Raw genomic sequence first — 63,157 nt, forward strand, 5'->3', positions numbered from 1 at the left:
TATAATATACAAATATTTGTATTGTGTGAATATCAAACTCTCAACATAAGAAGATAAAACAGTGTAAGACGTATTAAGCGTAGGCGTACGCGCATAGGCGTATTTAAAGGATATCCACTCCAGGATGTGAGCAAAGCTTTCAGCTATGCGCAAAGATATGCCTGAAAATATATTTTTAAGGGTCCTCACCTAGTATCCTGGAAAATAATCCTAAATACGTCAATAGGTATAATCTGTAACCAGGGATACAAATATGTACCTATAAAAATTTAAAACAGTATTAAAGTTTAAAGCCATATATTTAAATCATAAACAAAAAAGTGACTATTTGGTAGTTATTTACCGCCTCTAGGTATTAATATGACGGAGAGAAAAAAAACACACCTGGATTGGATCACTTCTATTTATAGACAAGAAACGGTTACCTGCCAAATATAATTATTATAAAAATCTCGGTGTACCCACATACATCATAGTTTTTAATACGTAAAGTCATGTTTAATTGTCAACTGACATTTATTAATATTTAACTGTGCCTATTAATGTATTAATAACGTGTTTTAAATAATTATTATTTGAGTTATAATTTAATATGATACACATTGGCTTCCAATAAATAAAACATAAACTAAAACGAATTGTACCTATTGTGTGTAAATGAAATAAAATCATTTTGGTAAATGGATTATTGCATATACGAGTACTACTGGTATTTATTAATATTATATTAAATCAAATATGTCGAGTTACATAGCAAAGAGCAATCTAGATACAATAACGAGTTCCTCAGTTGATTAACAGGCAATCATTAATTGATCAAACTCTATTAAATCTATAACAATACGCCGTACTCGGGCTTAATCAACTACAGCCATTCCCCAAGTCGTGTTATCGCAAGCTTCCGACGATGGGGTCCCATTTACTTCCATGGTTACTTCTGCTTTAATAAACACCATACAACGTTTTATCACGATTATCTCTCTTGTACTATCTTATTAATACTATAAATGTAAAAGCTTGGATGTTTGTTGATCAATTACACTTAAATGGCTGAACAAAAATAGATTAAATTTAGTTTAAAGATAGACCATAACTTTGATTAATTATATGTTACGTTACGTGATATGTATCATTCTAATTAAATGAGAGTTCTATAACCCAAATATAGGCAATGAATGGCTCTATCTACCTATCATATATATAAAATTTCGTTATAGACGAAAATACTGTATTCTTGAAAATATTAAATACTAGCTTTACCTGCGATTTCATCCGCGTGACTAAGAATAAGTTAATAAGCTACCAGAGTAAAAAGTGGCCTATATTCTTTCATCCCGTATACTACGTGGATACCAAATTGTTTAAGCCGTCAAGTCGCTATAGGTACTCGTAAAGTAACACAGAAACTTTCATATTTATAATATTATTAAAGATGCCATAATTATCAAACATACGGTAACTGGTTACCGCTAAATTAAGTGGTTACCAGGTATCGATTAGATAAACATTAAATTAAATATGTAATAATTTTGACATAATACTGTACAAAGAATTTAATATTGCACACTGTCCGCTGGTAATTAACGGTCCTTTCCACTCAGGGTTTGCTGGAAGAGAACTCTTACAGAGCTCTTAAGCTCGCCTGTTGTACATCTTTATTTAAAATAAATTATAACAATGTAATTTTTGTGTACAATAATAATAAATAAATTTTATAAGGAAACAAAAGCAAAATGTTTATGCAGAAGCATTACCCGTGTAAGGTTATGGTCTGACGATAGTTCGTGTATGAACATAACGTTCTTCGCCGCGCTATTATTTCCATTAAACGCTTATCTCTCAGATTCATGGCTAGTCCCGACAAAAATGATGGTCGTTAAAGAAATTGAATACCCTTTACTCATGCTTAAACTTCGCGTAACCATTCCTCGTTTTATTTTGAGAGCCTTTCTCGGCGCACGGGTAAGTGGAAAATTGGAATATGAATATTGCCGGTGTATTTAATTTGTAACTAGTTTTATGTTCTATATACTTGCATAATAGTACTATGTATTATATTATAAGTTGGGTATAGTTAGAATTAGAGTCTTACGTGTATTTCTCTATTACAGTATCAAAATTTCTTAAAATTTTACATTTATAACAGATATATATAAAAGGATATGTCTCACAATTTCTTAATTATCGCCAGGAATAATCATAGAACTTATTTAATACCTAGTATTATTGCTTAAAAAATATCTTATAAAGGTTAAAAAATTCCGAAACTTAATAATGAAATTGTTGTAAATAGCAGGATGCAGTAATAAAACATATATGTATTTGTGATATAAAATAATAAGTTTAGTGAAAAAATACGAGACATGTCTTATAGAAATCTGACACAGAACAAGCTTCAAAATAATACATTGTTCTAAAAAACCTCAGTGTCAACAGCCAGTATTAAAACTTCAACACGCCCTCTTAATCCTGGATGTTGACCAGCAACTGTTTGACCGCTGACTGATTGCCGCAATATTATACGAAAGCGTTAATATGCCCCGTCAGCTCGGAGAGTAAGACACGGACGAACACCGCTTCTCTTACCGCCTCCAATAATACTATATACTCCGCCTCGGTAAACGAAGCCTTTTTCACCACTAAACAATCACGCGATATGAAATTATTCATCAGATCACGCCGTTCAGTCACATAATTTGTGGCTCCTGAGTTAATTTGCAACGAACTTTCTGTATCCGCACTAGCAGTGTATATCAACAAAACACAGTTTCCAGAAAAACTCTTTTCACTGCGACAATCTTTTTTAAGATGCCATTTCTGTCTACACTTCCAGCACCACAGTTCCTTCTTATGATAAGAAGTCTGCTTCGCATTCCTTAACTCATCTTTGTCTCCTTACGCGTCACTCGTTCCGGATGTACTCGAAGCTGAAGTGCTTTTCTTCCAAGAAATCAAGCACTCATTCGATTCACCACGAGTTGTCCAACGCTTTTCTTGTAATAATTTAGTCTTCACTAAACCAACTAATATTACAATTCCCGAGTGCTCTCGTGCCATGGTCATGGATTCGTACTCCAATGGTAAACCTTGCAGCATAATTGCCCAAAGAAACTCATCATCGATAGTTTTATTCGTACTTGCTAACTGTAGAACATACAACAAAACTTGATCGACACACTCCATATCAACAAAGTCTTCCAGTTTGATTGAACAAAGACGTAACGTCTTCAATCTCATACCAAGACCTTTGTCATCATATGCACCTTCCAGAGCATTCCAAAACTTGATTTGCAGTTTTAGCTCTCATGAGATGAGAAAAAAAAAACTTTTTCAACACAAATCAATGATTTTTCCTTGTCGTCCAGCCGTTTTCTTATTTCAGGTTGCAAGCTATCATTTGCACCATATCCACAAATACATTTTTATAGACTTTCAAAATAGCATTCTGCATAGCAAATTTCCAATCTACATTGTTCACCCGTCCTTTAAGTTTTTCAAAAGAGATCGGCGAATTACTCTTGTTAGATTTCATGAACATTTTCTACTTACAGAGCTGGGCCCATAACCTGTTGTAAATAGCAGGATTCAGTAATAAAACATATATGTATTTGTGATATAAAATAATAAGTTTAGTGAAAAAATACGAGACATGTCTTATAGAAATCTGACACAGAACAAGCTTCAAAATAATACATTGTTCTAAAAAACCTCAGTGTCAACAGCCAGTATTAAAACTTCAACAGAAATGCTCTGAACATTGTGGGCATACCGAAAACCCCATTCGTCTGCCACTCCTTAAAATAATAATTAAGGCCGGCAGCACACCTGCAATGCCGCTGGTGTTGTGGGTGATCATAGGCGGCGGTAGTCACTTACCATCAGGTGAGCCGCATGCTCGTTTGCCCCCTGTGTTGTAAAAAAAAAAACATTATTTTCATCCTATTCATTGTCCACATTATTATCTATCAATATTGTTGCCACCTGTGAAGCGTGACAACTACTGGCAAAATTCCCCTTATGGGGGAAGGCTCATGTTTAGCAATGGACAGTTAACGACTGAAATAATAATAATAATATCAATGTTGTTATTATAGAAAAACATGTTAAAGTATTTCACGGTATTCAACATGTTTTCCTCACGTGTAGTCACTTCTGAGAACTAAGATATTCTGGTCCTGGTGTCTAAAATCGTACTGGCTTTTATACCCTTCAGACCGAAACAACAATGGGCGCATTGTTACTTCAATATAAGATTATACTCACTCAGACGAGTCCCACAAAACTAAAATTCCCGCAAAATTGATATGAAATGTTTTCTAAACCATTTTAACACATACTATTTATCTACAGATTAGGTATATAGGGATGCATTACATGCATTACACAGTTGCCCGTATGCAAAAGTTTCATATTATTCAGCAAGCTATGGAGTGGGCTATGCTCGGAGTTTATTTGCGTGACAGAATCCAAAATAAGGATATTCGCAAAAGAACCAAAAGTTTAAGAACCGATAACCGATGGGGAGAAGAAGTTCTTGAGTGACGACATCATACTCGTACAGGCAAACGCAGTGTAGGATAACTACTACATTGACGAACTGTATACTGGTTTAATATATAAAGTACTTTTAATTATAAATCATGCGAGCAGCGAACTAATAGTATATTAGATATGGAAATTAAAAATAAATAAATTGAAATTTACTATGTAAACCGTAGTTTGGAACTATTGAACGAGACCTAACAGAAAGGTTTTACTAGTAAATAGCTATTTACCATATATGTAGGGACTTATATATACATAAGTACAAACAATCTTGTCACTTATTCTTGTCTTATAAAAATAATCGGTCTGGTATAAAAGGTCTACAAGGAAAGTTTTTTTTTTACAACACAGGGGGCAAACGAGCATGCGGCTCACCTGATGGTAAGTGACTACCGCCGCCCATGATCACCCACAACACCAGCGGCATTGCAGGAAAGTCCAATACAAATACTGACATAAGCAAGAGTAAGGACTTAGTGGTAGTGACAATTACACAAGTTGCAATGGATATTATAATATCATAAAATATATTATAGAGATTAAGAACAAATGCAATCTATTTTTCAGTATCTATGCAGGAAAACTATAAAGTCAAAGATACCTTATCTTTATAGTGTCTTTACAAATAACCCTTGCTTCTTACAAACAAGCTGGTTCCAAAAACTTTTGTCTCATCGCTCAGATACCACACGACCCATCCGATCGTTATATATTACAGTAAATCTCCCCTAGTAATTATATCCTTTTAATTTTGCTTTGTATATCTATTTCATCTTCCATGTAACATTCTATCCAAATGTCCGAACCTATTTACTATGTTCATATCGTAATATAATCATTAAGCAACTTGTTTACCCAACAGTGTAAGATATCTTATCTAGTGTCACGTCTAAATTACATATTGATCCCCATACTGTACATAAACGACTAGCATTAGTAAGAATGTTTGAACAACAAATACTTACCTACAACATCTTTTTTCAGATCTTCCTCTGCCATCAAGATAAATCTTGAAGATAGCGGTCCTTCGGAGCACATTATGTGAAAATATCGTCGGGTGATGGCGAAAATGAGCTCGTGTGTTTCAGTTGCGAGCACAATTTATTGCCGCAGCGATATCAATCGTCATTCCTGAGAAAATTGAGCCACGTTTCTTGTACCTATCTACTTTAGTCTCTCTTAGGCCCGATTTACATTATTAAAACACTAAGTTCAAATTCCTTAATAGCAATTAGATGAATATTTTGTATGATAACAGTTTAACTACATAAAGGAAGTAGTACAAGCTACTTGACTCTACCGTTTACTCTACTATTTATATATAATATTTATTAAGACACTCGTATCGTATGCAAATTTTGTAGTTGGTTATAACAATGTAAACTAGGCACTATAGATAAATTAATAAGATGTTCTCTCCTAACATAAAAAATATTAATTTCATATTCTTTAGGGAATATTTCATTAAAAATTATAAAAAAATCATAATACCTCAATTTTAAATAACGGGGCCGGGATTGTTAATAACGACGATCAGTGACCACTTTTCGTACGATATACCAATCAGATCGACCTCCTTGCTTTTTTTTTTTTATACAACTTAGAATGGCAAACAAGCTGACGGCCCACCTGATGGAAAGTGGTAACCGTCGCCTATAGACATGAGCAGTAGCATGGACATAACAGAGTATACTGTTTCACCCATGATACCCCCCATGCGTTGCCATTCCTGAGGACTCAGGTGTTATTCCTCTGTACCCAGTAAATTCACGCCATATCCCACCCTTCAAACCGAAACACAGCCATGCAAACACAGCTGCTTCACGGTTGAAACACGAATGGGACAGAGGTACCCAAGCAATCGACTTTTGTACAAAGTCTCCCTCTGGTAAACTGGTGGTGGTCTGGTGCTCTGGTGGTCTGCTGTTCTCTTGGAAACTATTACTAGCATATACGTCACGATAGACCGACTAATCTGACTTCCTCATCATCTAATTTTCCTCACTCACAATCGGCCAGTGTAAATTAATAGCCCAAGAAGATTAACATAAATATTATTTTCGTCCACTAAAAGAAAAAAAAAATTACACTGCAATGATATCAGAAAGTAACAATAACTTTGTCATTTTACGGATTACTAATTTATGTACGAGTAAGTACTAATGTATAAGATCTATTCGAATTTCCTTCGTCCTAAATACTTATAAACGTGAAAGGTGCAAAATAGCTATAAATATAATGCAGACACTCGTTGTGAGACAGTTTGTCGCTGGTATGCACAGCACCATTCATCTTTTAAAGCACGCGACAGTTTGCGTGCCGAATTTATAGCTCGATCCGACTTTATCTTCAGACTATTTGAGTTCGATACTTCGATAATATTTTGCTTTAAATAAAACTTATATAAATAAATACAAATATTATAGGCTCATTTATTAATCAATCTGTATTATTCATCTACTATTCCATATTGACAATAGACTTAAAAATTAATATAAGAAGTGAAAAAAAAATAAACAAACATGTTATCTATATACCTAAAAATCAATGCTACGGGGTGACTTTTGCCTGAGTAAAATTGATTCCAATTCCATTGCGTCCAAAAGCACGAATCTGTTCAATGATAAATAAGTCACAGTTTTAATTTTTAATAGATGAAAATAAAATAGTGACTGCGCCTGTGCTATTAGTATGTGCTGGCGGGATACCACTGATTATGATAAGCGAGAATAAGGTCATGTCATTCAGCTCATCGTAACGAATTCACCAGAAATTTATCACGAGAATTTAAAATTCGACCTGATATTAGAGCGTATTGCTAATAATGGGGCCGTAGAGCTCATTACTAACAATTACTTTCTCGCATCACTTTAGATTGGGAAGCGAAAAAGTAAGTTTCTAGAGAAAGAAAAAAATTCAATTTCGACATTTGGAACAAGACAACGTTTGTCGGGTCAGCTAGTAGGTACTTAATAATTCGCCAATAATGCAACAGCATTCTACCTACGTAAACGACCGGTGGCTGAATCGCGCTAAAGTTTTAAGTACAATTACATTCGTTTCAGTTTTATGAAGCTTTTCAGGTTTAAAGTCTGCTATTATTATTTTGGCTACGCTTCACTTCTATGGCGAATTTTATGATTGCTTTTGTCGAGTTTTTATTGGCGTAGAAAATGCTACGAAAAGGAGATTAAAGTTTCCAATTACTTGCATTAAAATTTAAGAATAATTTAATTTTTATTTTCTCAAACACCTTATAGAAGTTGTGTCTGCTCGGTTTTTATTGGCATTTATTTGGATAATAATTGTGTAGATGAATACTGCTGATAATTGTGTATGTAAATGAATTTGTTAGCCATTTTCAATACGTATACATATTTCCAAAAGTCTACAGTATGGGGTTCTTCAAAAAAGAAATTAAGAGATTTCTTCGGTGTTGGCAACATGCACGCAATGCCCCTGGTACTGCAAGCTTACATAGGCTGCTCTAACCGCTCACCATCATTAAGCGAACCGTAAGTTTGTTTGGCACCTCAGTGGTATAAAAAATAATAATAATGCCTACTCACTTTTTATATTAAGTGTAATCTGAAAAGTAGATTTTTTTTAATGTCAAAGCCCTTAAAATAACTTAAAGTGACATGTCTGGCTGTCAATGATCAATAACCACATTTATACACTTACCTAGAATCTAATACGATCAATTAATTTGTGATTGTCTAATAAATAGATATTAGGTAAGTGTCTATATAATATTGCTAACAAATATAGCATATAACGATTACATTGATGATTAAAAAAATATACCACTGTAAATTTTAGTTACAGAAACTAGTTATCAGAAAAGTGCTATGTTAATGAAAAATAATTTTGATTTAAAAAAATATTAGTATTAAAACATTGTTTGGTTTTTCTTTAATAACATATTAGGTTAAAAATTATCTGCAAATATTATTAAAATTGTGAAACTCATTACATAACACTTAATATAATATCTGACTCAATTACTACAAGATCAATTGGAAGATCAGAATCATGTGAACTGTATACGTAATAATAACCATGAAAAATAACATTTCTGCAAGCGTCAAGTATTTTAATTTTAGTTTTATTCTTTAGAATATCGCCTAGTTTATATATATATATATATATATATATATATATATATATATATATATATATATATATATATATATATATATATATATATATATATATATATATATATATGTTGTTATTGAATTTTATGTAATGTTAACTAGTACCTATAACACCACCTAAAATTCAAATTCAAAGGAGTGTCCTTTTCCGCGCAATGAAACCTATTAAGATTTATTTTTTTTATTTTCACCTTAGAAATAGGTACGTGACAATTAATAGAAACTACACCAATCAACGAAAATAATAAAATAATTATATAAAAATAAATTGAAATACCTTTATGGTTACATTTTAGCCTTTCTGCTTTTACATTAAAATTGAAAACATCCCAAAATTTCCGTCGAATGCAATTGCATCCTCACATCCACACCGACATCCATCTATTGTGTGCAGTGAGTGCCCTATGTAATATACTTGCATAGAAGACAACATACAACAAATGGGTAGATATACTAAGATGTATGTATTCTCAGCTTAAGGATTCATTGTCACCTGCAAGCGGTGTAATGTTGGGCGTTTTAGCATGTTACTAAGCGCATTCTAAGTCGGTAGACGTGCCTCTGCATATGTGCTGGAATTTTCGGTTCACTCAGCTGAGTTGCATATAGAAACACCGACTTGTACACTATATAAGTGTTTCCCAAAGTGTAAATTGTGAGACACCATAAAAAATCAACAACATCGCTTTGAGAACTCATGTTTACTTTTTAATCAATTCAATTTGTTTTCTAAAAGAGACATGAAATATAAAAAATATTATTATTTTAAAACAATTAATACCTATATAATAAACTCTTTGTTATCAATCAAATAGATATATACATAGAATTAAATAATTTTAAATGTGCAATTATATAAGGCGGCCTTATAAAAAGCAATCTCTTACAAACAAGATAATATAATATACATATAAGTACAGGATAATATTCTTGCATGATAATTGATCAATTCTAATTACTTATAAAATAAGTCCTACGATGTAGTTATTTTCTTTTCTATGTGTTTACTTTCTTTAACAAAGTAAGAAAAAAATACCCAAATTAAATAATGAAGACTACTCGCTATGAAAATCCATTATCACCTATTATAATTTATTTATTTTTAAATTCTTAAAAAAGAAGTATCGCCTATATTCAACATAAGTTTAAGATATCAGTAAAAGAACTTTTCAAAACGGTAGCCTATAAATGCATTTCTTCACGTCCCTTTTAAATTTGAATTCGAAACACATGTTTTATATTCGTAAACAATTTATTACGATATAAGATGGCTGAAAACGTTTTAGAACCGTTGAACTAGGTATATGATACAAAACCTCATAAAGGCAACTGTAGTATGTGCATCGTCAAGCTTATAATTCATGAATTATGTATAATATTTACCTGGGCAACTTAGGATAATCTAAATAAAAAAGACTTATATCTAATTACCTAATTATTCTATGTAACTGTCACTGCCTCATTTGTCGCTATTTTAAAACAAAAATATAAGACGGCTGCGCAATGTGAAACCACTATAAAAACTATTATTATAAAATGGTTATATTTCTTTATGAGAAAAACAAAATAAATAAGTTTAAGGATTATTTAATTCTTTAACAGGAAAAAAATATATGCATAAATCTACTATTAACTCTTTTTACAGTTGAGTTTACTGAAAAACTTAACCCACCTATGTCACTTATCAGGCTATAGTTAAAATGGAGTAAAACCTATAAGATATTAAAAAAATATAATATAATAGTAAAAAACCCTATTTATTTCAATTCAATGATTTTGTTCTCTCATTTGTTACTAATTTTATTCAGAGAATATTTCTATAATAATATCAACAAAATATTATTTTCTTTTCATTAAATTGTATTGAAGTAGTCTATAATAAAATAACAAAATAAATAAGTCGTAATTAAGTACGCACGAGCTAACCATTGTTGTGTTTAGACATGTTTTAGGAGACCCAACAACTAGGCTCACTGCACACCGCCGCGGGCCACGAGTCTGGATGTTTTAGAAAGCACGAATTACTTAAGCCATCAACCTCATTCACAAATTATATTTTTCCAAATCAACTTGTCATGCATGAAATAAACCCTTTATATATATAAACAAAATCAATTGTGTGCAAAAGTACACATGGGATTTAAATTAAATGTCGTCTGTGATGTACACAGTAGTGAGTATTATTGTTGTATCTATGGTGCTTTTCATATTAGCAATGTAGTCACGATATAGAATGGGCAACCCCTTCCTAACTCGTAGGTGTTGTAAGAGGCGGCTAAGGGAGTTTAATGGTTGAGGGAAGCATGGCATCTACTTGCAAACCCCCCTTAATGGGGGAGGCCTATGTTTAGCAGTTGAGAATTAAGGGCTGATATGATGATGATGGTTCATATAGATTTTCCATTATTTCATTGTTTCTCAAACAAAATTGTGTGTACCCTGACTATCTAGTCCCTTTTCTTAAAATTTAAATTGCTTAAAAAGAATTAGAAAGCAGTCGTTAATTTGTTTCTACATATTAAGCATCAACACATTATTATTATATTAGGTACAATGCAAAGTTTAGTGAACTAATCAAAACATCTATAGTATGAATAATATAATATTCTACCTAGTTCGAGTTGTGACTTACGTCACTAGGTATATATGTATATACCTATGTATCATTCAATTCAACATGCACCAACTCTCCTTAATCTACGCTATTGATGTTAGGACGCCTGCACAACTTAGATGCAATTTCGAATACGGCGACTCTAGAGCTGTTGTCTAGTTAGCTGCAATTACTATTGTACTAGTCTGTTGCCTATAAACTACTCTTAAAATGAGATTCACGTAACCGAAAACAAATAAGTACGTGGCATATTACTGGCCACCATATTTTCCTACTTATTTATGTCATCTTTTTTTTCTATCTCTGTCATTGTCTTCTATTCCTTTTGATGCTACGGCTAGATAAAGATAACTACTTCATCAAGCATTTTATTATTAACTCTTTTCTCTTAAAATAATAATGACTGCATTACATGTAGGCATGTAACGCAAATCATCCCATATGACATATGATAACAGAATTAAAACGCTCTAAGTAAATACACCAGGCCAGCCTATCTACCCAATTAAAAAAAAATATTCTCATTATTTTTATATTCAAATCGACCGCTTTCTAAATATACCTTACACATTTTCTTGTTGGAAAATTCTTTTATTATTACATATTCCGTTTTCCGGATCGAGAGCGTTCCCTCATCTACATACGCTGTGAAACTTTTGTTCGATTGCGACCGTACTCCGTCTGTAGAATAACGCGGCCGGTGCGGCAGGCGTGAATTTTTAGAAGTAGGTACACGAGTAATTGTTACTCGAGTGCTTAAAAGCTTTACTCTGAAAGGATTTCAACATATCCACAAAAATAAGAACATTGATTTACTACGTTTAAACTGTTCTAATGTACCTACACTTGAAAATAGGTACTTGACAGTGTGCGTAGATGTGGCTTTCAATCGAACATTCACAGACACATACAAACCATCTAGGTAAATAGTATCTACACGATGTGACAAAAATGGTATTATAATTTATGTATTCCTAGTTCATGTCTTTTCCTTCTTTATGTTATTACATGAAGAAAATGCTAACATAAATGCTAACTTAAATCCTTCTTAATTTATAATTATCTATGTGTATAGTTTACTCGCCGTATCAGTCCCAGCATAGATTGGGCTACTCCTTTTTGTCCCGTGGGTATCGTAAGAGGCGACTAAGGAAGAGCAAGGGATGGGCAGCAGCGTCCCTCTTAAAAAATCTATAAAAGCCTAATTACGGTTGCCAACCCTGCTACTGGCAAAACTTCCCTTATGGGGAAAGCTTACACGTACACCTGACTTAACATGTGAGGATGACAGCAGGTCATTTAGGCTATCGTAACGAATTCATTAAAAATATACTACGATGGTTTCTAAGGGGAACCGCGTGGAGGTCGACCTGACAAAGTATATTGCTAACAATAGGGCTAACCTTAGTCCCCATTACTAACGATCGCTTCTCCCCTCAACTTTTAGACTGTTACCTGTATTCTGTCCATTTCATCTCATACCTGCCTATTTGTCACCGTTTGTGGATATGATATGCTTACCACTACCACCACTAACCAGTACATGACAGCGATCATTAGTTAAGTATATAATAAACTTACTAACACAATAGAAACATCTTATTTTATACCAACATCTCCAACATTAAATATTTACTGTCAAGAACTAGGTAGGTACAATTATTTTAATAAAAAGTAATTTAAATATAATTTCGATGTTTAAGCAGATGTCTAATACATGTAAGTAGGTATAATATCTCTGATTCAAGATAAATTGTTATAAAAGACGACATAACTTTTCACTTGTCTCCCTCCCCTAATTTAATTAAGTAGGATTCTTTCATCGGAAAGAATGAAATTAAATTGCTTGCTGGTTGGAAAAAAAGATTGAAAATTAAAACATCTAAACTTCAAATATTTCCAACCGACTTTATAAGAAGAGGTTTTCAATTTGTGTTTACGGTACGTGAGACATACTCATGTTTTATATCGAATATTTAATTAATCTAAATAATTCAGTAGATACGTGGCATAATTTACTTCGTGCGGTCTTCAGTGATTTATGAAACATTTTTTAAATAACATCGAAGTGACACATTGTTTTTTTTTTCAACTTTCGTACGAGTAAATTTATGTTTATCTTAAATAGTTAACCTATAGACTTGATACTCTAAGGTAAACACCGCAGACGTAATATTACGTGCTAATCTAAGAGTTATATGATAGCATATTTCTCTTTCCTAGGAAGTAGGTGGGTACCTATTACTGCGTGAATTTAGGTGAATTAATATTTACAATGATGAAGATTTATCTAAACATCACTGTGACTTGTGACACAATAAAAAATAAAGGTAACGACCAAAGAATAGACTCTAATACAGCACGAAGAATCCTAGTGGACTGAATTTCCGGAATTTATTACCGACTATGACTACAAATCTTGCCTTATGAAGAAAAGCGTAAAAATAAAAAAGCAGTCGTAAAGTGAACCTTTTTCCATCGCCATAAAACTCTTTTAGGTTTATAAAATTTCCTACCAAAGTCCACGTACATAGACAATCCCATTAGCTAAAAGTCTGTACATAACTTTAACTTAGAACTTTTAGGCAGGTATATATTGTACTTACTGACCTACCCAGGGAGAGAGAATTGCTAGTAAAAGAGACTAATAGGAAGTCATCATCAACATTTCAGCCATTATCCATCCACTACTGGAACCTAAATCTCCCTCAATGACTGCCATAAGGAACAGTTCTAAGCCACCTGCATCCACTGACTGACAATGCATTTCAGGTCGTCACTCCATCGAGTGGCGGGTCATCCTACACTGCGTTTGCCCATACGGATAAAATAACAAGAACCTTTTTTCCCCATCAGTTGTCGAGCTATGGGACCAGCCCATTACCACTTCAGCTTGTCTATCCTTCGTACTATGTAGGTTACTTTGGTTCTTTTGCGGATATCCTCATTTTGGATTCTATCACATAAAGATACTCCGAGCATAGCCTTCTCCATAGCCAGCTAAGCAATTTGAAGGTTTACATACGGGCAATCGTATAGGAACATGTTTCGGTTCCATAAGTCATCACGGGCAACTTGCACTGCTTAAAGACTTTCGTCTTCAAACTGTGAGGTATTATGGATGAATAGATGTGACGTAGTTTTCCGAACGCTGCCCAGGCGAATTGGATTTGTCGGTTGACCTCTCAGTCGACTTAAAAGCAAATATATTTGAAAAAACTGGAAATATATATTTATATAAGTGGGTAAATTTTTAGTGTTATAAGTTAGGCTCAAAATAAGAGAATTGCCGTTTGCATGTAACTAGATACCTACATAGGTTCCTACCAACTTGGAGACCGCCATCACATAAACCGAAACTGTAACTGTCCGTAAACAAGTCTTAACAAAGTTGTGCGGTTAAGTTGTAGACAGTCTCTTTAGTGTTTCGTACAATTCTATTGTTAAGCATGAATAGCTAACCCGAGATAATGTTAAGTACTTTTATTTATTGGCACTAAAGAACAATACCCATTTAAGCTTAAAATAATTGGATAAAGGAAGATTAAAACTTGTTTGAGTATAGAATTTATTTAATCACATAGGTAAGTATATAGTCAAAAAAGTATTCACAAATGTTTTAAATACACAATCGGGACTTAACGCGATAAAAAAGCTTTTACAGGTAAATATGTAGTAACTACATACCTGCTTCTTTATTGCCGACGTTTCAACGTGGATTGCGCTACATCGTAGTCACGACAGGGTTGAAGTAAGCGACGTCTTCGTCTAACAGCTCGCGGAGTCTCCTCGGCCATCCTCACACTGTCACTATTATTATATTAGAATGACCCTTTATTAACTTTCATAAATTCGGTACTTTAACCGGGCAAGAAATGATCTGGTTTTTTATTATGATTATTATTGACAAACTTATTGTTGCCCGTAACATGAATAAACGGAACAACAATACAAATAATCTGATGGAACGAGTGAATGAATAAATGAAAATTTATTTCAATAATCCACAACACTTACATCAACTACACTTATATATAAATGTAAACTTTTTTTCTATATATTTTTTTATGTTGTTATTACTTGCAATCTAAGTATATGTATGATGGAAAGTTGCATAATATTACTAAGAATCACTTTATTATTATTATTTTACTGATAAAACACCGCTCCCGAGGGCGCTATATCTGCTCAATGAGATAGTAACGAGTTCCGAACTGGATTTTTTTCACTGTACTGCCACAGACTTTCGCAGAGCGGTAACAGCATTTACACAGAAATGCATTTTTAGTGTTTGTTTTTTTTTGTGCAACTTAGAATAGCAAACAAGCTGACGGCCCACCTAATGGAAAGTGGTAACCGTCACCTTTAGACATGGGCAGTACCATGGGCCATGGAAAGATAATTTGAATTTTTTTTATTATTATTATTCCATTATTGTATTATTATAATGTTCGATTTTTTTAGTTTTTGATGAGTGCATTGGTAAATCTGTAAAGCTCACTAAAAATATGTATATATATTATAAAAAAAAAATATATCTGTATGTCTTGGGAACTTGGAATGAAAATATACACGAAACCTTTTACTTTCTAATATCATTAATCTTAATAATTAATAAAGAAAAATACTAATTTTATTTATAATTTTATATTTTTTATCCAATTATTAGACAAAATCTTCTAAACTTTTATTTTTTACCTTTAATTGTAAATCTATAACAACTTGTTTCTTAAATAAATCAATTAAATCTTCTCTAACATGTGATTTAATTTGTTGCAATCTGCCACCACCAGCACCACTTATTAATTTGGCAATCCTTTCAGACGGGCATTCTACAGCAACTGAGCATACAATCCTATCTTCTGTTTCTTCATCATAATATTCCAGCTGGGTTTTAAGATTGTATGGAATTTCTTGGGCCAGGAAATCCAACAATTTGGCCCTGACAGCTTCTTCTATGAGCGACTCCGGGGTCTGGTCCGTCCAATCCATTGGCGAATATTGTAAGGTAGCTGATTTTGCATTTCCTATAAGGTATTCCTAAAAGAAAATTGTACATATATTTTTTTGCACGTTTTAAAAATGTATTTCAGTTCCAAAAGGCTCTCTCTTTACCTAGTCCAGCCATAAATTCTGTTACAAATGAAAAAGCATTTTTTTTTATGAAGTAATGTAATCTTACTAAAATTTACACACCTTGAAAAGACATGCCACACCAAACCATAACTGACCCAAGATAATGACCACATTGTACCTTTCCGACCACTTGAGCAGCTTCTTTAGAACTGTGAGCGTATACTATCATTTTACTTATTGCAGGTAATGTTCATCAATCGTGAGAATTTTTTCATCGATAAAGAGGATATTTCTGTGGCTTTCCCCTGCTTATCGCGACAGAAGGCGTTTTGTTTGATCCACTCTCTTTATTGTAGATTAATTTAGAGCATGTCCTGTACATCGACGATAAGCACCGAACTTCTGGTCTTGTTTTATAATACGCGACAGAGTCCTAGCAGGAATCTTCAATTCTCGCAATAAGATTTTTTGTTTCCTAGTGGGATTTCGATGAATTCTAGCTTTAACAGCATTAACAGCCTTTGTAGTTCTAACAGCATGCGGCCTCCCCGATCTTTTCTGGTTTTCGACAGAGAAAGTGTTGTATTTGTTAATAATACGACATACAAACATACGGCTGATACCAAGCTTTTGAAGTGTGTGGAATATGACCGACGGCTCCATACCCACTTTGTGCAAGGCGACCACTGCAATCCTATTTTCTTTAACACCCCATTCCATATTGTAATTTGATAATAAACACGAAAAAATATGTGAAACGGAAAGAAAGAAGTCGAAATCGAAAGAAGTTTATAAAACAATAATCCTGTTCTAAATTTAAAATAATTAAAAAGTTAAAAAAAAGGTAAGTTTTTATGTAACAGTATTTATGGCTAGATACCTTTTAATGATGTGTACTGCTCCACCATGGGTTATTCATTGGTGATAAGTACTGAGGATAGTCAAACAGTGATGTTCAACAGTATATATATATATAGAATTATTATAGGTCTTCATATGAATATTTTTTTAAATAATTTCCTTTGAATTAATGTAGACACTGAATGTCATTAAAATCTCAAATAAAACAGTCCCGAGCATGGGTACTTTTCTTAAACGCCATAGGAATAACGCCTTTATAACCCATAAAACAAATATGTAATGCATAAAAACCCAATACAACTAAACTTTTATTCTTAAATAGGGAAAAAATAATTATTATCAATGAAAATAATAAAGATGAAACTAACATATAAAGTATTCACATAATCAGATATACTACACCTTATAGTATAGTTTTATTTTTATTTACAGATCTTAGAATAGCATTTACCAACCTTTATCTCTTTAACACCATCTCCATTCAAGGCAGACACTAAAAATACATCAGAAAAATTATCATATCCCCTTTCAATTTTTTTATTCTTACTATTTTTCTCTGTACCAGGTATAGGTTTACCAGCGATACAACCATTTGTCAAGTTTCTTATTGAAGCTAATAATTGCCTCTTTGATTTTAATTTATCAACCTAAAACAAAAACCTCTTTTAACTATGAACTATTTTTTATACTTGGTATATGTGGTTAAAAAAATTCTGCAGGACCTTTTATGAATATAAAATAGATAAAAAGATTATTATTGGATAAATCATTGAATAAACAGAGCAGTAGACAGATAATGGCTGAGATGATGATGATGTTATTGATATCATCATTGAATATTACAGATGACACAGGAAGTACCCTGTGATAAAATATATAAAAAAGGGAACCATAGATGGGTTATTATTGCTTCTTTTTTCATTATCTTCAAGCTTTATAAAGTAACTGTCTCTTCTGATATACATAGTATATATACAAAAAAAAGAATGAGCCAATTTAAAACTCTCTAAATTTTTTTGTAACATTATGTAAAAATCATTTAAATCAATTAATAATAATATGTAACAACATATACTATGGCTTAAATTACAGAAATAAGTGACAAACATTATTAACATCTACATAATAATTTCAATATACTGTCACAGTAAACTATACCTTGTTTAAAATTAAGAAGCTAGGAACATTACTAGCAGCTTTTAACATGCTGGTTACTTCACGATGAAGACTGTCTTTTGTGTAAGAATTGGACACATCATGGACAACCCCAATAACATCTGCACAATTAAGGCTCTTCTGGTATGCTCCAACCATTGATGTGGGTAATTTGTATCTGTAGAAATAATAAAAATATTTATTTATAAAATAATAATCTATTACTATACCATTGCATTAAAATTGTTGTATGGTCCCGGCATAGAATAGGCCACCCCTTCTTCCTTCTTTTCCTATGGGTGTCATAAGAGGCGACTATGCAAGCGATGGGCAACAACATTCCCCTTGAAACATCTACAACATCTAACTACAGTTAGCAATCTACCTACCAAGTGTGACAACTACTGGCAAAACCAGGTAAGGCTTATGTTCAGCAGTGGACAATTAAAGGCTGATATGATGATGATGATTGCATTAAAAGTTTATTAATAAGTTATGTTATGTTGTCATCCACTCTTGTAATATTTTTATTAAAATGACTATAAATTTAAACAACAGATTTTTTTAAGAAACTAAACATTTAAAAATAACAAACCATCAATAAATAAATACATGAGACATTTAACTTACCCAATTTTGTTTTCTTAAATAAGTATTATTTTAGTAAAATATTAAACAGTGATTTAACAATCACGGTTTGTTATTATAATTAAGAAAAATAAGAAGAAAATAGATTATAGTAAGTATTGTAGTATGATTATATTAAGAGTAAAGATGAAATAATTTACAAAACTATAAGAAATAAATTTAAAAAGTTGTAAAAGTTATATATTGATATGAATATACATATAACTGTATTAGTTTGTGATTGATATTGTGGATGTATTTTGTTATAATTTCCAGTTATATTTTGGTATCATAATGCTTACTTCATTTGCTCTTTTTCTGTAACCACTCCAGGTGTATCCAAGAATATTATCTGTGTATTGTTTTCAATACACATGGCTCTAGCCAATTTGGTGGTTGTGTGTACTTTGCTAGATGCAGCACATATCTGGAATGGAAAGAAAGAACAATGGTTGTAGCAAATAAATTTAACAATAGCTTAATCTATACCACAGTATAATAGCAGTAATACCTCATACAGTACAGCCATTCTCTGCCTCTTATAAGGCTGATCTCAACAACTTTAGGAATCTAACATGAAATGACCATTCAAATAAGCTCCACACCACACTCAAACAGCATTACATTTCACGTATATGACTATACAGGCTAAGCCAAATAGAAGTAAATTATAAAATGCCTAATAGTTTAATCAATTCCAGTAAAAACACATATAGTTTAAATGTTGCACACAAAATGTTTACATTGTATTTATTTTTTAATTACCTGTGTAAATTTTATTACTATTGCTATACACCATACATGGATCACTAATTACTAATAAAAATAAAAATAATATCACCAAGTAGAGCAAATACTCACAACATCAATTTTGTACAATTAATTGCTAAGTCATAAAAATTTATGAATTTCAAATTATATAAAATGACATAAAGTATGTTACTGTACTGTGGAGACGATAATTTCTAAAATTATGCAAAAATAATCATAAATGGAGAGACAACCTGAAATGGATTACATGATAGTCAGTGAACACTTGTGGCTTCAAGCATTTCTTGTTTGAAAATAGTTTAACCATTTTAATTGCATATTCAATGTTTACAATGTAATTTTTTACTACTTAAACAAGACTAAAGAATTGGCGGTCCGATCGAACGACCATCACCTCATTTATTTACAGAAAGATGGGACCAATATGAGAAAAAATAAGGATAAAACTAATAAAAAAAAAGAATGTTTCATAACCTACCTTTCTTTCAACAATATTATTAATTAACGTACTTTTTCCAGAGTTTGGAGCTCCAATAATAGCAACATTCACAATTCTCCATAATAACTTCTCTTTTGCTTGCTTTGGTTGGGACGAATAAAATGCAGATAGAATATAATCCATTTTACTGTATGATAACCGCAAAAAGCATGATCTCATACAAGTCATTTTTGTTTTGTTGTTGCTTTTGAATACAAGTAGGTATACAGATATTTAATTTTAATTAATACACATTAAGCAAAAAGGTTCTCTATAAAAGAAAGTAAAATAACAAAATTTTGAAAATGTAATATCTTGCTTTATTTGACAAATTATTAATTTATTGGGTGCTGATGTACGTCATTTTGAATAAAAATTGTAGAAATTAATGTAATCATCTTTATGCAATATTATGAATTTAAAAGTTCTATGTAACACATAAATCTTGACGCATCTCTATCATGAATTAAACAAAAAAACAATACATTCAGCCAAATTCTATTAATATTACTAATGTAATGTTAAAGTACATAAGAATGGATGGATGCTACTCTTTTACAAAAAACTACTGAACGATTTAAATAAAATTTGGTGCTCGAGTAGATTACATCCTAATTTTATACAGGAAATTTCATGTATTAATTTCTTATATTGTCAGAATGATGATAAATATTTATTTTATTATTTTGGTACATCTGGAAGATTGCATAGAATTATTTTCTAGTTTAACATTAGAATAGTGTCAACTCATTGATTACGTAGTGATTACTAGGAATGACCAATCGACTTTCTATTTATTAAGATATCGAGTATAATAATCGTTAAAAAAAATCATTACGAATTGAATTTGAAGATTCTGGTAATAATCCTCTATAAACATAGACGTATTTGAACACAAACTTAGTATAACGTACAGTGTAAGTAGTCAGCAGTGTAAGCTAAAGCAGTAGTCAGTAGTTCTGAAGATTTTTTTTAATAAATGTTAAGTAATCTTATAATTTTTATATTGGTGATTAAGGAAACACATAATATAGTAATCAAGTACTGTAGGTACTCAAATCTGAATTTTGTATTCAAAACTGAGCGTCAAGTCCACCTGACTCGGTACATCATTAAGTTATGTTCAATGATGTGCCGAGTTAGGTAATTTATAAGATTTGGCAATTCTTTGTGTAAAAAATTGATTTTTGAATGAAATAGAATCGTAATCTAAGCAATCGGATTACAAAAATCAAGGTGTAAAACTTGGAAATATTTGTACCTTAAATGACAGGAAACTCGTCAAGGATTGATACATAAAAACAATAAAGTATTAAATAAAAATAAAAATAAAAATAAATAAAGAAATAAAATAAATAAGCAGATTTAGCAGTAAATGTTATTTTTACAGTTTAAAATCCAAACAAATTACACAATATATACAAACGAACACACATGCTTACAGTTTAAATAACACAATATTTATAACGGCTACCGATTATCAATTTCATAATTAACGAAAATAATTATTACATAACACACAATAGATGTTATACCACATCATAGTTTTAGTCTAACCAAAAAGTTATATATTATAATATAATATAAGATAAACCTCTAAAAAATCGAATATTTTATTACAGTTATTAAGCTTTCACAGTTACCTATATTTTTTTTTTACATTTATTTTTCAAATTGGATGTAATAAATTTACATGTGTTTAGGTACATATATGTGTACATACATGTATGTGTTCAAGTAAATAAATGTGATATTTATCAGTATAGAAAAATAGAATTCAGAAATGATATATCGATTCACAAGATATTCGATTATGAGATTTAGTCGAATAATTCATAAATCGTGTAATCAATTCACATGCATGCCTAGTGTTTATTTTTCTTTTTCTTCATCATTACTCAAAAGAACTTTTTCTTTTCCATATTAATAATAATATAATGTATTGGAATTCTTGTCTTAAAATGATAATATACTTAATTTGACTTCGATCTCAAATTTTTGTGTTTTCTAAGGACGAGCAGCTGTGTGATTTTAAATTCGCCGGCATGATTTTACTCAGGTATTAATTTGCCTCGAAAACTGTAGGTCTTATTTCTTTGACTAAAATTATTTATTTCTTGTATTATAAATTATTTCAGAAATGTCAGAGATAAAGTATAAACATCAGATTTTAGCCGCGATAGATCATTTACGTTCCCGTAAATCGCGCCCAGATATCAATAGAATTTGCAAGTTTATGCTTAAATGTTATAAAGTCGCACCAAAAGACACCAAAGCTGATTTAAAACGTTGTTTGAAAGAAAAAAGCATATTTAAAGTTGATTATAAAGATAATGTAAGTTACAGAAACGCTGCTAAGTGGCGGAAAAAATCGAGTCAAAATAACGGTAAGTCTTACTTAGGAATACCTACTTTAAAGAATGCCCTGTAGAAAGATCAAGTTAATATTTTAATATTACGCATGCATAGTATATCTAGCTTGTGGTCCCGCCATGGAATAGGCCCTTCCTTTCCCTTGGATGTCATTTGAGGTTACTCAGGGAATTTAATGGTTAAAGAATGGGCAGCAAATCCTAACTGCAGTTGCCAATCTGCCTGCCAAGCATAGAAACTACTGACAAAAACCCTAAGGAGGCCTATGTTCAGCAGTCGACAGGTAATGACTGATATGATGATATATTTTTTACTTGATGATATTATATTTTGAACTTGATTAATCTATTCTACATCTATCACCTATTTAACTCGACAAATCTTCATTTATAAGAACAATATGATATGTATCTACTTATATAATTTTTAATTTCATACTTAAGAATGTTAATAATTAGCTTATAACATGTGGCATTTTTCTATTGTCAGTTTTCAAAAATATTGAACATTTTTATGTTTCTGACTTATTATTTAAAAAGTTTTTTGATAGTGAACTAAAATATTAATTATGCTGTATTATTCTTATAAAGCTGCTCTAAAAATGTGAATTTTGATGGCAAAAATGTATTTGAAAAATTCCAAAGCAAAATATGAAGTAGGTACAAAGATTTTAGTGGTAGATTTATATGCAACATTTTATTTAACTCTTTATTGCACCAGAAACAAAAATATACAATAACAATTAAACAATTTAAGTGAAATACAGTAGCATACAGTATAGATTAAAAATACATAAAGGTACAAAAGACAGTCTTATCGCTAGGGCAATCTCATACAGGCAATCTTTAGTTAAAGGAAAACCGAAGTAGGTGGCACAAGAATGAATGAATAATTTTTATATTCATAAAATAAAAAAAAAATACTAGCAGAGGACTTAAAAACATTGTTTATAGATAATTGGTATGTTATCATACTTTGTTATGAAAGCCTCCTTTTATAGTTACTTTAAAATACCAAATTTTTTTTCTCAAACATTGCTTACATCTTTCAATCAAGAAATTGGAAAATTTTTCATATAAAAGTAGTCTTCTATCATTAAACCTCCAATAATTCTGAGGTATATATATTTATGTCAAGTGACACCCATGTTCATGTTGCTAAGCAACTGTGCTTCTATCAATTTGAAGATTGGTATGTGGCAGTGAAATTACAGGGTATGAAGCAGAAGTTTAGTCTTCAGGATTAGATTAGCAACCATAAAACTTGTATTATGGTACTGTTTTTATCTATAGGCAATAGTTACCACTTTCCAACAGACTTTTTAATAGATAAAATGGTAGTCAGCATTAACCACTAGTTCAGGCGATGCACCAGTAAAGATAATAGATGAAAAGCAGGCCAGTTGGCCCATCATGATGATTTATCAAGAATTAACTATGGTTTCCAGGGGGAACTTAGCTCAACTTGTTAGGGTATATTGCTAGCAATAGGGCTGTTAGATTCTATTACTAACAATCCCTTTCTCCCAACTTTCCAACAAGTATACAATATAACAAATACTACTTTTTAAAAATTATCACAGTTGAAATGTATTCTGCAGAAATGGCAAGTTCCTCAGCAACAAGTGAAAGAAGAATAATTACATCTGCAATTGCAACTCTTATATATCAAGACCAAAGCTATTTAGAAAATGGGATAGCATTTGAAGACCTTGTCAGAGCTGCAGCATCTCAAGAATCTAAATATTCAAAGAAAGAACTTGAAAATATTATCAACAAGGAGTTGTCATCGGGCAGTCTAGTGAAACTACCCAATGGTAATTTAGCTCTTGGCCCTGCAGATCATGATGGTGATAGTTCAGATAGTTTTAAATTTGAGTACAGTATAGACTCTAATACAAAGGTAAGCATCAAACCATACACATTAATTAACTGGCTTTCATATTATTTTACTGACAATTTTCTGTTAATTATACCTGTCTTTCCAATTCATAATAACCTATTTTTGTCTTTTTATTTTTTTTAAGTATTTTAGGATGTATTTCGATTTTCTAAACTTCTTTAAATCATCTCTTATCGAATGCTATAAGGTAAATTCAATCAGGAGTACGTCAAAAATAAACACCTCAAGACCGTCTAAGGATATTTCATATAAAGTTCTTCAATTCTAAATATACTGGCCTTTTTTTTTTATATCTTATACGTTTTTTTAATGATTCTAAAGTTGAATTTGAAAAATTAATTAAAAACAATTGATTTGCGCGGCATTACTAAGGTGAAATCGAATGTTTCAATTTACCTATTTATAGTTTTTGAAAATTTTTTTTGTCAAATTAATGTTTTAAAGCAAGCAATCAATCGATTCGGAATTTATGCGACTGTTCATCATGTTATCATCATCAGCGATGCCATTTAATAAGACAGGAGATATTACGGGCAGTAAGTATACTCCAAACGGGGGATACTCAACGGATGGTTGCTGAAGCGATTGAAACAAAACAAAATGTGATATCAAGATTATGGTCCCGTTATCGTACTACTGGTGAAGTGGCTGAAAGATACCCTGACGGGAGGCGTATTACCACTCACCAGCAAGACCGATTTTTGCATGTTGTCACGAGAATGCAACCAAATGTCACAGCCATACTGTTAGTTCAAAGGCTTGTCAGAGCACCAGTTGCTTGTGAGTGACCAAACTGTGAGAAGACAGCATGAAGCTAACCTGCATGCTCGCAGACCGCTTCATACTCCAGCGCTGTGCTGAGGAAATCGTGGACGAAGTGTGCCTGTGAAAATTTCCTCTGGAAGGATATCCAGTGGTCTATAGTACTGTTCACCGATGAGTCCCGATTTGGTTTCCATCCTGATTCACGAAGAGTATGTGTAGAGTTCCTGGTCGTGAGAACCGTTTGCGACACCCTCAGAAAGTCCATCTTTACCATAGCGGGACAATTATGGTTTGGGCGGGAATTTATTTCGGTGGTAAAACAGACCTCATTTAGATCAGAAACACCATGACCGCTGAAAAATACCGTAACCAAACGCTTATACCAATTATCCATCCCCATCGACTACAAATGGGCCAAGAATGCACACTCGTTGCAACTGAAGAGCAACATTTTTTGCATCTAAGCAAGACCTGGGACAATATTCCACAGCAAGACTTTGATCACTTAATTCAAAGCATGAAAAACCGCTGCAGAACCGTTTTTTTAATAGGTGATAATGGAATGGTAACCCCGCCCGCGCTATCCATATACACCGGCGGGGCACCCGTGAGGGATGATAGGTGAGGATAAAGCAGGTCAGTTAGCCTATCGTGATGAACTCAATAAGAATTGTTTACGATGGTTTCCAGAGGGAACCACGTGGAGGTCGACCTCAATTAATTGTTATTTTACTGACTTCTAATTTTTGTATCATTTTAAAAAACTTGAATACTTAGCTTTATTATTCTTTTTTCTTATAAAAAACATTCATCTTTAATTTTACCATTATTTGTCTTTACTTAAAAAAATACTTAAAAGATGCAAAAAATATGACTTTATTTTTATTATTTTGAAGTGGTCTGTTAAATGGGGTTTTTTTTTTTTAATATATACATGTTGCATGTTATTTATATTTTTATTTTAGTAAATTGATAAAATTCAAAATACCCCTAGACGATGTTGATTTGTGTATATAAAATATTAACTATGTGATTCTTACATATGTGAATACATGTAAAATTTTGCACATTTAGTACTACAGCCTATTACACCTGTATACAAGTGGCAAACACCTTGTACTGATATGTTTTATTAATGCTTACATGAGAAAGAGAAGCTAGGGTTGTTCTCTATTAATCTGTCCTGTTCTAGACTATACAGATGGGTATCTGATCCCAGCCTCCTGAGCCACTACAGTTTTAACCAATTTCCCATCTACAATTGCAATTCCACTAAATCTTTTATTCCTTTTTCACCAACTTTACTCACTCCCAAAAGCCCTACTCTTTTTCCTCCATCCTTTCCTTCATACCATAGGTAGCGGATACCATGAATAAATACATACTCAAGAAGGACAAAATGTTACATGTCGCTATCTCGTTCTATGTCATGTGGCACTACAGCAATGTGTTTATTGATAAATTCGTTTGCCACTTGTCTATGGAGGCAAATATGTAAGCATAAAAAAATATTTTTGAATGTTTTATTGAAATAGGTGTTATCTTACGTAACAGACAATAAATATAAGCGATACGTGTTTCACCTCTAAACGTGGCATCTTTAGGCAAAATTATTAGATCGCTGCTTGGAGCCTAATGTTAACCGGTCGGCACCAAAACTGTGAAAACGAAAAACGAATTATAGTTGTGGAACTTTTGTTTGTAATAATAGTGGTCAATCTTCGAGTATTAGCAATCACACACGTAATAAGTAACAAAATAATTCTAACCAATTTATTTACATTTTATTGCACAATTTATAAAATAGTAAATACATTTAATTGTAATGACATAAGATACAAAAGGCGGCCTTATCGCTCAGCAGTATCTTCTATTCTACCAATTCTAACCGATTTTTTTTTATTTACTTATCACTTTAAATTGATAATTTTCATCTATTTATTGACAAAAATAAAAATTATTTAATCTTTTTTTTTACAGATGACTTCCTCGGCCAATTCATCGTGTCGTTCATCGCCGCAGCGAATGAGAGGAAGGCCTAAGAAACGTGGTGGTGGTGCATCTAATAATGGATTAAGTATTATCACGAGGAACTCTGGAGTTCGCGTCGGCGAAAGACGAAAAATGGCTAAGAAAGTCTTTGATCCCTCTGACAATAATGTGCCCAGCAAACGTAAACGGGGTAGACCAGTAGGATCACTAAATAAAAGTACAATAAAAAAACGTTTGTTGGGCGCTGGTAATCATCAAAAAACAGACAAAGAAGGCACCCCATTATCCGAAAGTCAACTATCTGCAGATGGAAGTGCTGATGAATTAGAACAAGATGAACCAATACCTCATGAGACTTCAGGAGGAGTTTGTTCTGTATGCCACATTCAGAAATCCAGAGGGTCTAATGATAGACTAGTAGAATGTCGCGATTGTAATAACAAAGCTCACTTAAGCTGTCTCCAATCCGGATCTGGCATATTAAAGCCACGCCCAGATAATACATGGCAATGTCCACATTGTAAGACCTGTGTTATTTGTTGCGAAACTAATGATGCTGTAAGTTAAATTTATATTTAAATACAAATAATGATTACATGGCTAAATTTTAATGGATAGGGTGTGGCAATGAAATTACAGAATACTTCATCCAGTATCCCTGTATATCCTAAACGTTGACTGGGAGAGAATACCTATAGCATTAAACAGCCTTTTGTACCATATTTAATTGGTCAATAAAGTCTAAATAAATAAATATGAAAGCATAACATGTTAGTCCTCAAAAATGGATTCTGCAATGTCTTTGTTGTTGTTCATGTTTATAGTCAATGGTAACCACTTTCAATCAGGTAGGCCATTAAGTTTGAAAATATTTTTTATTCCAGATTGAGAAGTTACTTTTATGGTGTCATAAAATGATAAATAATTGTTACTCTTATTTAAACAAATGGCAAAGTAATCTATACTGGATACCTTTTTTAAACATAAAAAAACAAATCCCCAGACATTGCCGTTTTACATCTCATGCATGTAGTAGTAATAACGTATCTATCGATGCTGATCATTTGCCATTTATCTAGGTCCCTTAATTTTATATATTTCTGAAACATTTGTTAATTTATTGCAGGGTATTTTAACTGTCTGCAGTATATGCTCTGATGCTTACCATGCACTGTGTCATACTCCACGTATACCAGAAAGGTTAAAAGCCTGGGATCAATGGGAATGCAACAATTGCCTCAAATCTCGTCCTATAATAGTTGGATCACCTGCAATCATACCTAATATTGAATACGAATCACGAAATTCATCTACAATTGATCCGTTTTTAAAGCCTCACGAACTGGACAGAGCACAATCAAAATTGGGAGATGTACCAATAGATCCAAGCATTCCAGATATAACAAATTGGACTACTGAAGATGTGTATGAATATTTCGTGGAACATTTCCCAGAAGCTGCTCCTATTTTGAAAGAACAGGTAATTTATTTCAAATTATCTTTGAATTTTTGATTTAACTATTGAAAGTATTTTAATTTTAGGGTTTCTTTGATATATATATATATATATATATATATATATATATATTTTTTTTTTTTTTTTTTTTTTCTTTGTGTTTTGACATAGGTATCACATTGACATAACTATGTGTGTAGTGACCATATTTTACCCTCCATTTTGGTTATATGGTTATAAAACTGTAATTTATTAATTGATAAACAGACTGAGTGAGTCTCCTTGCTAATGTATCTAGATATTTTTTTATTATGAGTGATGTCGTAAATATTAACGCTCGTTTTCAATTACAATAAATGAATATGTAAATCTCAGTAATTATTCATACAAAAGGCAAACTCATTTAATAATTAAATATTTTGTTTTAGGAGTTTGATGGACAAGCACTTAGTATGGCACGGCGGGCAGATATTGTACGAGGTCTAGGTCTTCCACTTGGTCCAGGACTTGCACTTTATCGTATTATTGTTAAATTACAAACTAGAAAAGATGATTGGACTATGTGCTGGGGTTAATTAAACGTTATTATAATATAGAATAATGTACTTATAAATACTAGATATTTAACATGGTTCATTTTACTGTCCTTTAATGGATGATCATAAATAATATTATAATTTGAAAAAATGCATGGCTCTGCATTACTACATGTAATTTTATAGACAGGTTTTAAAAATAATCAGACAATGAATCTGTTTATAACTGTACATATATAGTTGGTTTTATTCTAATTATGGTAAAAAATTTAATAAATAATCTATTTTTTTACATAGCGGCAACTAGCACCATATTTAAATTTTTTATAATCTAAAATTTGCATTGGACTAGCACTGTCTATTCCTTAACACTTCATTTATCTGTCCTACACAGAACATACTATAAAAATCCATACTAGTTAGTATTCTCCTGACATTGATTTATTAACTAGAAATAGATTTAAATAGATGCCATAACTTTCTTAGCAGAAAAAATTATTACAAATTACACAGAAAGAAAAAAACAATGGGCAGGCAAAAATTACATTAACAAGAGTGAGATTATTTTAAGTATAGCATTCCTAAACAAATGTACATAACAATTTATAAAAAATAAAGTATTAAGCTAAATTAAAACAAAAACTTTTATTAAGTTCATAATTTCAATACAATCCTGTTTATCTTATATTCCCCTTTCATCCATTTTTACTTTTTACTTTAGTTTATTCTAAAAGAAAATGGTGTAATTGTTTGTTTACAATTGTACTCCACTATTTTGTCTGTATGAATTAGTAAAAAGTTTCAAGTGTTACAATTTGAAATATTACATTTACAATACTACTGATGAATAGCATAAAGTAATATTAATTAACAGTTGCTTAAAATCAGTTGTGTAAGTCTTTAATCTTTTTTTAATAGATACTTTTTTTACTTATGTACTCTACTGCTGTAAGATGACACTGTCCAGATATCCTAAAGATAATAGAAAGGCCACACCTGGGTTCAAAATGCCGCGTGACCATGACTGCATTTGTTCATAGTGCTTAGCTTGATTACACTGGCCTCCCTCTTTGCATTATTATAAAAAAATATTGCCTTTTCTGTGTTTCAGTCCAAATTCCTAACAAATAAAAAAACTGTCATCTTGCCAAACTGTGTACTGAACCGTCAATAAATATAAAACAATGTAAATTATTGTGGATATGTTTGGATGTATAGATCCAAATAAAAATAAATAATAGTAGTATAGGTAGTCCTTAATAAATATTAAGTTTACAGATTAAATAATATTATTGTTTTATACTATAAATAAATATTTACTTTAATAATTCCACTAGAGTTGATTCTTTGTGTCAATGTTGATCATAATGTTTCATATAAGATAAAAATATATTAAATACCATTGTTGCTATATTAATGTAGAATACTCTGTATTCTGTAGTAAGATAATAGAAATTGACAAACTGTACTGGAGGCCAGAATAAGCAATCTCCCTGAAATAAGAAAATAAATATTTAAAACTCCAATTAGATGACCTGTAGGAGACTTCAGACTGTTAAATCACTTTTGTTTTACACCTGCAAATGTTATTCAAATCTTGGATATATGTAAAAAAATGTAAACAAAATTTACCATCACCTCTCTCTCTTCATTAAACTAGAATAGGGAAGTTATTATTAATTTTAATTATGCAATTACAGCATTTTTAGAAATTTTCTTCACATTAATAATTTTGTCAAAAAAATATAAAAACAAACTTACCACATAAACATATTTGAATTTATGCACAATTTCAGCTGTGCTCTGGTCTAATGATTTCTTTTCTAACTGTCCCATTCCATAAAAGAAACAAATTATAGTTGCTGGTGATGCAAATAATTGGTCACATACAATTTTCTTAAAAACAGTTTTAATATCAGCCTTAGGTAAGACCTTATCCAAATATACATAATAAAAATGATGCAATGGTCCCATTAACGTGCCAACAGTGAACATCCTCGCTGAAAATTGTTTTGTAACATAAAAAAAAGTTAGTATCGACAATAATGTAAACACAATATTATGAAGAATATACTTACCTACACGTCCCCAATCGTATCTCTCTGTTAGGAGATTTGACCGATATTCAATTTCTTGCTGGACCAAATCGCCAATTGCCATAAACCCTCCAGAGGTAATACTATTTGTAAATAATAAATTCTTCTTGAAAAAAAATTGCACGCCACGACGAAAAGTGGAATATGATCTAACTTGAAATCTTATCAGGGGCAAGGTTTGTTTCATCTTTAGACAATTGTTAAAGAACATGATTAAAATGCAACCTGAAAAAATAACACTATCGGTTATAAGAAATGCATTATATATATTTAAACACATTTATGGCTCAAATTATTTCTCTTACTGTTATTAATTAATTAAATAGTACACCATAAATTAAAAATTGCGCGCTCTAGGTATCATTGCCCTTATTCGATTTTGACAAAGAGAAACATTCACTAATATCACCTATGAAGTTATAACTTCATGCTATCACCTGACCAAATACTGTGTTGAGTGACAACTTAAAGAATCTTAGATTATGAATGTTAGTAGAATACGTTATACCAAGTCTATGCTAACTCAACTAGTTAATTGTCATATATCTTTTTTAATTATCTTTGACAAACAAGAAGTAAATACTGCACTGAGAGAGCAGTGCCATTAGAGTGCCCAATCTGGAAAATAATTCTATGTAATCTAGATAGTTCTACTACAAAGCTGTTTTTATAAAAATATTGAATTATTTTTATAGACGCTGTTTGACTCGGCACAATGCTTTCAATTATTGTTTAATGCATCAAAGAGAATTTGCATTACTCACTCAGAGTAAAATAAAGTAACTAAACATAAATAACGGTTTTGTTGACGTTTTTCGTAAAATTTGCAATTTTTATATTATGAAATAGGTTTTTACTATAACTATCGATATCAGTATATTGGATGGTGGCATACATAGATAGCAGCACAACACTTTGGATATTTATTCGATTTTATTTTTTTATAATTTTCATTGTGTTCAAAAAACTAAAACTGAAAAAACTAAATTTCACTTCAAAAAGGTAACATACATGTCAATTTCCAGCATTCGCGGATATAAGCATAAGGTCGCTGCTAACTCTTGTAACATAGTGATTATTTTCTCTGTGATTGTATTGTATTAATTGAAAATGAAAATAGTCTGATTATTCATTGTTTTCTGTGAACAAAAATTCTTTTAATTTGTTTAATTGCTAATAAGAGTGGTTTTTATCATAATGAAATTGTGTATATTTATTTAATATTGTAATTCTGTTTATTATAACGTATTAAATATAAAATGGCACAACAAAATGAATATTTAGATTTTTCTGGCCTATTTAAGTTGGATGTTTTTTTACATCTTGATATTGATACATACAGTTACTATGAAGTGGGTCTAAAGAAATATTTTGCATTTTCAAGTGCCAAAGAGTTAATATTTATATATATTAATCAGCAAGGAGAGCGGTTTGAGAAGAATTATGATTGGGATTTTTTAGATAATCCTGTTTATTCTATGTGTTTCGAACCCAGCGGTACTTGGGTTTTGATAATAAGTGAACAAAAAGTATTACTCGTACCTTTCCTGCCATTATTTATACCTCAAAATACTTTTGATCACAAATGGTCATTGTCTAGTGTAACTGTTTTACTACTTAATAATATTCCAAGACCAACATCTGTTGTCTGGTGGCTGACAAAGGAGTCTCAAAATATTATAATTATTGGATCAAAGGTAAGATTATAGTAATTTTAGTCACATATTACATACTTATGAAATTTCATCTCTAAGTTATGGGTTTTTATATGGCTTTGAATGACAAACAAGGTGATAGTCTATTTGAGGGAAAAAGCTAATTTTCGCCTATAAAAATGAAATGTTTTTAAATTTATCATTAAATTGATTGTATTGAATAGTATAAATATCAACTCAATTTTAAGACTAATATAGATTTGTTGGCACTGATTTTAATGTGGGGTGATTTCTATATTTCACTATCATCTTCTTACACTTATATTATATGTTGGCTTAGCATGTTTTGATCTTTAAATTATCTATATTTATAATCCTTCCATTGTTCAGGTCTCTTATTAGACACATCATTTTTCACCCAGTCAATCCACATGTATTAGGTGACTTATATTTGTATTTTGATTTATTTACAATCACATTGTACATATTTCAGTCTGGGGGAATAACATTTTATTCCCTGGAATCCCAGAGTACTGTTGGAGAATGCAAGGTGTCAGGTGAAATTATTGACTTGCAGATATGTTTTGATGACTCACTAGATTTGTTAGCTCTTTTGGTAAGCAGTTTTTATTTATAATAGAATTTAATGTATAAGAAACTTTTTATTTTTATTTTTTAGTGCTGATAAAAAATAAAAGAATTGTGAAGTGAAAGGTCTTTTAGAATAATTTATTCTCTTTTACAATATTTGTTAAACTAACTTTTGCTTACAATTTGATACTTATCATGATTTAGTATCATAAAATATATTCATGATTTTAAGTTTAACCTTCAGGAATAAAACTGTGAGCACTACATTTAATGTAGTGTTGTTATTTATATATGATACTGATGCAGCATTCTGACAACAGATAAATTCTATAAATTATTGTATTTGCATTCATTACTCTTAAGACTCATAACCCTTAAAATCAATCAATTTTCTTAAACATTTTATATGTACAGATATTTAGGTTGATTTTGAGAGTCCCATTCTCTATACCTCTTTTGTAAAATTTAAGACAAATAGATTTAAAAAAAATATATAAATTTCTTTTATCCATAAAATACTAGTAGTCCATAAAATAATAGTATTACCAAACTATCAAATAATAATAGTAAGTTTTAGAAGTAGACGTTAAGAAATAAAGAATCAGCCTATTTCAGAGAACTGAGATTTTCAGTGTTAGTCTATGTCGGAACCCAGAAATCTCGGGATCTTCAGTACCATTGGTACTTTTTTAACTACTTATTCAATTCAATTCAATTCAATTACATATATGTTATTATATTTTTTAACATATAACCCTGCGATATATCTAAGACAGCTTGTTATCAAATTTAGACGCCCATTGTAGTGGAAAATAAAAATTATTATTATTTATTTATGTATGAACAAATAATCTTGTGTAAACATATATTATTGATAGTGCAGTCAATAAATGCGATCACCCGAAAGCAGGATATTCTTTCCTTAACTGTTTACGCTACAGCTGAAAGATCCGAGATTGTAGGCTAGAGAAAACTTATCATAGGAAATGTCATTTCACAATCTTCCAGCACAATTTACGTAGAAATTAGCAAACTTATTTGTACGCGAGTTAGTGTAGTCTATCATGTAAGACAACATCAAAAACAATGATACGATGCTTAAAAACAATAGTTAGAATACCTTTGCCACACTAGCTTTATGAGTATTGAAGCGTATTGAAGAAACAAAATTGTTTCAGTACGTCTCTTTATTGTATTGTAAAATTTGCCAATGGTGCGGCAAAGAGGGTGATTATTTTCTTTATACTAGTTTAGCTACAGATCCATTAGGTAATTCTGGCAGAGGCAGAGATAATTGACATAAGTTACGTTAAAGTACCTTAAAAGATATGTCTATTCCTGTTGTGGGATACACACACACAGTCTATCCGGACCCCTCTTAACATGACATGGCAGCAAGATGGAGAAGGCATAAAGATTCACCTCAACCAATTACCTCACCTCAACAGATCCGTTAGATCCGTTAGATAGAAGAAGCTCCCCATACTCCTCACCACAATTTTTTTTATCTCTAATTATTACGACAAGAACTAAAATCCAATTGACAAGAAAAAAAAAGCAGGACAGGGTAGCATAATAAACGCATTGATCGTTTTACCTTTCCCACACCACTTGCACGTAACGTAAATTTTATTCTTGCTTACATACTAGGTTATTATGCAAGAATATGATTAAATAGTCTGAATAAACGACAAGGTTTAAAAATAAATTCGACACGAAAATGTGATAATAATCGAATGTTACTATCTACATAGATTCAAACAATGATCAAATGACTTACCCTTTAATTTACAAAAATCCTATAATTGAACTGACTTATAACATACTCAGATCTCACAATTCCCTAAAACATGCTAAAGTTACTTAAGATTGCCTCTTAAATGTTATAAGTAATAAGGGTTTTGATCTTGAATTCTCCTATAGATGTTCGAATCTTGAAGTGTCCTTTTAGCGACATAACAACTGACTGTTTGCATTATGTATATCACCAACTATATTAATTTCTGATGTTTCAAGATTGTGGAACTAAATTCGTCACCTTTTAATTATTTAAAAACGACAATAAAATTGTATACTTATGTTTTAAAGAACACACACTAACAAATATTTTTTTTGTTCTACCTCCAAAGATTGATTTTTTGCCACATACGAGAATAAAATGTTCCTACTGACTATCGAGAGTATTGCCATGCAAATATTACGTTTAAAGTGAATAGTTATTATTGTAAAATTGTGCTTAATAATTTTTAGTCGGGAAAGTACCGAAAATTTCGGTTTCTAATTTTTAAATCCCGGTTCTTTGATTATTCCAAAGCACCGGAAATTTCGTGGATTTTCGGTAACCAGGATTTCCCCATTCTATTTACTAGTAGATATAGATAGAAAGTGGTCCCTCAGATTCGACCCCAATATTTAATTACAATTTTATTCTATATATAGTAGATATGTAAGAAGTGTTTTTATAAAACAGGCGAGAAACGGGCATGCGACCCATCTAATGGTAAGTGAATATCGCCGCTCATAAGCACCCGTAACGCCAGGGGAATTATAGGTATTCTGCCGACCTTTTAAACAGAAATATAATCTATTTTTTGGTGGTTAATAATAATAATCTTCGTACTGGACCACTTACTGTCTCCAATTTTAAGATATTTGCTGTCAGTTATTATATATGTATTTATTACAGATATCTAGTGGTAAATTTCAACAATGGAAGCTAGTGCTAGAACACAGGTCATTTGGCTACAATTGGCTCCAACAAACAAGGGCGCAAACAGACAAAGACAAGAGAGATAGTTTCATGTCCTTGATAAAACAGTTGTCAAAAGATAAAATAACATTTTTCATTCAAGGTGGATCTAAAGGTACAATTTATTTTTTACCTGTCCTTATCTATAATTTTGACTCCAATATTATTTCCCTTAAAGTTGTGTTTCCCAACCTTTTCTGTGCCATGTCCCACTTGAACATTTCTAAAATTTTTATGCCCCCATACATAATTTTTTTCGACAAAGTTTACTTGATGACTCTAATCGCCCAGTTGGTATTTTGGTAACGTCAAACGAAATTATACCTAATCAAAATTTTTTTTTATTTACTTTTTTTTTTGTTAAATTTGGCATCTATATCTACTCTAGCATTGCATTTAAATGGCTCGGAGCAAGAGGGTTATAATCTCTTCGAGTCCTTTTTTTTTTATTGCCCCCGTCGCCTTAACTATCAAATTGCCCCCTTGTGGGGTGTAGACCCTACGTTGGAAAACACCGCCTTAAAGATTGATAAAAAATTGCCTAATAGTCTGTATTATAACAAAAAGTTGTTATAATATTGTTTTTTTTATTAACGCATCTTCAGTAAATGGAAATAAAATTATACAGAAATATAATTAATCACAATTTGAGAAAATTTGGGCAGGGTGATTTATTTATAATTAACATTTAAGTTTATAATAATTTGTTAATTATTTCAGATGACAATAAATCACAAACAGTAGAGCATGCTTTAAAGCCTACTGAGTACTTACCATTATTTCGTAAAGGTTCCAATAATTGGGCACTCACAGCACAATATGTAAATGGTAGACATTTCTTAACTGCATTTGAATTAAATGAAGGCACTTTAATAGTAAGTTTCATTAAAGAATAAATGTATTAGTTATTATTATTACTAAAGCAGTGAATATTTTTTATAACAATTGAACTTTGTTTCTAGCTTGAAAGCCCTGAAGAGCATACACCATCCAGATCCCTGAGACCTTGCATAAAGAATGACAACCTATATATACAGGGCCTATGGTCTCAAAGACTTATTTATCTTTTAAGAAAAAATGAGTTGGAAGTTCATAGTGCAAATTTTTCTGCAATTCAGGTAAATAATCAGTTATAGGTGTGTTCTCTATATATGATTTAATTTTAATATAGACTTATTAATTGTATACTACATATTAATTTATTATACAGGGTGATGCCTTATTAGGTGCAAAGCGAGAATTTTCTGAATTATGGAAGGCAGAGTTAATAGGCGATGTTCGTCGGGCTCACTTGATGTCTGCAAAAGAACCAACTACCATTGCAGGAGGTTGGGTTGAGCCAACCTTTTTATGTGATTTACAGCTTCCCCGATTTAATATCGAACCTTGTCTAATTATAACAAATTGTGGTGCCTATATTATGAATACTGTGTAAGTAGAAAATGAATCTTTGTTTTAGTAATAAAAAATAATGAATAGAATATAAAAATAATCTATAATATAAAAATGAATCGCTGAAAGTGTTGCTAAACGCAAATCTCGAGAACAGCTGAACCGATTTCGCTAATTCTTTTTTTTTTAATATTCTTTAAAGTACGAGGATGGTTCCTACGGACAGAAAAATTTAAAAAATTGTTTGAAAAAGTCTAAAAACAACACTTTTCTACACTCCCATTCAAACGATTCATAATAATACGTAAAAGTCAATTTGAACTTTAATACCATAGTATAAAGTTGAAGTGTTCGTGGAGAGGTTCCGGGAAGGCAAAACAAATGATTAACGTGGCACGGCGTGTTTTATAATTTTTATTTTTTGACATAATGTAATTGTTTACTTATTAACTTTCTTTTTTCTATTTTTTTTTATCCTACTAGCTGATCCGGCGTCCCGAATAGCAGAATAAGTATTAAAAAAAAACTAAAAAGTTAAAGAACCGACTGACAGGCGGTACGAAGTTTGCGGGGTCAGCTAGTACAAAATAAGAAAGAAATTCATGAAATTTGTTTTCAAATACACTGCAACCATGAAACTATTTTGCAATAGTGTGTTGTTTATTCTTATAGTAACAGTCTGAACTCTGTCGGAAATATAGTTAGTGAGGTTCGCAATATTAGTGATTATCACTAATATTGCGAATCTCACTAACTCTGATCCGGCAAATAAATGATTTTATTTTTTATTTTTATTAAAGTAATAATTTTATTGTCACAATGCACTTTGACACTGCACTCCATTGTCGCCGTATTTACATTAAAATGCTAATATTAAATCCACTGTCGCGGCTACGGCGACGCGATTGTTTTACTGACTCAGCGCCCTTAACACTTAGGTAACTGAAACCGTCTGTGTTTATCCTATAGTGTTTACGATATGTTTATAATGTTTACATTGTAATAAATTATTGTCAAGTTAATGAGTTATTGGTATCCTCTATGAGTTACTAGGCTGGAGTGCAAAGGGTTAAAGGAGATGATAATTTAGTCAATTGTGATTCCATGTAACAAGTGAATTATAACAAATTCTACTAAACCATATGCTTTATATTAATTGCGCCTGTTAACAGCTCTTTAAAATCATAAGAAAAAGTTACTAAAGTGTATCTTCATCGGCTTTGAATTTATCGGAACATGGATTTGTTAGAATTTTTTTACAAAACTAAATGAACCCTCATATAAGTGTAAAATAATATTCTCAGATGTGACCCGTGCGAGTGGCTAGTGGGTCTGATAATGCGTGGCGGTGTAGGGGCGGAGCGGTCAGCCGCAGCACTCGGTGCACCCGTGCCTGCACTCTTGCGGGCATCCGCCGACATGTTGCTTTCGCGTGGTAACATCGCGCCTGCCCATTACCTCTACTCTCTATCGCAGGTTGGTTCCGCACTCTACCACTTGTATATCGGATTATAGCCTTTCAGTCAGTATCATTATATAGTGCGATGTATCCCATTTGCGTCGCACTTAGGGCTTATATGACTAGGGATACTATTAGTCCCTAGATTAAAAAAAGAAACACATATTAAAAGCACTTTTAAAGCCACTTTAAAGTCATTTATGTGTTTATATGTATGCGTGTTTCTTACTAGCAGCTGTACATATGTTAGTTTCGGTTTGAAGGATCGACCTATGGCATTATAATTACAGGGTACAAAAGCATGCCACAATCTTTCTAAGGAATAACATTTTTTTTAATGTCACAGTGTATTCTTTGAAATCCATGGTACTGTTCATGGCTATATGCGACAGATGCTACATTCTAATCTATTTTCTATCAGATGGACCATCATTTAGAAAAAAAAAAAACATATCTATGCCTTTTATATTTCAGAGTCACCCAGATGGATGGATAGCTCGTCTAGGTGTGTTTGGACGACTTCATGAATTGTCCATGTATAAACATGTTAGTAATACCGGCAGTCTAGGGAATGGTGCCATTACAATAAAATTGTTAGCAATACTTTTAAAAATGGGAACAAACCATGAAGAAAAATTCGACATGTAAGTTTCTATCACCTTTTTTTTAAGTTTTACATTATATTATTGTAATATTGCAAATAAAATAACTGATTCAATATATCAAATAGATTCAAAGATTTAATAAAAATGTTGTAAGTATGTGGTTTTAAGGTAACAAACGCTTGTATTTTCAGGGATACAAAAGTTACTGCATTGAGTACTACCGAGTTGTTTGAATTGTCTTCGATAGCTGCTGCAATAGGCTTATGGGATTTAGTGCCGACGTTCAGTGTCCATCGTGGCTTTCCACATCTATTACTAGCGGCTATAAAGTCACGCAGTGATATATGTAGAGGCGCACTGAACTGTCTAATACGACATCAATGCATTATACCTTTACTCCTTGAAGAAAATGCTCAATGGCTCTTTGATTTTATTGTGGAAAAGTGTTATAAATTTGATACAACTATATTGAAGGTATCTAAGTATTAAATTTATTTTAATATTCTTAAACGATGGTCTCAAATACATAATAAAAATGCTGGTGACTCTTCTCATATTGCAAGTGTTCATAGGCGGCGGTAACCATAAGTACATATTGCAGAAAAGTCATATGTAACTAGGCCCCATCCGTACTCCTACTTCCAAGCAGCTGTGCCTACATGGTTATATTTCAGATCGAAAAGTGTGATGTGTCAGTAAAATTACTGATAATTTAATTTCACATTTTTATATATTCTATATCGGCTTTTACCCGTGATTTCGTCCATAAATAAATAATTAAGAGATAAATAGTAACCTATTTTCTTCTCCATCCCGTGTAGAAAGTTATACTAAATTTTATAGTAATTTATTAAGCCGCTAAGGCGTTATGTGGTAAACAAACTCACTTTTACATTTATTAGCCTTACTAATACGTTTACTCTTATACATGGACAATATTTTAGTACTCAAGAATGCAACGTATAATTAATAAGGGGATATTGTAGTCGTCAATGTCATGGTGTATGTTGTGATGGTAACTAATACTCTTCATAAGATGCTTGTCAGTTTATTTGCAATTACAAGAATATAGAAAAAATACTTATATATAGTCTGTCAAGGATGTTTATGTTGAGCAGTGGAGGTAGCATTGTGATGATAATTGAATTAAATATTAAGTTTTGGTATCTCATATTACAGTGATATGTCGCTTTACATATTTGAGATTTCATGTCACTGAATATGTATTTATTTTTTAGGAATTATGTTTATGGTTGAATCCTTTACAAGATCAATTACGTCCAATCATTCGTGATATGAAGCAGGGTATTACGTCAATTTATGTAAGTACTATATACATTACAGTACATATATATTTTTTGTAATATCTGTTTCAATAAATAATACATTATTTAACTGTTAAAATTTACATCTTAAAAGTTGACTTACAGTTAAGATGTAGTCATGATGCCATCTTATGGCATCATGATTTTTTTACATGTCTCGTGATTATACAAGATCTTAGAAAATATATCTTTTATATTATAAAAAATAATATATGCCCAATTTTAAATATAACCTTGATCTTGTGCATTTATTACTCGTTGTTCTAATATTTGTTATAATATTTTGTACTGTACAATAACCAGAGTGTGAAATTGCAATTTTGGAAACTGTTCTTTTAATAACCCTTCAATGTTGAATGTTAATATTTATAATTTTACACATTTTTCTTTTGTTTAAGACTACAAGAATGTTATATCTAATAGCAACGTTCATGCACGTTGTGTGCGCCATCGAGTCTCGTCATCCATGCCCGGATATAAACTTGGAAGTGATGCAGGCTCCAGAGACTTGGAAAAGCCATTTTACTCCTAAAAGAGCTGTGAGTTGCGGCTTAGCTCACTGGGCTGTGGCTGATGAAGGGAATGCTAAAATATTTATGACTAACACACCTGTAAATACAGAAGTGATCGGAAGAGTGGTAGATGTAGCCTGTGGCAGACATCACACACTTGTGCTCACTGAAAATGGGGTAAATTGTTATTTTATTGCTTATCATTTTGTTATTATTGATATTCGTACAAAAATACTGATTCTTATATACAAAGTGAAAATAAATCATTAGCAGTCCATTGTCAAGTTAGTAAGTGAGGTTCAAAATATTTTTGTCATTTCAGTTTAAGATTTATGTAATGACGTATTTTTTAGAGTTTACTTTCACTTATATTGGAGTCAATTTCTAGGCACCATTCCCTATCTCTATTTAATATTTTTTTTTTATTTGATATTACAGCAAAATGATTATTTCATTTTCTATTTTACATTTAATTCTCATGATTCGTACTATAATAATTTTGCGAAATTAAGTTCTGATTTTAGAAATAGGTACAGGAAATAACCTCAGAATAGATCCCAATATTAAAAATTACAATAATTACTATATTTTAAATTGATTGAAGGATATATTAAAATGCGCACGTGTCCAGGTGTACGCTGCGGGCGACAACTCGTTCGGTCAGCTGGGTGTAGGTGATGCGTGGGCGGGTGGCACGGGGGATGCGGCGAGTGCGGGGGGAACTCTACTATCGTTGCCGTATCAGTGGCCTGCACCACTCGTGTCGCTCTCCGCTGGGCACTACCACTCTGCCGCGCTCGACGTCGGTGGACGACTGTACACATGGGGGTATGACTATTGGCCTAATTACATTTTGTGATGTAATAAAACATATTAAAAGCGATGTGATTCCCAAATTCGTGTATAATATAGTATATATCATATATGTGTAAGTATATTTGTTATTCATATATATTTATTAGTTTATATATGTAATTTTAGTATGTATGTATATCAATAATTAGTAGTACCGCATTCGAGTATTCTGACACTTCCCTATGGTTGACTGGCAGAGAATGCTTTTAGCATTAAGTCCGCCATGTACACATATTTGTACTAATGAATAATGTGTAGATGATCAGGCTGATGTGTATGACTGTAAAGAATTACATTGAAAATAGAAGAGTCCTTAGGAATGGTACCGCATGAGGAGTATCATGAGTGAAACAGTATACTCTGTTATGTCCATAGTACTGCTCATGTCTATAGGCGACGGTCACCAAGTTTCATCAGGTGGGCCGTCAGCTTGTTTGCCATTCTAAGTCGTATAAAAAAGAAAGATATTTCAATTTGATTAATCGAGACTCTGTGGATTGCTATCTTGAATCTGCTTTATAAATATTAGTCAATTTGTGATTACCGCCATTAAACTGAATAAAAAATATACTGAACTCTAATCGACGCAATGTTTTATATCAGTGAGCAAATAAATCTAAAATGGTGGCGTTAAGTATGTATGTACAGTGTAATACATGCAACAATGCTTTATTGTTTTTTTTTTATTTACTAGATGGGGTATACACGGTCAACTAGGTCTCGGCACCATAGACAACCAATGGGTACCACAATTGGTTACAAAACTTCAGGGTAGAAAGGTAAATCAATACTTTTAATAATCTACTGATTTATGTAATAGACTACAAATATTTGCTCTCCCATTTGTTCAGAAGGAATTTCATTAGTACGTGATCTAGTGGCCGGCCCAAGGTGGTGAACGTCTATACTTGGATTCCTTATTTATTTATGTTGGAATAGCAAATAATTATATGCGGTGACGTATGGTCAGGTATGCGCGGTGGGCTGCGGCGCGTGCCACACGGTGGTGCTGACGAAGGGCGGCGAGGCGTGGGCGATGGGCGCGGGCGTGTTCGGGCAGCTCGGCAGCGGCGCCAGGCACAAGAGTTCGCTGCCCATCCGCGTCGCACTGCCCGCCACCGCTGCACCGGTGTGCCACCTCGCAGTTGGATACTTCCACAATGTTAGTTTGTATTATTTACTTATTATAAGCGCTTAAAACCGGACAATTTGTTTTGGTTGTTTCATCATCATCATCATCATATCAACCACTGCTGAACGTAGGCTTCCCTCGTAAAGGGAGCGTTTTTCCAGTAGTTGCCACGCCTGGCAGATTGGTTAGCAACCGCAGTTGGGCTTTGGTGTTTTTTTTTATATCACAAAGGTGGCAAACAAACACAGCTCGTCTGATGGTAAACGGTCACGGTAGCCTATGGATGCCTGCAACACTAGGGGTATCACATGCACGTTGTCGACCTTGAAGAAACCTTAATGTACCCTTTTTGAAGAACCCCATTCTGTAGCGTCTAGGGAAAACCTCGGCAGAGTGCTCATTCCACAGCCTGAGCGTTTATGGAAGAATATTTTTTTGAAACCACACTGTACGTGACCATTTAGGTTCAAGCGTGTGAGTGCGTCTTTCCTCATTACAGGAGAATATAAATATACTGTTCTCATTTTGGCCAGGTAGCTTAGTATAGAATTTTATTACGACTTATTTTCTCGAACTGGTATGTCAGGCTTTGTTCCATTACAACACGTTTTATTTTTTCTCATCACATTAAAGTGTGAATTTCCCCTAAATAGAATTTAAATTTATCACTAATTCAAGGCCTTTAGAAACATTTAAACATCGTTATTTCATATTAGTAGCTTTTATTCACTATTTCGTCCGCTTGACCGGGAATATGTTTACTGACCAAGCTAACCTCTGTTCTTATCCATTCCATATAGAATGTGTATATCAAATATCATAGTGCTTAATTAAACCGTTAAGGTGCTATAAGGTAACAAGCAAACAAACATACTCACGTTCATGTCTATGATGTTAGCAAGGGTTGAGTTTTATAATTATTTATTACTAGTGCCCCGTCCCAGCTTCACACGGGTGGACATTTTTACATTTTAAAAAGTAGCCATAAAGGCTGCACACGCGACGGAAGCTTAAAAATGGAGTAACTTCTCTCGTTTTCCCGACATTTCCCTTCACTGCTCTACTCCTATTGATCGTCGCTATACTATAACCTATCTAGGAGTATGAAGAGTAATTGTACCAAGTTTCGTTAAAATCCGTCGAGTAGTTTTTGTTTCTATAACGAACATACAGACAGACAGACAAAAATTTCCTGATTGCATTTTTGGCACCAGTATCGATCACTAATCACCCCCTGATAGTTATTTTGGAAATATATTTCATGTACAGAATTTACCTCTTTACAGATTTATTATAAGTATAGATTATTTTACGTAATGCATTATTTCAAAATCCGCCTTATATTTATGATATATTTCTATGCAATATAGAGTACTATAACCTATATATATATATATATATATATATATATATATATATATATATATATATATATATATATATATATATATATATATATATATATATATATATATATACCTATTTAGGATATAATTATTATATCCCAAAGAGGATTGACGTCAGGCAGGTGGCCGGTCGTAAAACTAAAAACCAAGTCTTTTTGTAATATGGACAAAATCATATTACGCCGACCCCAAATTATTGGGATAAGGGTAAGAAGATGATGATGAAGATGATGATAGAGTACTATAACAAAAAGATAACTAGGTATAAAATGAAAATATTGCTCTTTCGTCGTAGTTGGTGTTAACTACTAAGGGGGAGGTGTGGTGTTGGGGCGCCAGTCCGCAGCAGGTGCGCGCGGCGCACGCGCGGCACTCGGCGGGCTCGCCGCCCCCGGGGCCCGCGCCCGCGCCCGCGCCCGCCGCCCCTCCCGCCGTCCCCGATCCACCCTACGAGCCGCACCTGTTGCCGCAGCTCGTCGACACGCAGAATGTACGCGGCCGCGTTGTAAAGGTGCGTTTTATTGTCGTCATATTCACTATATTACTAAATAGAACAGTAAACTATTTAATTATTTGATTACATTGCGATGATCCAAGAATCGTTAGTGTACACAGTTTTATTATTAGCTCAAAGGGTAAAATATGAACAATCTTATATATAAAATTCTCGTGTCACGGTGTTTGTTACCAAACTCCTCCGAAACGGCTTTACCGATGTTTATGAAATTTTGTGTGCATATCGGGTAGGTTAGAGAATCGGCCAACATCTATTTTTCATTCCCCTCAATGATAAGGGTGGCCCACCTCTAAATTTTTTTTTATTTTAATTTTTTTTTTATTTTTATTTTATTATGATTTAGCATTAAAAATACATATAACATCAAATTTTCACCCTTTTACGATCAACCACTATTTTTTAATTGCGATTTTTATATGCCGCAATATGGTTGCAAGATGGCAATCGAATGTAATAATTGTAGTACTATAAATTTTCATGTCTAGTTCTAGAAATAACGAATATGGTAAAACATCGTTTGCCGAGTCAGCTAGTATAAAAGTAAAAATATACCTACTAACTTTTTTCCAGTTGGCAGCTGGATGGCATCACTCATGTTTGGTGGATAACTATGGCACCATATATTCTTGGGGCCTAAACTTTGATGGTCAATTGGGTAAGGATAAATCTATTACAATCATTCAACAAATTTAAAAATTCATTTTTATTTTGTTAATAATACATGTGTTACATGTAATCAGACTTAAATTAGTTTTTACTTTATTCTCAATATTCAAGCTACATAATGCAAAATTGCTTCGATCTGTTTATAAATCACAATACGAACAAAACGATTGTCTGCGGTTTCAGGTAGTGGAGATAGAAAACAAGTGCAGATTCCTACCGAAATAAAAATTCGAACAGAACAAGAAGCAACTGAAAAAACTAGCAACTCCAAGTTGCTAGAAGTAGAAAATTCCGACGTGTACACCAAAGTGTTGGTTGCTTGCGGTGGAGACTTCACGGTATTTGTGGATGAGGATGGGAAAATCTATGCGAGTGGCAATACTCACTTACAGGTTAGTTTGTTCATTAAGCTTCGCTGTTTTTACATATTATGACAGATCAGATATTACTTATTGCTGTACTTAATATGCTTTGCTTTATTTTTATTTTACATATAAAATAGAATATTTTTTTTTTGTGTAAAAAAACAAATTTCTTGACCATATTTCTCAATCATTTTTTGTTCTGTTTTTGAAAACTGCTTTTTTTATATCTCTTTTTTTTATGCAACTTAAAATGGCAAAGGAGCTGATGGGTTGCCATTTCTAATAACTCAGGTGTTATTCCTCTGTACCCTGTAAATTTACTGCCATATCCCATCTATCAAACACAACTGCTTCACTGTAGAAACACAAATAGGACCGAGGTGTCGAAGCAAATTACTTTTGTACAAAGTCTCCCTCTGGTGAAGTCCCTCTGGTTATATGTTGTGGTGTGTTTACTTTTCTCTTTTAGTTATTAATAGTGGTGTTATTTGCTTTGTTTATTGTACACTATGAACAAAAATATCGATTCGACTTTATTAATTTAAATCGTCTATAACACGACCTTATATTTTTTGACTAGAGGTTTTTTGATTTATTTTCCTTTTGTTTCTTTATTGTTTATTATATTAAAGCTTAATATACTCCTTTATTAATATGCGTAACTGATTCTTACTATACATAGATATATAGATTCTTTATTATTATTTGAGTTCACCGTCATTTCGGCCCGACCGCTCAATTTATTTGTAACAGAAAACCCAATGCTTATTTACATAAAAACAATGACAATAATGAATTCATTTAGTACTATTGTTTTCATCAATAGTTTATCAAATATGTATATTAAGTAGAAAGATAATCGGGGAAATCATAATTTTTAATGTATTTCTATATTCATGTTAGACTTTTTGTGCCATGGGGTAACCTGGAATAAACGAAATTCTGGAGTGGACATGACTTTTTTATCGAAATAGTCTACCTAATATATTTGTAATTATTATTTCTAGCACACTCATAACGAGAAAGATAAAGGAAGCAATCGTGTTATTATGATGAAGACTACGAAGCGAATAATTAAAATACCAGCGAACCGAAACAGCAATAAGTTCCTGTTTCAACCTATAGACAGATTGGATATAATGTTCCCCTTCGACCTGGAAGATAAGAAACGAGATAATATTGGACCTCGAATGAATCCATTGCGTTCATTAGATGACTTTAACAAGACATCGTGGGCCGATGACCTTATTTTGTTACTAAAACCATGGATCAGCCAAGAAAATTTATCCGCGAATTTAAATGTAGCAGCGAAATTGGCCTACCATAACAAAATGTATGCGGACTGTCTAAAATTATTTTTAGATAACTTAAAATATACACCGCAGGAAAATGGAACTTACGTTACTCACGCAGAATTAAAAGATCATGAAGTTTCATACAATGAAAAAAAGTATACACACAAAGATGAGCTTAAAATAGCGATAACAAATATAATGTCGAAAAGAATTAAAGATATTTCATTGAAAATTCTCAATGAAAAACCGTATCCGGAAATTGATCCTGCGACGTATCGATCTTTACCATGTTGTTGTGATGAGCTCCAATATCTTCCAAACAATTCAATATCGAAATGTAATATAAATTTACCCCAAGTTGATCTGTCTCATAAAGCGGCTATCGTTATCGACAAATGTATTAGCCTATTTCCTATCGATACAAATCTCTGGGAGGTTTGCTTCCGACTTTCAAAAGATTTTTATATCGATAACAATCTTTCCGTTTCGGAACTTGAAACGGTTTTACGTAAATATATGGAAACAAACGCAACTACTATGGCTGCGGCTATAATGTACTCGAATGATTGCGCTCAGTACAGTGAGATACTGACGCCCAAGTTCTATTTGAATATGTGCAATAAAGTTTTAGATACATGGGGATGAAAGTACTTTGTACTTATTGAGGTGACCGTTAGAAAAGTGATGATAATATTTGATGATATTATCCTGTTGTCTTGAACAGAGTAGGTACTGGTACATTATGAGAATTTATAATGTACAACAATCTCAATCATAAATTAGTAAAAATCGTATTTGTGCATTGTAAGAATATAATTAATAAAGCTTAAAGTATCCGTCTATCTTTTGCCAGGCCTTTTACGTCATAGATAGAGATAATATAATAGTAAAGAAAAAGGTGTAATTTGTAGTGATATGCCCATGATCGGTTATAGATTGTCTATTTCATGACCGATAGTTGTCTATTTCATGCTACTAAAATACTATAATAAACTTTCTCTCGCTTCATATATCAGGTTTTTGGGAATATTATTACTCCCATCAGAGCCTAAAAATATTTTTATACTTCTGAAAAATTGTAAATAATTCACTTCCTACTCCTGATTCTCAAGATTAATTCTCATCAAGAGCCCATTTTTATTCGGTTATCTTTTTTTTTACTTTATTATCAAGATGTGCTTTTGACACAAAATAGATATAGTATTAAAAGTAGTTTACAGTTGTAATGAAATATTATTCCTAGAGAAATGTACATCTCATTCATTATTTATTATTAGTTATGAATATTAGCAGCTGTACTTATGGAACATATCGTTAAGCTTCCATATTCCTTATATTTTTTTCGGAATCTAATATGTATAACTAATTTATCCAAATAACGAATGAATTTATCAATTTTTTTTGTTCTGGGTGTAGTGTGTATTTTCTTTGTAAGGAACATTATATTTTTTTAATGTATGTATATCAGAATATTTGTAAGTTAAACTTAGCTTGTTGGATTGTTTTGTAAAATAAAATTTATTATTCGTCATGTCAATTCTATAAAATACGTATGGTAGCTACAAACTGTCAATAAATTATTTAACAATCGGATTTTTGTAATTTTGTCACGTCCATTGTTTCATAACTACTATGAGAATCAATTAAGTAGCTAGTTTACATAGGTAAATGGCTATTTGAAATAAGAATGAAAAATAATTTTGTATATATTTAGTTGACTTTGTTAAGTCCAACAACTATATATTTTGACAGACAAGTGCCATTGTTGTAATATAAAACATCTATATGTATTATTGATTTAGAAATTTAGATCTAAATTGAGCCTATATTATAATGAAAGTAAAGATTAATGCATCTGACGGTAGACATATCTCCACTTATTTCATATCTGTTAAATATTTTTGATGAAAAAGTTATAAACAATGATCAGGTTATAATTACCTGCTTAGTTTCTTATATTAATTATTGTAATTGGATGTTATTTCGCTTAGATTTGATATAAGATGTCTAATTATGTTATTGGTTACAAAGTAGCGCGATGTTTCTAAGTAGGGTTGTAGTATTGGTTTTTATAAATTCGATGTTGCTGTTTTATTGTTCTTTGTTGAATTTATTTTAGTACAATTTTGCACCAATTTTATGTATATAATTGTTTGTGTTTCGATTTCTTGACGGAACTTATACCGATATAATCGTACGATCGGTAATTTTTGTGATGTTTACAATGTTAGTGTTTGTATATTTATATTTTGTCAAAAGCTCTTAAGAGTAAATTTTTATTTATATCTTGAATATTTCAAATAATGATGGAGAAAAAACAAATAGTATTTTTTTCCAATGGGTGATAATAGAATGGTAACCCTACCTATGCTAACGATGTATGTTGGCGGGCCACCAATGAGAGATAATAGGTGAGGATGACGAGGCAGGTTAGTCAGCCCATCGATATGAATTCACATTGAATTTAGTTTCCAGGAGGGGATGTGTTGGGGTCGACCTAACAAGGTATATTTCTAGCAACGTTACTGGTAGGTTCTATTAGTAACAATCCAAGACAAACGAATATAGTAAAATAGCTATAAACAATTTATTTTTCTGGAATCATACAGCTTACTACCATCATTTATTAAATGATGATTCTTGTCTATTACTCGAGTTAAAAATTTGTGATGCCTTTTTAATAATTTGATCAACTATAAAAATATTGTTCTATTATATTTTCTTCACATTAGATTTTCTTAGGAGTACAGATTACCTATAGAGTACATTTTTATGTATTTATCCAATAAAAACAAAAACTACAAATAAAGCACCCATCGTTATTTGAAATAGAAAATATAGTTTTATTAATAGTAAAATTATGTAATTATTGTGATAGTGATAATGTTTTCGCAAATTGTATTTTTTCTAGTCATTATTTGCAATTGTAGAGCTTTTTGTAATACAATACTAATTTAACAAATGTGTTGTTGACATTGTTTTTTATTTATATTAACAAATGGACTAATGTGTTTATTATGTAATTCATGTGCATATAACAAATAAAACAAGGTATATAGTATATAACTGTATTTTTGTAAACCTATTTACAAAAGAAAATAAATACACCATTGCACAAAACATTTACATCATGTAAATGTTGAATGAATGATGTTGTTATCAACAAAGCGGAATGAAATTATATTATATAAATCAATATTTCCGAAATAAATATTTTAAAAACAAATATCACATAACCATCAATCAGTGGTATCTGATTACAATAAATAAGAAGTTTACGCATTGAATTGAAGTTTTTAAAATTAGCTTTGTGAGTGATTTACAAAAGGCGTAATACAACATAAATTAGTTAATATCCAAAATTGCTCAACTCAGATTCATACAAGATTCCTTATCGCAGACGAACTTAATTAGCATACATGACTAATAACGAGCCAGATGTTGTGGGCTCACATACATTATTTGTACAACTATATCTAGAATTAAAAGTTGATCGGTTTTCCTGCATATGCGGCCAAGTTCGCCTCGCGTAGAGCTTCCGCACATGTCTGAAACAATTTATGTAATTTCGTTAGTTGACATAAATGTTCGCTTTTTGTTTGAATCATAAAATATCACGATCTATGTGTCACATGTCTAATGTGAATAAATTTTGATTCGTTTACGAACTTAGTCTTTTTTGTAATACAATATTAAATTATTTATAATTTAATATTGTATTACAAAAAAGACTAAGTTGTGACAAAACCAGTTGATTTAAAAACTAATCTACTGAACTGATTTTGATAAAATTTCTATAAGACCAATTTATATTTTTCAGTTTGAAACTAATTTTTCAAATCAGTTCATAACTGACGGAGTTAAGTGGTAACAAACAAAAAAAAAATACAATCGAATTGAGCTTAGATTATGGATTATAAACATCATCATATCATCCCTTAACGAACCACTGCTGAACGTCAGCCTCCCCTTGGGGGGGTTCTGCCCGTAGTTACCATGCTTGGCAGGCGGATTGGCAACTGTAGTTAGGTTTTAAAGGTGTTTTAAGAGGGATGCTGCTGTCCATTTCTCGCCCTCCCTTAGTCGCCTCTTACGACACCAACGGGAAAGAAAGGGGTGGCCTATTCTAATCCGGGACCACATTTCTAATGGAATTTATTAATACGTTATACCAAGTCTGTGCAATTAAGAACCTCTTTTTTGAGGTCGTTTGAAAAGAGACTTCAATAGTTTTCAATAGATTATTAAAAAAAAAATTGACTTAGTACACATAAAAAAATACAAAATTACATTTTAATAAATATGTGTGCTTTAAATTCAGATTTTTTAGTTGAAAATTTTACTATTATTATAAATGTAAAAGTTTGTAAAGATGTTTAGATGTTTGTTATACAAAACTAGTCGGTTGTGGAAGAAATTAGATATTTGGAACATATAAGTTATAACATAGGATACTGAGTAACGCGAGCAAAGCTACAGGAAACAGCTAGTTCCAACTAACTGATCACATGGTTTTAAAAACTGGTTATGTGATTCAGTGAGCACGATGAGCAGTTTGAGTCAAGAGTCAAGCAACTGTTTGTGAAACTGTATGGGTATACTAACGGGATGAGCGTGGCACACTCTCGCTACGTCCTCTGCAGCAGCACCGTACTCCTGCGCCAGTACAGCTTCGTTGACCAATTCGCCGGCACCCTGCGATTATGAAAATGGAAGTTTGTCAACGATTATGGTTTTTTGTTTTAATTATAATATCATTGGAGATGATTAAGACGATAAAAACTATAAGTAATATACTACATATAGGGTACAAGATAGGAATAGAGATTTTAATAGATAATTCGGGTTAGTATTGGTATATTAAACCACAATATTTCCATGAAAATTACGAACACCAAGCTGATAACCCATCAAATTGGTAATAGCAGCCATCATCTATAGAGATGTACAGCATCATGTACATAACAGAAAATACTGTGACACCCATGGTACCCCTCATGTGTTACTATTTCTAAACCCTGTAATTTCACTACCATATCCTTCCCTCTGGTAGTATTATAATGCAATTTTGTTATTAGATGAGAATTTGAATTATGTAAATATAATTTTATATAATAATCAATAAATTAAAATTTTATTTAATTATACTTACAGGACCAATTATGTGGGTTCCTAAAATGACGTCTGTGGCTTTGTCCGATAACACTTTTACGAAACCATCTGTTTCGCCATTGGTCTTTGCTCTTGAGTTAGCTAAGAATGGGAATTTGCCTACTTTGTATGCTTTACCCTGAAAAAGATCAAGTATAGTTAAAATTTAACTTTTTCAAAATAAGTAAAAGAAAAAAAATCATCATCATCATATTAACTGTCAATTGCTGAACATAGCCTCCACCTATTGGAGATTTTGTCAGTAGTTCCACATTTGGAAGACGGGTTGGCAACCACCAAGTTAGTTTTTGGTGATGTTTAAAGAAGGATGCTTCTGGCTATCTTTTGACCCTTAAATTTCTGCCTTTTACGACACCCGCGAGAAAGGAAGAGGTGGCCCATTCTGACAGGATAACACGGTGATTGATATATATTTGTTATTAACTATTTATATCGATTAATATAAAAAATGCATAAACATGTATAGAAATAAGACAATCACAAATTATTGATAATAATAATATGAAAAAAATGGGGGAAAGGTATTGTTAGCAATGGAGTTCGACAGCCCCATTGCTAGCAATATGCCTTATTAGATCGACCTCCATGTGGTTCCCCCTGGAAACCATCGTGAACAATTCTTGTTGAATTCGTCACGATGGGCTAACTGACCTACTTCATTCTCATCTATCATCCTTCACTGATACCCCGCCGGCGTATACCGATAGCGCGGGTAGGGCTACCATTACATTATCATCCATTAAAACAAAATATGAAAAAAATGTGTACTAAGAATATAATTAATATGAATAATAATAATCTACCTCCTTCTTTAGGTCCTCCTCGCTTTTGCCGACCCAGCCGACTTCAGGTGATGTGTAAATTACTGATGGAATGGCATCATAGTTGAAGTGAACAGGCAATCCCTGTACACAAAGCAATATAATACTTAGTAGTTTTTTTTTCATAAATACACACAAACTGTAGTTGCAGGACTGGCATCTTAAATATGTTTGCAAATAAATTAAATAGTCCTCTGGTGCGGAAGTTCATAATGAATGGTTATGTATTAACGTAGTTTTTAAGTACACATACAAAAAATAAAATATTTTAAAATTATCTGAAATAGCTAAAAATAAATTCTACTACTCTTATAGTATGGAAATTTAGATGAACGGATATCTTTTACTCTTTTATGCACAAACAATAGATTTTAATGAAATTTGGTACCCATTACATCCTAACTAAGCACATATACTGATTCAAGTGGACAAAGCAACAGGATATAGCTAGTAAAGTATATAAGTACTTTACCTTGATACCCTCAACACAAACAATGCCTTCATCTTCTGCCTTGTGGGCCAACATGGGACCATGAATGACATCGCCAATGGCATAGATACTGTAAATATAAAACCATAAATAGAGCTAACCATTAAACACTTTAATTACTTAAAGATATATTGGGAATTTGTGAAGCTAGGCTGAACTGACGGCGCCCAGTCAATATAAGCACACTATATTAAAAAAAAAAAAAACTTAAACATATTATAACTATTTGATTAAATAATATTGCTTTGTTTTCTCGTCATAAAATATATTAATAATAACAAAATAAAGTAATACACAATTTACCATCTGTATTATTTGGGTGTCTGTTGTTGTGATAACATGAATATCACTATTTAATTGTAAACCACATTCCTAATTGTTTACGTTTAAAAACTAAGATAGCGCACAAAGGAATTTATTACAATTAGATGTCTAGAAAAAACAACTCTTTTGGCTAGAAATTTCCATATCATTTATAGTTTAGGAAATTATTTACATATTACATACAAATGAAATTGCAACTGTTATTATAGTTTTATATTTCTATGTATATTTATTAAACTAGAATAAATATTTTACTTAACCATAGTTTATTTTTTAACAAATCAAAATTAACTAAAAACACAATAGCAACAAAATATAATATTGGAGATTCTATTTCTTCGTGATACTTAAAGTATACTTTACCCAGGTACTGTAGTTTGGAACTTGTCATTAACAGGGACACGGCCACGGTCGTCTAGGGCAATGCCGACTTTGTCCAATCCGAGGTCTTTTGTGTATGGCCGACGCCCGATAGAAATAAGAACCACGTCGCATTCCAACTAATAAATAACAATTAATAAATTAATAAAATATTCTGTTATATATAAATCAATGAAGTTTATTTCAGGAGAACCTACAAAGAATAATTAACAATTGACAGCAAATAATTAAATAAAATAATAATTGAAAACAACCATATACAGCCTGCTGATGTCCAATATTCAGTACATTTAAAAAATTGATTAATTGAGTGAATGTTTCCATTTGTTACTAATTTCATTTGGAGTGTTTCTACGATTCATCAAAACTTATTTATATTTTGTTTTATTTAGATAGTGAAACAGACTATAATTTCTAATTTTAAATTTCTCACAAAGCTCATTTTAAATTATAATCATTAAAAAATATTAAGATAATTACCGTTTCCTTGTTGCCACCCTTTGCTGCTTCTACATCAACTTTGACAATGCTTCCCTCTTTCCTGACACCCAACACTTTAGTGCCCAGTTTGAAGTTCATGCCTTGCTTACTTAGAACTTTTTGCAATGTCTTTCCTACTTCACCATCAATGCCCACACCTAAGAATAGAAAATATAAGCATTTTAAATTCACATTTAAATATAATTTGCACTTAATATCTAATAATATCCATACATGTGTATTTCTTTATATTTAAAATAGGAATTTTCTATTTATAGAATAACGATATCTATCTAAAAAAATTCCTATATTGTATAATGCAAATAAAGTATACTCATTCATTCATCTATCTAAAAAAAAAATACGCAATCAACTTTCAATTTCTTTAGAAAAATTAGCTATACTGTTTTCTATAGGAGCTAGATTTTAACTGTTTTCAGTAACATAAGCTATATATCATTTTCGAAAAATTTTTCTACATATATAAAGCTAGATCAGGTTGCTAGTCTATTACTTGTGATAATATAAGAAGTAAATATTATCATATATTTAAGAATTAATTATACGAGTGAATCTTTTTTAGGAAATACTGTTTTTAAATGCTAGTCTGCAGCTATAGCCTATTAACATGTGCTCCTATGAAAGCGGGCGCTCATTTGCTTTGCTCCTCTATACAGATCTTTTATTGACATTGTAGAGCAGGTGATTGATTGTTCTGGCTTGATTTTGAAATTCAGTTAGGCATATAAATTATCTCGTAGACTACTGACCTCCAATAGAATTTAAGAACTCTATCGCAGTGACATCAGCACCAAGTCTCTGATAAACAGAGCCTAGTTCTAAACCAATAACACCAGCTCCGATAACAAGCATCTTCTTGGGAACTTCTGTTAATGCAAGTGCTCCAGTGGATGTAATAATCTGCTTCTCATCAAACTGTTAAACATAGAAAATGTTTTTAAAAACTTTATTAAAAAGTTTATGTTAATTTTCACACACACACACACACATACACACTATAATAGGTAATTCAATTCAAATTTCAATAGAACATATACAAATAGCACTTTAAATATCAGAATTCAAGATTTAATTATCTTCAACTTAACTCTCACCATTTTTCGATGGTCATTGGATTTATTATAATGCTTAGACCTAGCTAGAAATTTAAAACTAACATGTTATTGTAATTATTATAACATAACTCTAGTTGATTTAATTATGAAGCCATGACACTGACCATTTTATTACAGAAGTTCACCTACTTACCATCTTAAAAAAAAATCATATGCAATATAATCTAAATAAAAATCTGTATTGGTTTTTGCTATTATTAAAAATATATTTTTTACAAACCGTAACACCAGGGAAAGGTGTAACTTCTGAGCCAGTTGCAATAAGGATGTTCTTTGTGTTTACAGTCTCAACTCCATTTTCACCTTTGACTTCTACTTTGTTGGGTGCAACAATAGTGCCTACTCCACGAACAAGTTGCACCTATAATAATGAGAAACTATTATTGCTGGATGCCACTAAAATATGTATGGTCATGTGCAAAGTTGTATAATTATTATATGAAGCATAGTTATGATAAATTCTTGAGTCAGAAACAATTTAGTAAATAGTTTGTATATTTTGACACACAATGCATAAAAGTGGATTTTGTGCTAATGCACAAAATTTGTGATTTAATAATCACAAGTAAAAAAGAAATAAATGCTCATATTAATTCCTATAATTGGAACTAATCATTTATAGCAGCAGAATAAGTATTTGGATTAATCTCTTGCCTACTGTTTAATAAAGTTATTGTTTTATATGTTTATACAAGAAGTCTGTAGATTATACTAATACAATGTTAGTAATACATAGTTAGTCAAAGATAGCAAATATGTAGTTTGAAAGGGACATAAGATTTGATACACAAATATGTTACATGGCCAATAAATAATAATGTATCATAATTACCTTATTTTTCTGGAACAACATCGCAATGCCACCAGTAAGGCCTTTAACTGCATTTGCCTTATAATCCATCATCTTTTTGAAATCAAAACTGATATCAGAAATGTTGATGCCACGATTTTTAAAGTCATGCTTGGCTTGGTGGTATAAATGTGAGTTGTGGAGCAGAGCTTTTGATGGAATGCAGCCAACGTTCAGGCATGTTCCTCCAAGACTAGGCTCTTTCTCTACAGACACCACCTGCCAAAATTTTCTTTTAACTTAGTCACATGGTCAATGATGATGAAACTTTAGTAGTAGTATTTCAAATATAAATTAAAGTATAATTAAGAATGAATTAACACATATGAAATCATATTGTTATAGTAATACCTATATATATAAAAGTGAGTACATAATATAAAATACACAGCGAGGCATATGATATTGCTTATGCATTAGTAAATTTGCCTGAAAGGAATTAATTAAACAAAATATTATATATTTCTAAAACAAATAGTATAACATTTATAATAAGTGTAGTCTATTATTATATAAATCCTTAAAATTGTTCTATTTCTTTTCATATTGTATAATCATGTTTTAGTAAATACAGTGAATACCTTTAGTATGCATGTGCATTAATATTGTATATTTAATGTTTGTTATATAGGTCACAATTCAATACAATGCTGGTATTCCTATAAATAAATAAGATGTATGGTAATACTATAGTAGTTAAGGCCTATCGATTCATACCTAGTTGTAGTTATTCAATCTTTGAGGATTTTTTTATACAACTTAGAATGGCAAATAAGCTGACGGCCCACCTGATGGAAAGTGGTAACCATCGCCTATAGACATGAGCAGTACCATGGACATAATAGAGTATACTGTTTCGCCCATGATACCCCTCATGCACTGCCATTTCTGAGGACTCAGGTGTTATTCCTCTGTACCCAGTAAATTCATGCCACTTCAAACCGAAACATAGTAATGCAACCACAACTGCTTTACGGTTGAATAAACTCTAACTTACAAGCAGTATTATCTGAGTAAGGACTGATTCACTACTGTTTGCATGAGGTAAATTAAATGCCTCATTATTATTGATATAATTTTACATAAACATGTTCAATTACATATTTGTGTTAAATTAAGATAGAATACCTTCATACCAAGCTGGGCAGCTTTGATTGCTGCAACATAGCCACCAGGACCTGAACCTATTACTACTATATCCGCATCATGGGCGGTTGCATATTGTCTAGTAGCAATACGGAAGCCACCAACCTACAATAAAAACATATTTATTATTGATAATATATATTATCAAGTATAATTTTACTAATATAGGCAGCTTAAAGCATTTTTTAACACATGTTACCTACTCACAATGTTGAATACTGCCTGTATCGAGGAGGCAAGACCCCTCAATATGGCAGTGGTCAACATGGACTTCTTATTTTTTTATAACTATTTAACATATTTTAAACTGTCTTTTTTATGTTAACAAACAGCTTCACACAAAATGTATCCTACTTACATCCAATTTAGATCTTGCTCCATTACAGCTTAGTAATATATGGAAAGGAGTATTTGTTTGTTAAGTTTTGATGTTTTAAGTGTGAGCACTTATTACCAATCATCATGAAACTTGATATACACTACTATCCTGGTCTATTATAAATATGAAGGTTAAGTCAGTAGTCAGGGGTTAAACTAGTAAACATCATTTACCAAGAAAAACTTGTTAACCAATTTATCAAACCCAATAAAAATATAGTGAGAAGCTATATTACAAGCAGTAGCCGAGTAAAAGTAATTATATTAATGTAGATATGCAAATAATTAAAGATTGTAGGAACTGCTCATAGTAAAATCAAAACCAATAATAAATATAAACCTAAACTTATTACTAGTACATTCTTAGATGTTAATATTCATGCTTGTAGTACACTTTAAGATTTTAAATGTTATTTTGTAAATTGCATCAATGTAGCAGATTGCTTTCTGATAAGCTATGATTTGACAATCGGTCACATGCTTGAAGGTCAATGGAGATAAATCTAACATATATATAATTGAGCGCCAATAATTAAATACGACACAATAAATAGATAAGTACTGAAATCAGTGTTTGTATAAAAATATAATTATAATTTATAACTTTGAATGCTGGATCAGTCAGTCAAGCTCAGGTAGAAGTCATTGCATAACATTCGTCAAATTGAATAAATTAAATTGTATACATAAAAATACATTTAATAAGCTTACCCTGAGTGAAGAAGCAAGGTTTAAGAATTTGTAACCCATTCCTATTTTTGTATATTGATTTAAAATAGGTAGAAAAGAAGGTTCAGAGCCCTAGCTATCGGCTCGTGTGAATGTCAAAAATGACAATTAAACTTCAGTGTTATCATTATAGAATTAATATTATTACTATATTTGTTTTGTATTATGGTAGAAAAAAATAATGAATCTGTAATAAAGTTACAGCTGTCATTCTATGTATTAAATTAATAATAGAGCACAAACTGAAGATATAAAATTTTTTTTAATATAAAATATTGCTATAAATATATAAATAGAAATTATAAAATGTATAAATAGTAGGTATTTTTATCTATAAAATAAATCCTTAAAAGATGTAGTAGGAAATAATATTCTGTTATTATTTCTAGCAACATCTTCGTGCGCGCGTTTCGAGAAGCGGAAGTTTTGTTTATCAATCAAATCAAGCGATTTACTGTGTTCGGTGGTGTCTTGTCGAATGTGCGCTTACGTAAATCGATGTGAATAATATTTTGGATTACCTATTCGTATTTTGATAAAGCGAGCTTCAATAGATTCTTTTATATTTACATGAAAAACACGGATTGTAGTGTCAGGCCTATATAAGCTGTACACTTCATTGACGGTAAGTAAATTTATTGACTTTTTGTTACCTGTTTGATACGTAAATAAACAGTATAATATACGGCGATAATTAAATATAGTTAGAAATATATTTATTTAATAATATTATGATCTTTAGTCAGATTTTCAATAAATTTGTTAATATCACATTAGTTTTTTTTTATATAATTTTTTAAATTAATATGTAATCTAATAAATTTAAATTGACCTTATAAAGGTTTTATCTCTTACCGCTACCTACAGGGTCCATTTTTCTTATTAGGATAAAAATGAGTTCGGCAAACATTGTTTTATCCTGTGTCGCACTTACCGAGTATTCATATCAGGGAAAAATATCCCATTTTTCTAGTTGGAGCAAACGATATATATTTACAGAAGTTCATTAAAATCGGCTGAACGATTTCGGAGATTAGCGTAATCGAATATCGCAATACTTGATTTTTATATACTACTTAAATTATCCGTATAGCTTGATATTACCTAAATAAATATTTCATTTATTTTATTCATAATATTATCTCTCTATAGCACAAGATACTAGAAGAGACTTGGAGCAATAAGAGATATATCTCTCCAAGTTTCTTACGGTATCTGTAGAAAAAATCACGTGCTATCTTTTCCTATTATCCTCACATAGGTATCGCTTGTTTCATCCACTTTTAGAACCCGTCTCATACATATCTATAGGTTCCAGAAGCTCTGGTCTCCTTCGTCATATAGTACATGACAGGATGTATCTGATCATTACCGGCATCTATATATTTTGAATAGATAGATGTTGACTTCAACAAAGTTGGCACCTTTAAGAATAGAGTATATTATTTTCTAAAAGGCCCGAACACATCTGTAATTTTTTTAAATGTTGTATTAGCTTATAGGCGAGGGTAATCACTTACCATCAGTTAAAGCGAATGCTTGTTTTGCCGCCTATGTTATAAAAATAAACCTTGGTTCGAATTTCTTAGAAAAGAAGTTCGAACAAAATTGTTAGATAAAAAGTTCATATTAATTAAAATCCTGCACATAGGAGGTCAAATTTTTAAATAAAAGTCGCTTTCGGTTTAAATCAATTATTATTAAAATTATCTGTTGTCACCAATCACATCAGTCACAATCAATGTTGATATTATTAATACTTTATTAAATATATTCGAATTATGTAACTTCGATTCTATCTGAAATATAATCAATTGTCCTTATTGAGCTATGTTTTGTTTCAATGATAAGTTAAAGGGTCGAAGACATAACACTTTAACTATCAGAAATAGTAACGTGTGAAGGTATTATTGATGACACAGTGTATTTTAAGATGTTATAGTACTGTTCATGTTATAGTAGTTACATTCCATTAGGTAGGTTTCAGAGTATTTGTCATTCCAAGTTGTGTACTAACAACAACAATAGTAACTATTATAGTTGAAAAAAGTCTACGATAGTACAAATGGTAAAAGGGGATACGTTTCTATTTGTAGGTAGGTACATGAGATCTATGTTGAGACCTACGCTAGGTTTGACCGTGAGATTGTGAAGTATTTAGTTGTTATTTATAATAATACATACCTGTACTATCTAGATATTAATACTATGTTGTTGATTTTATGATAAAATTATCGTAAGTTATATAACATTGTTTTATACTAACTTATTCGAGGTTCTCAGTTTATAATACCTATTGGTCTAATAAAATCTATTGCGGTTTATTGACGTCAATAAATATCAATAAAAAATATTAATAAAACAATGTATTTAGAGTATTAAACTTCTAAGTAATTTAAGATTTTGTTAACTTACGAAATCGAAAAAAAAAAATAGTATGAGACTAAAACGAGAGTAATATACATATATCGATTGCAAATAATTAAAATCGGTTTTGAGTTGGAAAATAACCTGTAATATACATTAAAAAGAGCATTAAATTGAGAACCTTTTTCTTATAGAAGTCATTTAAGAAGTTAATCTCTTTTTGGATTACTGTTATAGGTACGTCTATATCTCATTTTAATTTCTGTCATGTCTGATACTGTAATTACAAATTTTATGCGGCGTATTCGTATTTGAATGACAGGAGTTTAACTTTTATAATACTACGTATAAATTACCTGAAAAAATTATACTATTAGAGCATATTTTTTTTGGGTAATTTATATTTAAATTATACGCACTTACTAGATATATTTGCAATTTGCGTTGAGATTACTATTATATCTATATCCATAAGGATTTAGATAAAATAATCTAAAGTGAATTTTTGAACTTTTGAACCTTTAGAGGCAAAATCTAATCTATGTACTTATAAAGATTAAATTTTCTCTCACAAAACAAATACTTTGCTGATAAAAAAATATAACTTTATTAAATGCTATACAATTTGCTTTATAGAGCTTTAATTTACAGATAGATAGATAGATATTTACAGATATATAGGTGATATTGGTAAACGTTCATCTTTATCAAGATTAGATAGATATCCAATGAGCAAATGATTCGTATCTATCTAGACCATGAGTGGACGACTATGAAATCGATTATAAAAACTACTCTTTAATTGACATTAGTTTATAATAAGGGATTTAGTTTTTATTTGTTTATTTTTCTTATCTACATATGTATGGTATGTAGTGTAAATTTATAATAGGTTTGGTCCTCATAAGCAATTTACTAATGTAATTGACGTATTTTATTAGAAGAATCTGAA

At 31.5% G+C, this 63,157-nt stretch overlaps 5 protein-coding genes across 10 annotated transcripts; 2 read left to right on the top strand and 3 right to left on the bottom strand.

Annotated features, from left to right (window-relative positions):
- Positions 1 to 15,950: 15,950 nt before the first annotated feature.
- LOC113511690 (GTPase Era, mitochondrial) lies at positions 15,951 to 20,661 on the bottom strand. Of its 3 annotated transcripts, XR_004224191.2 has the most exons (6): positions 20,288 to 20,661; positions 19,341 to 19,465; positions 18,415 to 18,589; positions 17,712 to 17,903; positions 16,516 to 16,953; positions 16,221 to 16,359 (listed from the first exon to the last, which is right to left on the bottom strand). XR_004224191.2 is itself a non-coding variant. In XM_031913690.2 (5 exons), the coding sequence occupies exons 1-5, from the start codon at positions 20,353 to 20,355 to the stop codon at positions 15,985 to 15,987; spliced, it is 903 nt and encodes a 300-aa protein (XP_031769550.1). In that variant the 5' UTR covers positions 20,356 to 20,661; the 3' UTR covers positions 15,951 to 15,984. The 3 variants fall into 3 exon arrangements, 2 of the variants coding, with proteins under 2 accessions (XP_031769550.1, XP_031769549.1); XM_031913690.2 differs by lacking the exon at positions 16,516 to 16,953 and having other exon boundaries at positions 15,951 to 16,359; positions 20,320 to 20,661; XM_031913689.2 differs by lacking the exon at positions 16,516 to 16,953 and having other exon boundaries at positions 15,951 to 16,359; positions 20,288 to 20,658.
- Positions 20,662 to 22,139: 1,478 nt separating this feature from the next.
- On the top strand, positions 22,140 to 29,945 carry LOC113511625 (histone-lysine N-methyltransferase 2D-like). Its single transcript, XM_026895294.3, has 6 exons — positions 22,140 to 22,346; positions 22,426 to 22,674; positions 24,261 to 24,562; positions 27,308 to 27,877; positions 28,446 to 28,799; positions 29,204 to 29,945. Exons 2-6 carry the CDS (start codon positions 22,428 to 22,430, stop codon positions 29,348 to 29,350), a joined length of 1,620 nt encoding a protein of 539 aa, XP_026751095.1. The 5' UTR covers positions 22,140 to 22,346; positions 22,426 to 22,427; the 3' UTR covers positions 29,351 to 29,945.
- On the bottom strand, positions 29,938 to 31,983 carry LOC113511626 (mpv17-like protein 2). 3 transcript variants are annotated; one of them, XM_026895297.3, is made up of 4 exons: positions 31,713 to 31,983; positions 31,390 to 31,632; positions 31,073 to 31,311; positions 29,938 to 30,804 (listed from the first exon to the last, which is right to left on the bottom strand). In XM_026895297.3, the coding sequence occupies exons 2-4, from the start codon at positions 31,616 to 31,618 to the stop codon at positions 30,664 to 30,666; spliced, it is 609 nt and encodes a 202-aa protein (XP_026751098.2). In that variant the 5' UTR covers positions 31,619 to 31,632; positions 31,713 to 31,983; the 3' UTR covers positions 29,938 to 30,663. The 3 variants fall into 3 exon arrangements, with proteins under 3 accessions (XP_026751098.2, XP_031769339.2, XP_031769338.2); XM_031913479.2 differs by lacking the exon at positions 31,713 to 31,983 and having other exon boundaries at positions 29,938 to 30,431; positions 30,632 to 30,804; positions 31,390 to 31,704; XM_031913478.2 differs by lacking the exon at positions 31,713 to 31,983 and having other exon boundaries at positions 31,390 to 31,704.
- Positions 31,984 to 32,473: 490 nt separating this feature from the next.
- On the top strand, positions 32,474 to 50,954 carry LOC113511861 (uncharacterized). Its single transcript, XM_052894561.1, has 18 exons — positions 32,474 to 33,104; positions 33,556 to 33,678; positions 36,340 to 36,517; positions 37,123 to 37,277; positions 37,365 to 37,520; positions 37,613 to 37,833; positions 39,099 to 39,270; positions 39,728 to 39,897; positions 40,050 to 40,332; positions 41,097 to 41,180; positions 41,582 to 41,872; positions 42,327 to 42,523; positions 43,245 to 43,329; positions 43,521 to 43,712; positions 45,384 to 45,599; positions 46,176 to 46,260; positions 46,455 to 46,663; positions 47,644 to 50,954. Exons 1-18 carry the CDS (start codon positions 32,667 to 32,669, stop codon positions 48,574 to 48,576), a joined length of 4,188 nt encoding a protein of 1,395 aa, XP_052750521.1. The 5' UTR covers positions 32,474 to 32,666; the 3' UTR covers positions 48,577 to 50,954.
- A 31-nt stretch (positions 50,955 to 50,985) lies between these two features.
- Positions 50,986 to 59,957, bottom strand: LOC113511862 (dihydrolipoyl dehydrogenase). Of its 2 annotated transcripts, none has more exons than XM_031913624.2 (12): positions 59,821 to 59,957; positions 58,714 to 58,836; positions 57,568 to 57,804; positions 56,956 to 57,096; positions 56,370 to 56,535; positions 55,600 to 55,757; positions 55,102 to 55,238; positions 54,397 to 54,484; positions 53,907 to 54,008; positions 53,084 to 53,221; positions 52,537 to 52,626; positions 50,986 to 51,479 (listed from the first exon to the last, which is right to left on the bottom strand). In XM_031913624.2, the coding sequence occupies exons 1-12, from the start codon at positions 59,857 to 59,859 to the stop codon at positions 51,414 to 51,416; spliced, it is 1,485 nt and encodes a 494-aa protein (XP_031769484.2). In that variant the 5' UTR covers positions 59,860 to 59,957; the 3' UTR covers positions 50,986 to 51,413. The 2 variants fall into 2 exon arrangements, with proteins under 2 accessions (XP_031769484.2, XP_052750522.1); XM_052894562.1 differs by lacking the exon at positions 50,986 to 51,479 and adding an exon at positions 51,876 to 51,950.
- Positions 59,958 to 63,157: the final 3,200 nt, after the last annotated feature.

This window comes from Galleria mellonella, unplaced genomic scaffold (genome assembly GCF_026898425.1).
Source record: "Galleria mellonella isolate WM207_F2 unplaced genomic scaffold, CSIRO_AGI_GalMel_v1 utg213, whole genome shotgun sequence".
Lineage (NCBI taxonomy): Eukaryota > Metazoa > Arthropoda > Insecta > Lepidoptera > Pyralidae > Galleria > Galleria mellonella.

Excerpts from the sequence above, each read along its gene's own strand:
- LOC113511690 (XM_031913689.2), bottom strand. The coding sequence starts at position 20,476 with ATGACTTGTATGAGATCATGCTTTTTGCGGTTATCATACAGTAAAATG. Across the intron at positions 19,466-20,287 it reads ATAATATTGTTGAAAGAAAG|ATATGTGCTGCATCTAGCAA; the intron begins GTAGGTTATGAA and ends TTTCCATTCCAG. Across the intron at positions 17,904-18,414 it reads GCTTCTTAATTTTAAACAAG|GTTGATAAATTAAAATCAAA; the intron begins GTATAGTTTACT and ends TTTTTGTTTTAG.
- LOC113511625 (XM_026895294.3), top strand. The coding sequence starts at position 22,428 with ATGTCAGAGATAAAGTATAAACATCAGATTTTAGCCGCGATAGATCAT. Across the intron at positions 22,675-24,260 it reads AAAATCGAGTCAAAATAACG|AAATGGCAAGTTCCTCAGCA; the intron begins GTAAGTCTTACT and ends TGTATTCTGCAG. Across the intron at positions 28,800-29,203 it reads CTCCTATTTTGAAAGAACAG|GAGTTTGATGGACAAGCACT; the intron begins GTAATTTATTTC and ends ATTTTGTTTTAG.
- LOC113511626 (XM_031913479.2), bottom strand. The coding sequence starts at position 31,687 with ATGTGTTTAAATATATATAATGCATTTCTTATAACCGATAGTGTTATT. Across the intron at positions 31,312-31,389 it reads ATACGATTGGGGACGTGTAG|CGAGGATGTTCACTGTTGGC; the intron begins GTAAGTATATTC and ends AACAATTTTCAG. Across the intron at positions 30,805-31,072 it reads AATTCAAATATGTTTATGTG|GGAGATTGCTTATTCTGGCC; the intron begins GTAAGTTTGTTT and ends TTCTTATTTCAG.
- LOC113511861 (XM_052894561.1), top strand. The coding sequence starts at position 32,667 with ATGGCACAACAAAATGAATATTTAGATTTTTCTGGCCTATTTAAGTTG. Across the intron at positions 33,105-33,555 it reads TTATAATTATTGGATCAAAG|TCTGGGGGAATAACATTTTA; the intron begins GTAAGATTATAG and ends TACATATTTCAG. Across the intron at positions 41,873-42,326 it reads TTGTGCTCACTGAAAATGGG|GTGTACGCTGCGGGCGACAA; the intron begins GTAAATTGTTAT and ends GCACGTGTCCAG.
- LOC113511862 (XM_031913624.2), bottom strand. The coding sequence starts at position 59,859 with ATGGGTTACAAATTCTTAAACCTTGCTTCTTCACTCAGG. Across the intron at positions 56,536-56,955 it reads CACCTTTCCCTGGTGTTACG|TTTGATGAGAAGCAGATTAT; the intron begins GTTTGTAAAAAA and ends TATGTTTAACAG. Across the intron at positions 54,009-54,396 it reads TTTGTGTTGAGGGTATCAAG|GGATTGCCTGTTCACTTCAA; the intron begins GTAAAGTACTTA and ends CTTTGTGTACAG.